The sequence below is a fragment of the Syzygium oleosum genome, unplaced genomic scaffold (genome assembly GCF_021117445.2).
Source record: "Syzygium oleosum isolate NSW1041296 unplaced genomic scaffold, Sole_v2.1 Sole_v2.10, whole genome shotgun sequence".
NCBI lineage: Eukaryota > Viridiplantae > Streptophyta > Magnoliopsida > Myrtales > Myrtaceae > Syzygium > Syzygium oleosum.
The window spans coordinates 777,350-846,831 of NW_026607494.1; the positions used below are offsets into that span (position 1 = coordinate 777,350).

At 40.3% G+C, this 69,482-nt stretch overlaps 7 protein-coding genes across 15 annotated transcripts; 5 read left to right on the plus strand and 2 right to left on the minus strand.

The window, feature by feature from the left end:
- The first annotated feature begins 3,096 nt into the window (after positions 1-3,096).
- LOC115687975 (protein S40-7-like) lies at positions 3,097-4,532 on the plus strand. Its single transcript, XM_030613693.2, has one exon. It carries the CDS (start codon positions 3,300-3,302, stop codon positions 4,026-4,028), a length of 729 nt encoding a protein of 242 aa, XP_030469553.1. The 5' UTR covers positions 3,097-3,299; the 3' UTR covers positions 4,029-4,532.
- Positions 4,533-9,934: 5,402 nt separating this feature from the next.
- On the plus strand, positions 9,935-34,355 carry LOC115687935 (probable UDP-N-acetylglucosamine--peptide N-acetylglucosaminyltransferase SPINDLY). 7 transcript variants are annotated; one of them, XM_056315123.1, is made up of 19 exons: positions 9,935-9,948; positions 16,241-16,610; positions 17,084-17,519; positions 19,995-20,156; positions 20,258-20,433; positions 20,537-20,612; positions 21,644-21,772; positions 22,711-22,830; positions 22,923-22,991; positions 23,098-23,179; positions 23,842-23,936; positions 25,221-25,285; positions 26,788-26,986; positions 29,320-29,514; positions 30,518-30,612; positions 30,832-30,967; positions 31,117-31,334; positions 31,984-32,111; positions 33,499-34,355. In XM_056315123.1, the coding sequence occupies exons 3-19, from the start codon at positions 17,112-17,114 to the stop codon at positions 33,906-33,908; spliced, it is 2,763 nt and encodes a 920-aa protein (XP_056171098.1). In that variant the 5' UTR covers positions 9,935-9,948; positions 16,241-16,610; positions 17,084-17,111; the 3' UTR covers positions 33,909-34,355. The 7 variants fall into 7 exon arrangements, with proteins under 7 accessions (XP_056171098.1, XP_056171101.1, XP_056171099.1 ...); XM_056315124.1 differs by lacking the exon at positions 9,935-9,948 and adding an exon at positions 16,713-16,893 and having other exon boundaries at positions 16,216-16,610; XM_056315125.1 differs by lacking the exon at positions 9,935-9,948 and adding an exon at positions 16,713-16,893 and having other exon boundaries at positions 16,216-16,605.
- A 664-nt stretch (positions 34,356-35,019) lies between these two features.
- On the minus strand, positions 35,020-38,192 carry LOC115687929 (peptidyl-prolyl cis-trans isomerase CYP18-2). The gene is made up of 6 exons (XM_030613634.2): positions 37,977-38,192; positions 37,765-37,860; positions 37,554-37,615; positions 37,150-37,283; positions 36,118-36,202; positions 35,020-35,397 (listed from the first exon to the last, which is right to left on the minus strand). Exons 1-6 carry the CDS (start codon positions 38,046-38,048, stop codon positions 35,352-35,354), a joined length of 495 nt encoding a protein of 164 aa, XP_030469494.1. The 5' UTR covers positions 38,049-38,192; the 3' UTR covers positions 35,020-35,351.
- Positions 38,193-39,020: 828 nt separating this feature from the next.
- On the plus strand, positions 39,021-44,999 carry LOC115687951 (mitochondrial fission protein ELM1-like). Of its 3 annotated transcripts, none has more exons than XM_056315646.1 (11): positions 39,021-39,408; positions 40,147-40,309; positions 40,494-40,560; positions 40,889-40,985; positions 41,671-41,748; positions 41,867-41,993; positions 42,405-42,517; positions 42,636-42,699; positions 42,804-42,897; positions 43,017-43,125; positions 44,484-44,999. In XM_056315646.1, the coding sequence occupies exons 1-11, from the start codon at positions 39,229-39,231 to the stop codon at positions 44,583-44,585; spliced, it is 1,194 nt and encodes a 397-aa protein (XP_056171621.1). In that variant the 5' UTR covers positions 39,021-39,228; the 3' UTR covers positions 44,586-44,999. The 3 variants fall into 3 exon arrangements, with proteins under 3 accessions (XP_056171621.1, XP_056171622.1, XP_030469526.1); XM_030613666.2 differs by having other exon boundaries at positions 39,023-39,408; positions 41,599-41,748; XM_056315647.1 differs by lacking the exon at positions 41,671-41,748.
- A 1,283-nt stretch (positions 45,000-46,282) lies between these two features.
- Positions 46,283-47,733, plus strand: LOC115687952 (casparian strip membrane protein 1-like). The gene is made up of 3 exons (XM_030613669.2): positions 46,283-46,805; positions 47,086-47,209; positions 47,337-47,733. The coding sequence occupies exons 1-3, from the start codon at positions 46,528-46,530 to the stop codon at positions 47,550-47,552; spliced, it is 618 nt and encodes a 205-aa protein (XP_030469529.2). The 5' UTR covers positions 46,283-46,527; the 3' UTR covers positions 47,553-47,733.
- Positions 47,734-51,619: 3,886 nt separating this feature from the next.
- Positions 51,620-53,654, plus strand: LOC115687933 (small RNA-binding protein 11, chloroplastic-like). Its single transcript, XM_030613638.2, has 4 exons — positions 51,620-51,874; positions 52,884-52,952; positions 53,049-53,155; positions 53,253-53,654. The coding sequence occupies exons 1-4, from the start codon at positions 51,760-51,762 to the stop codon at positions 53,361-53,363; spliced, it is 402 nt and encodes a 133-aa protein (XP_030469498.2). The 5' UTR covers positions 51,620-51,759; the 3' UTR covers positions 53,364-53,654.
- A 9,395-nt stretch (positions 53,655-63,049) lies between these two features.
- Positions 63,050-64,586, minus strand: LOC115687932 (probable F-box protein At2g36090). Its single transcript, XM_030613637.2, has one exon. The coding sequence runs from the start codon at positions 64,548-64,550 to the stop codon at positions 63,462-63,464; it is 1,089 nt and encodes a 362-aa protein (XP_030469497.1). The 5' UTR covers positions 64,551-64,586; the 3' UTR covers positions 63,050-63,461.
- Positions 64,587-69,482: the final 4,896 nt, after the last annotated feature.

Below are 69,482 nucleotides of genomic sequence, written 5' to 3' on the forward strand. Positions count from 1 at the left end.
CCGATTTTCACTTTCAACTTAAACAAATCATATCATAAAAGCACGGTTCTCCTCGGGTCTCCACCAATACTCGACCGGACCCAAACATGGAGGTTGCCATGTTTCTTTCGACCCGGCCTTAGACACAATCCGCATAGAGCCCGACCTAAGTTGGGTCTGCATTTATTGCAAATATATATAAGGGTTAATATAACGAAAAACCCAAAATCGGTACATACAAAACACCCAAACCAGTACATCTGTGACAAATATACCTCAAATTAATTTTTTAACTAACAAAAACCCTTAAATTGATACATTTATGACAAATTTACCCTCCGTTAATTTACGTTAAATTGAATTAAGACCGCGAAAACCAACAAATCAGTACACCTGTGACAAACGGAAGATATAACCCCAAACTGATACACCAGTCAACTACCACGTGTCATTTAACGTGTAATTAATTTATGATAAATTTATTATAAATAATTAATTTGAGATTTTTTTGTTGTATTAACCCTCTATATAAATGTACATGGTACGACAATTCAAGCAAAGCAGATTTTCACTTTCGACTTGGAAAATAAAAGTCAAGATCAAAGAGTGCCCCGTGTAGCCCCACTGCAAGCCCGAGCCGCGGCCCCCATTGACAAATTTTGATCACGCGGGCCCCCACCGTGGGGGCCCACTGTTACTCATGCAAATTGGAAATTTTAAAAAAAAGAAAAAAAAAAAGGAAAAAAGATAATGAAAAAAAAAAAAAAGAAAAGGCGAAATTATTCTTCATTTGACAGCTGATCTGACACCCATAAACAAATCGATACCCAAAAATTAAAATTAACAAACACTGAAAATGCCCCCCCCTAAGAAATTAACGTGTCGTGACGCCATTGGTCATGACCGGTGAGTTCGTGGCGTACGGGACAAAAACCCCCACCCCCCCCCCCGAAAACTTGCCCTTTAATGCCGGATAAGGCTTCTCGACGGGGACAAATTTGGAACGTGGGGCCCTCGGCCCCCCGGGAGAAAAGAAAAAACAGGGGAGAAAGCAGGAGAAATATTTGCACTCAAGGTCCCTATAGTCTTCAGGAGTTCGCATCTAGGTCCCTTTTCCCCTCACGGGAATTGTTTAAGTCTTCCCACCTAACTTCGATTTTTACCATACCCGACAATAATTGAGATTTATGTTCTAATACGCCGTCGGTGTAGAAGATTGCTTGTTTTTTTTTTTTCTTTCTACTTGCTCAAAGCGAAAATTGTATTCGTATCGTTCTCTAAAACTTGCTCGTGTGGCTATACTTTTCCGTTGTCAGTGTACGGAATAAAAGGCCCGATAATTATTGAGTCGGCACTGGCCAGTGGTATTGTGACGCTTACCTATATGTGTCACGCGTTGTAATTAAAATCACACGTTCGATATTCATATCTGTAGGTCCATTCAATGTTAGTCCTTATATGTGTGAAGTGTGGGTAGATATGTAAGGGTTTGTCATTACATTTGTATTCTGAACCCAACGACAAAGAGGGACCTCGGGCTATCATAAATGTGACATCTATGGGTATAAATTTCTGGAGTATACATTGGCTCACTTATTATCAACAGCTTGAGGAACTTTTTACTTCACACGACTTAATATAAAAGGAGTTGAGATTGGCACTCGACACCGATTGCCTCCTTTCTCTGTGACCGAATTCTCTCTAATTAATGTGATGTTGATTTATCGTGATCGTGAGATTGGAGAATTACTACAAGCTACTTGTCAAGTTAGAGTAGGATAATTTTCACTTTAGTTTATTTGTAACGGGTTAAAGTTGCTAGCAGAAAAATTGAAGGTCATGGAGGTGGCCTCAACCTTTTCTTCTATTGGTACTACCCATATGTGTTTATACAGATCCACATATCAATTATCCATGATAACTTGAAATACGACGCCATTGTTGCATGCATCCAAATTGATCTCGACGAGACTTTTAATCTGATTGTATCGACTCGTAAACTTTTCACCTTTTAATAGTCAATATCCACTAGATTTGGTATGGAAATTACTCAACTTGACGAGTGATAATAGACGGGCTAATTTTTGTCATCGGGGTGAAGTATAGAGATGACAAGAAAGGACTCAACTGGCGCTCGAAGGAATTAGAACGGGTACCGAATCGTGATTATCCAAAAGTACAAGGATTGAAATTTAGAACTCCACATTTGATCATGAGAAAAAACCGAAAAGCGTAATTTCCACAAAGAAAAAAGAACTAGAAAAGATTAAAAAATTGGCGAAAAGCCAAAGGCATCGGCCACGTCAGATCGGGATAGCGACGGGTGGGTCCCACCCTACACCATTTTTTCAATTTAAATGGATGAATTCCCTACAAAACCCTAAACTCTAGGTCAAGTCCCAAATCTGCCTCAAACTTTTTTTTTATCTAAAAAAAACCCTAAACTTTACGTTCAGTCCCAAATCTGCCCCGAACTTTGTTTTATGTAAAAAAAACAGCAAATTTCAATTTATTTTAAAAAATATATCCCCATGATCTAGTCCCAACTTGACGTGTCACTTCCACGTCATAACAAATCCAGATTAGCAAAGTAACGGGGCGATATATACAGACTGACGTCGCATTTCCACTTCGATAACAAATCAAACCAAATAAAAATTAAATAATTCTAGGATATGAAAGTTAGGGACGATAACTAACAAATTCACCCCAAAAAAATTTTTAATTTAAAAAAAAAACCTAATTTTTAGGTTCAATCCAAATTTCCTCCGAACTTTTCTTTGTCCGAAAAAAAGTCCCATTACTTTGTTGATATGGATTTATTAACGACGTGGAAGTGCCACGTCAAGTTGGAACTAGATCACCGAGGTATATTTTTGAAAATAAATTGAATTTTGGTATTTTTTTTACACAATTGGGGTTTTTTCTGAAATAAAAAAAATTTTGCGGTAGATTTGGAACTATATTTAAAATTTGAAATTTTTTCTGAGATAAAAAAATTTCGAGACAGATTTTAAATTTGATCCAAAATTAAAGGTTTTTTAAGGGAATTACGCCCGATTTCAATCATCCCTCTCCCCTCTCTCTCCTCTTCTCTGCTATACAATCTGCGACTCGTCGCCACATTAGCCCACCCACTGCGAATCTCTCCACTACTCCCAGCCCACGCGCCCCCGCGCCCCACGCGCCCCCACGCGCAGCCCACCCCCCCTCCCTTCCCCTTCGTCTTCCATCTCCCTCCCTCGCCCCCGCGATATAACCACACCGCAGCAACCGCCCTCTGGCCTGGCCTCGAATGCCGCCGATCCCGTGACGGCGAGATGGAACCCACCGGCTTCCGCCACCGCCGATCTCCCTCCGGCGACCGCTTCCTCGGCGCTTTCTCGTTCTCGCCCACTCCCGGCTCCGCCTTCCCCCCCGGCGGGGTAGGCGGAGGAGGAGGCGGAGGCGGCGGCGACGAGCTCAACGAGGCCGAGGTCTGCTTCTCCGGCGACTTCCCCGAGCCCAGGGCCCGCCACCGATCCGCGCTCTCCTCCTCCTCCTCCTCCGACGCGGCCCTCTGGGCCCCCCGCGGGGGGCGGCGCCACCTGCTGACCGGGCAGCTCCAGGGCAACGGCATCCTCGCCGCGCTGCACGGAGGGGGGGCGGCGCCGGCGTCCAACGTCGTGATCCCCTCCATGTCGTCGTCGTCGTCGTCGTCCCCGTCGAAGCCGGTCCCGCCGACGGCGCCGCGGCGGCACCCGGGGGCCCAGGAGAGGGAGTACTCGCAGTCGGTGCCGTGCGGGAAGTTCCAGCAGTCGTCGGCGCCGATGAACGTCCCGGCCCCGCTGGCGGCGATGCCGAAGCAGGGGAGGAACAGGTTCTTCGAGGTGGACAACGATTTCGAGGACGACGAGATGCTCCCGCCCCACGAGATCGTCGCAAGGGGATCCGGCATGTCGCCGAGGACGACCTTCTCCGTGCTTGAAGGTGCCGGGAGGACCTTGAAGGGGAGGGATCTGCGGCAGGTGAGGAACGCCATTTGGCGCCAAACTGGGTTCCTGGATTGAACGCCATTGGAATTGAAATTGAACTCGAACTCGAACTCGAACTCCAATCGTATGTGGAGATAATGCTTTTTGTTTGCCGTAATCTTATAGGACTTGGTTCATGAGGAGTATGATTTTGTTGATAAAAAAACAGTCTTGTAAAGGGTTAGTGAAAAGGGTAAAGTAAATGGCGTATGGCCGATATCTATGTTCGACTTTGTAACTTTCGGGCAGGCGAAAAAGCTTGATTTTAGCCGGTTCAGCGCGGTTTTTTCCTGATGATGGCATTTAGCATCATTCGGTATAGGTTACCAGATGTTGGCGGTATGATTTGGTAGATCTCTGTTAATGTTTGAGACCCAAAGTACAATGTTTCTTCAGACAATTGGATAGAATACTGCATGCTGAGGAATGTAAGCAAGGTTCTTCAAGTTTAGAGTCTGTATGGTGCTTGCTTTCTGATTATGTTGCGTTTGTGATGTCGATGCCGATATGCTAAAATGGGCGGATAATTCATTGGTGCAAGTCAATCTTCTGAAGATCATTTTTTTTGTGTTCCTTTAATTTCATCCTTTTAGATGATCATGGAGATTGTTGTTAAGCTTCAGACAAGCAGATGACTGATTCCGTTTGGAAGTTAGATTTGTTTCTGCGCATACTTGAACATTCTTTATGGCAACTTGTCTGAACCGACTGAATCTTCAGTTGCCAAATTATGCCAAAGAAATGCAGGGAAGACTCTTTGTAATGTTTGTAGATAATGTATGGCGTACATTTATCTTTATGGAGGTCGTGGTCTCTGGATTCCTCTTTGGTTTATTGCGACGCAGTCCACTTCCAAGTGAGTCAAAAGAAGAGAGAAAAGAAAAACAAAGAAAAGAAACATTCTCCAAGTTGCCGTTTTTTATTTGATGTTTAAAGCCCTTGACTGCTAGTGCTATTGTCTGAGGTTATATTGCATAATCCAGAGGGAGGTGAGTTTGCTAGCTCCAGAACTACAAAGTGATGTTATATGTCTCATGATTGAATCGGAGATTTCTATCTCCTATCTTTTGTAATTCTTTTCCCATATTTTCTCTTCCCAAATTCCAGTGCGAGAGATGGGTTTAAAACCGATCTGTTCTTAGAGGTGGCCATCCCTTTCAAGTGCTGTCTAGACTCACTGTAACTCTGTCGTTGAATTACTGAAGGACATAATACTTGTGTAAATGAATAGCGGCAGTTGGTCTGTCTTCATCAGACTGGATGACTTCATTGTGCACTAAGCCCAAAAGACATACAGAAGTATGCCTTTGCACTCAGGAGTTCGTTGTATTTCTGCATATCACCAAATTGTCTCTGGCACAATCTCTTTGTTGATTGCGAGCTTTATTCATGGAATTATTTAGTGTGATTTCTGAAGCAGTTGCTTCAATAAGCTGCAAAATATTTCGCTCAACTCCTGGAGTCTAAACAGCAGTCTAGCTAAGGAGAGGTAGAGAGAGCAGCATACGTCTTTTCCATACATTCATTCTCCAACTCACTAGTGGAGCTTTGGATCTGTGTTGCTTTATTGAGTTTTACGTCGCTTTCGTTCTTTTCATGGTACATAGCAAAGCACTGATTCATTGCATGTGTTGCAAGAGGGATTGTCTCTTTTTGCTTTCGCATTCTAGAATCAATCTTTTCGACGGATCTCTCATTTGTCAATGGTTGAAGGCAGGGGAATTGTGTTGACACTGGTTCAGGAGCTGAATGCTGTAGCTTTTCAAGGGCATTATCGAAACTGCATAGGTTTGATCATTGTGCAGTCGACCCGTTTTTTCAATAGGGGAAACAATGAACTCCTTGACTAAGCAGGCAAAGGGCATTGCTTGGTGTACGGACCTGTAATAATTTCGTCGCTTGTTTTTTTCCAACTAGAGAGAAACCTCACTCAAGGACACATTCTAAAGTTCTATCAACTGACTTTCTAAGACCGTGGGAACTCGCGACCAAAGAGATCTTTGTACGACAGAAAGCGGATCTGCTTAGTTTGACCGAACCTAGGACGAATGCATCGTCATTGGCTCTTGAATTGCCGTGAAGTTTGCTCCTTCTAGTGTCGTAGAAAAAGATGAACCTAAAGTCGTTGACCTGAAGTGTGAACCCACTTTTGACCCAAAAAAAAGTGTGAACCCAACTAGCACTTCAAATCTTATTCCTACCTACAGCACAATGCCGGATAGAGCCATGAAATTGCACGGCTCTGCACCTGCATCTGCTAGGCTATCAAATCTCTCTCTCTCTCTCTCTCTCTTGCACCACATATTGCTTTTCTACCAGAGTTTCCCCTCGTGTGCAAAAGAAGGTTCTTTGATCTAACTCGTGCTTGATGAGCATTATCCTGCGAGTAACAGCACCAGAGCACTGAATTGCAGCTCGCCCCGACGTCGCGCAACTATAATCTTTGCTTGAAGCGCGTATTCTTTGGTGGGCACTTCTACAGATCCCCAAGGATCCGTTCCTCGGAGATCGGTGACTCGCTCATTGGAATCCTTTGAAATGTTTGCGAGGTACAACAAAAATGTATTAGGATAGAACTCTTTTAAGATGGTGGGTCGGTTTCTTGAGAGACCATAAAAAAAACTCCTTATATTTAATGAAAAAGCGATGGTTGCAAGGTCGTCATCGTTTAAGGAATATATAAAATGTCACAACTTTATATATCGTATTAAAGAAATTAATCAAAATCTTACGATTATGAAAATTGGATCTATTCATGCATCATGAAAACCAATGGATCCAAAGGTCCAAAGAAAGGAAAATTGTGTGGAAATACAAGTTGAGAAAAGTAGTAATGGAGTATAATGGAATCCGTATACATTAAAGAGGAAAAATGATAAAATATCGAGAAGGTGGAGTTGGTGACTTTTAAGCCCACTTGCACTCGTTTGTCAACTCTCCATTGCTCTCTCTATGGTGCAATCTTGAGAACTCTCCTTTCATAGGTAGTTCTTAGATTCGTGCTTTGTCGAACTAAAAAGATGAATATTTGACATATTGGTGCCGCTAATTATATTTTCTTTACTATACGTGGTTTTTTTTTTAAATTATATTTTTCAAAAATAAATGAAAGCACTAGAAGATAGTAAGCAAAAGCTCCCGTCTCCAACGACACATAGAGATATTAACGAGTATAAGATTTTGTGGGACCCCTAAGTCTGAGGCGGGGCCTAGAAAGATTTGAATTTAGGTTCTTCTACACTGATACCATATGAGATTTTGTAAAAATTACTGCCAAATGTTTTAAAAGTTTAGTCTTTTAGATATGCTAGAATATTTCAAATATTTATTTAACAGCTTAAGTTTTTAAAACAGTAGGCAATGTTTCTATCAAAATCTCACATGATATCAGAGTATGAGATTCTGAGCTCAAATTTTTCCATGTCCCTATTTGTTTTTCAATTAAATATTTCCACGCCTGTCTACGCACGAGGGTGGGTGTTAGAATATTTTAAATATTTAAGCTTTTAGAAAAATATGGCAATTGTTCCACCAAAATCTCAAAGATGAAGGCATGATTTAGTATTTAATTACTTTAACAACAAGGATGGAGCTATTTTCACTGTTGAATTGATTGAAAAAACGACTTTGCTAGGGCATTTGAGGTCTGATTCCCAGTCTCAGCTCGGTGGAGAATTAGAAAAGGGGTGGAGTGGCATTCTTTCTTGGGAAATTGTCAAATAAGGACCCAAAGTGGGTGCCTTTTTTCAAAAGAGGACCCCAAGTGGACAAAGTATCAATTAAGGACCCAAATGCCCAAACTAGTATCAAATAAGGACTGAGAGCCTCGCCCAGTGGCCTGGACTCAAACTAACATTTCCAAGACACAGGAATAGGGGCAATTTTGTCCAAAATTTTATTTCTTTTCTTTTCCTTTTCTTTTCTTCTTCCCCGGTCGCCGGTTCGGCGACCGGCGATCGGGCCAAAGTTGAGGCCAGCGAGAGCTCGAGCTCGCCGGCCATCTGGGAGAGCTCGGCAGGCGAGCTCTGCCCAGATCTGGGCGAGCTCCGCCCTCGCCGGCCCTCGCCGTCGCACAGCCATGGCGAGGGCCGGCATGAGCTCGAGCTCGCCATGGCCGGCGAGCTCGAGCTCGCCCAGATCTGGGCGGAGCTCGCCATGGCCGGCGAGCTAGAGCTTGCCCGGATGCGGGGCGGAGCTCGCCCGGCGGCTCGCCATGGCGGCGAGCTTCGAGCTCGCCCAGATCCGGGGCGAGCTCGCCGGGTGAGCTCGTCCAGATGGCCGCCGAGCTCGAGCTCTCGGGCTCGGCCTCGGCTCCGGAGCACCGGTCTGCGACGTCGCCGGGGAAGAACAAAAGAAAAGGAAAAGAAAAGAAAAAAAAATTTGGACAAAATTGCCCTTATTCCGATGCCGGAAATGTCGGCCGGCGAACATTTGGCCGGCCGGCAAACTCAGGTCCTTATTTGATACTAGTTTGGGCATTTGGGTCCTTAATTGATATTTTGTCCACTTGGGGTCCTCTTTTGAAAAAAGGCACCCACTTTGGGTCCTTATTTGACAATTTCCCTTCTTTCTTCTAATGAAAGGCTCGTTGCATTCCAAGATTTGCCAAATTAATAATAGAAAAGTGATTTTAAAAATTAGTTTGTTAATTAAAAATGAGATTATAAAATAATTATTAATAATTTTTATGAATATTAAGTATAAGCAATTAATGACTTGAATAATAATACTTGTAGTTATAGATAGTATTGGTTATATCTTTAGAATTCTTAATCATCTATGCAAAATAACATTACAAATGATTAGATTTTTTAGTTGATTAATTAACGTTTTTATATTAGTTGGTCATGATTTAGAAAAATGTTTTTTAAATTATTATACATTCGATAAAAATTATAGTTAAGTTGCTAAATTAGATTTATTGAAATCTCTCTGTATTTCGATGAGGTAATGTTTTCTCTTACAACCAAACAAAAACAAAAATCCTTATTCCATTTCATTTTTTCTTAAACTGAAAAAAGAAATCAAGATTCTCGCTCCGTTTCATCCCATTTCATTCATAATTTTTCATTCCATGTTCATCACCCCATTCCATCCGCCGTGCCGAACGTAATTTCCATTAATTAAAGGACTTTGTATTTTAAAAAATTAATTAGTCCAACCGATCAAAAGAGAAACATCATGACATGTTGATTTTCAATATCACTAATTTGGTGGATATTGAGTTTCAGACAAGTCCTTTTTCATTTATAAAATCGTTATATATGATCATACATTTATACGTAAATAGAAGTTACACGTTCAATAAACTAGAAAAAGTATGCCTCCAATTCAAAGTTGTCGATATTATTAACAAGGATCTGTGCATATTCTATTTGCCAAAAAATAAAAACAAATTCATAACTTGCACATGTGGCCAATGAATCTATTCAAATATTTTAAGATAATTAAAAAAACTTACAAAAATTTATGTAACATAAAATAATTAGTGTCCATTAATCTTCATTGAAATATTCATTCCATCAATTAATTAACTATTTTGCTTAATACCTATATTTAATGGTCACTTCTTACTAGATAATTGTAATTTAGGGATAATGGCACATATGGTCCCTGAACTTTGACCAAATGTATAATGAAGTTCTGAATTTAAAATTTGTTCAATGTGATCCCTGAACTTTAGTCCAATGAGCAATATCATTCCTGAACTTTTAATTTGTTCAATGTGGTCCCTAAACTTTGATACATGTTCAATTTAGTCCATGGACTATTTGAAAATGTTCAATGACAAAATATATCACTATGCTCTAAAAAAAAACTACTTGAAACTTAGCAAGTATCTCACCGAAAAAAAAAAAGGAACTTAGCAAATAAGGAGTAAAGACACCTTTCCCGTTCATTCAATGGTATAAAAGCCAAAAATGGGTGCAAAACGGGGAAAAGCAGCAAAAGCATCGTCCCTGCATTGACTAAATGTTGTAATCAACGACGGACATGATCCTCTCTCACTCTCTCGGTGCGTTGGTTTTGAATCGAGCAACTGGGAGTGTCGATTAAATTGAACATTTTCATACAATCCAAGGACTAAATTGAACATATACCAAAAGTTCAAGGACCACATTAAACAAATTAAAAATTCGGAAATGACATTATATATTAGACTAAAGTTCATGACTCACATTGAACAAATTTAAAACTCAGAGACCGCATAGCACATTTAGACCAAAGCTTATGCACTATTCGTGTCATTTACCCTTTAATTTATATGAAGCACTTGTACATTAATCTTCAAGTCCTTACTATTTAGCTCCCATCTTTGTTTGGTAACTCATGTCCTCTATTAGGTCAGCTATTATTGTCATCATTGGATCATGTAGGTTTAAACGTCCCTATCTATATCCATAAGAGAAAGGATAGATTCTTCTTCAGATGATGCCAATTTTAAAGGCATGCATTCACAATTTATGCTTATCTATACAAACTTAGACCTCATATCGACTATATGTATATTTAATGACGCCATAGTTAACGAGTTCTAAACGATAATTATCGAATAAATTGTTATTAACATCCCTGTTTCTTTATGGTGGAAAATAAGGCGCATGTCAATCCAAAAGGGAGTCAAAAGATCAGTCTAAAATATGGACATCTGAAAAATACAGAGAATAAACAAATATGTAATATTGTTTGGTAAAAACAAAAAGGGTTAATATTATGAAAAACTCTAAACTGGTACACTTGTGACTAATATATCTCAAACTAATTTTTTGACCACCAAAAATCTCAAACTAGAACACTTATCACAAACTTACCTCAAATTAATTTTTTGACCACCAAAAACCCCAAATTAGTACATTTGTGACAAATTTTCCCCCCGTTAAAATAGATTAATACAAAAAAAAATTACAAACTGTTATACCCGTGACAAATGGAGGGCAAAACCCCGAACTGGTACACCTGTCAACTGTTACGTGTCATCTAACAAAAAAATTTAATGGTAAAATTTAACGAAAACTAACGGATGATAAATTTGTCACGAGTGTACGGGTTTGAGATTTTTGGTGGTCAAAAAATTAGTTTTGGGTAAATTTGTCACAAATATACAAGTTTTGGGTTTTTCGTAGTATTAACCGGCACAAAAAATAAAGTGCTGAAAAATTTAAGTATTGAGTTTTAAGTGCTGAAAGTATAATCTAAAGGTTGTTTGATAACAATTTAAAATCATTGGTTCAATGTGATAAATTTCCTATCCAATGGAATACTGATCATTTATTGTTAGGTTTTAGCAATATATTTAGTAATATTTTCTCCTTGTCATTAATTCTGTTCAATGAGTTAAGCAATTACTCCATTACTTATCACATTACGTGATTTCTTTTGACTTAATCGAGTCTTCAGTTAATTTTAATTAAGATTATGAAACAATTTTAATCTCATTAAGTGATGAATATTCAATTTCAACACTTAAACGAGGTTACCAAAAAGATCCTCAGGATGCGTTTGTTTTACTGAAACTTAAGATTTGGAAAACATTTTCCAATAAAAATTATTTGTAGTGCTTAAAAAATTAAATTAATGAACAATATTTTCATCACCCACGAAAATAATTAGGTATAAATTGTTGTTAATGATGAAAACTTTGTTTGTTCTCTATTTTTTCTAAGCGATATAACCGTTCATTTTTCAGAAAATATTTTTCAAATCTTAAGTTTTTCATGAAACAAACGCACCCCTAGTGTCTTAATCATATATGCACAGTCCTTTTTAATAGTCTAGATAGACAGAGATTATATAAGACTAATTATAAATGAAAGATCCGATGATATGTGGACTATGAAATCCATTGGCTCGTAAAGTAAATGATGTATAAACATGCTTGCTCTTCAATTTATTTTTGAGGGCCCTCTATTCAGTTAAGGATTTAAACTGTTCTAACTTAGGGGTAGATTTACACTTTCAACTTTGTTCACAAAAACTGGATATTTGTTTTTCACCGTTGCCTTATTAAGAGCACAATATGTAACATTCTGAATTTTCGATCCTTTTCCCGGGATTTATGAAATGAATATTTTGGCCAATGTACTTATAGTGAGATCTCACTCGGAACCGCGCATTCTCGGGATACTAACCTTAGGGGTAAGGCTATCACGGGATTGAGTTCGCGCGACCAAAGAACTCGACCTTGGTTCGACCTTCGACCATAAGGATTGACGAGGGAATGTTTTGGGCCAACAGAGACCGATCTATTTGATCGATTGTGTCCGAAGGGAACTAGCGACAGACCCTCGCAATTACATGACAATCGAGATCGCCTTGGTTCGAGCAAACTTAAACGTGACTCGACTTAGTGTCGGTCACGGGTCGAGAGTGCGTAATCCCAATGAGCAACCCGTTAGCAAGAGATAAGCTAAAGTCGCGATTGTTCGATTCTAGTCATTTCTTAGAATTCGGGCCCGGGAATCGAGAATTTTGAAAGTGACAATTTTTAGCGGCCGATGGCGTTTTTGGTGTGGCCAACTTTGGGGCCACCCGTTTTTGTAAAAAAATGGATTTCGGTTCGGGACCGGAAAAATGACCATTTTGCCCTTAGGACCACGAACGAATTTTGAGGACTGGATTAAGTCGAGGGACTGAGAATTATCCTGTTTGGCCGAAAATGAGAGGACAAAATTGCCCCTCTCCTCCCATGAGTAATTACTCTTTTGCCCCTGAAATTATTGGATAAGGTTGATCGTGGGCCGTCGGATTTGGATAAGATCAAATTCTGGCTATTGGATTGAGGGGTAGTTAGAGGGGTAATTTAGTAATTTCCGGTGGGGGTTTAGAGACCAATTATTGGACACCATTCATTTATTTATTTTTCTCTCTCTCTCTCTCTCCCATAATTCACTCACTCTCTCTCTCCTCACCCCTCACCGACCGGAACTCTCTCTCTCCCTCCTTCCCTGTGCGTGAGCCACCTCGGCCGGCCACCAGCTCGCTCAGCCGCCTGGTCGCCGCCCCTCCCGCCGCTCACCGTCGCTGCTCTTCTTCTTCCTGGCCGCGCCTCACCGCCCGCCGTTCACCCTCTCTTTCTGTCTCGCCTGTGCTATTCGGTCCAGCCACCACCGAGCCACCCCAGGCCGACCTCCCCTGCCCTGTACGTTCCCATCGCCATCCCCAACAGGCCGATCGCCGCCCGCCAGCCACCCGTCCACGGTGACTCAGCCGCTCGTCCGCCTGGCCGCCAGCGCCGCTGCTCGGCTGCTGCTGCTGGTCCGGTCGTTCCAGCCCCCTGTCCAGCTTGTTGTCACGCCTTTCTAAAGTAAGTGACTCCCCCAAATGTTATCTAGGACCTCGGGTATTGCTGAACACGTTTAGGACTCGATTTAGGTGGTTTATGTGGCTGTTTTTGGAGCGTAGACCGGGGCTGGATGTGTGGTTGTTGTGGACTGATTTGGTGGCTGAATATGTGTGATTTAGAAGGCTCGGATAGGGCTGTGGTGATGCGGAACGACTAGGGTGAAATTGTATGTTTGATTGGTAAGATTATGCCTTGAATAGGCTCGTATGTGTGATTGGGTAGTTTGTGGTTATTGGTTGATTTTGGACTGAATGTTATGCTGAATGTGATATGGCTGTGTACCATGTATGTGTGACCGTGAGATGTGCCGATGTGACCGTGCAATGAGACCGAGTGCCAAGTATGTGTGGTCGTGTGGCGTAATCGTGTGATGGTAATGTGTGTTGGTGTAAGGCATGTGTGGCGTGGGATTGTGGCTGTGTGTGATGTGTGACTGTGTGGCACGTGTGGTACGATGGTATGGGATGATTGGAATGGCTGGAAAAGTGGTACCTTGAGGCGTGTTCGTTTACGTGGGTTAGGTTCCGTCCTGAGGCGTGATCATTTAAGCGGGACGATGCCATCCCGCACGAGATGACGATGCCCAGCCCGACGGGGTGACGATGCCTGACGAGGTCAGAAGACCGTTGGCCTGATGCGTTTTACGCAAGTGCGGTAGTGGTGGAAAAGTGGGGAAATGAGCTGGACTTGATTTGACGTGTGAGAATTGTGAAAATTGATGCATGGTGTGAGTTAGTGTGCGAGTGTGGTTTGCCTCGCGTGACATAGTGTTTGATGAGTGAGGACGTGAATGGATTGGCTGTATTATTATCTGACATGCAAGGGTGTGCAAGATGGATCCCAGGTAGGATCGTATGTGCTTGTTAGTATGGTTGGTTGTTGTGTCATGCATGTTTCGTCTGGCGGTACGTGAGAGCCTACGTGGGGTTTGGGGTTGTGCACTTATTGAGATTCGTCTCATAGTTGTATAACCACAATTTCAGACACCCAGCCTTAAACCCAGGAGGCCCACCTCCTCGTTTTGGAGTATGAGGAGCCGCCCATGGTGCCCTAGTGGAGCCGCAGGTCGTACAACCTTTGCAGGCGATTCCCCAGTATCGTGGTCCAAGTGATCTTTCGGAGCAGAAGTCAGAGGACTCAGGAGCAGAATAGAGGGTGACCATTAGGTTCCCCAGGGTATTTTAGGGGTTGTGTAGAATAGGTCTGATCAGTAACCTTTTGATAAATAGGTCGACCTATAGTGAAGCTAAGTTAACCCCACCACTCGATCCTTCTGTTATGTCGGTGGTTTTGGATGCTCATTTGCTAAGTTTGTTTGTAATATGATGTTTGTATGCCCGGTTCGATGGCATTGTATAAAAGTTAATGTTGTTGTTCTTTGACTGTTCAGATGATCTACCCCGTCGTCATCTTTATAGTCAGGGGTTTCTATTTTCATTTTCGCATGTGTCTCTGATGTTTGGGTTGGGTCGGCGATGTTCCTGGGACGTCGCAATACTTCGACCAAAGAGGGATGTTGCGAGCTCGATGGGGTTCGGGACGTGACACAATAGCCTCGCTCTTGTGACATGCTATCTCTCCCCTCGGCAATCCCGAGTCGAGGGTTTTGCAATTTATTTGATTGCAATTGGGTAGTTTTTGGTGACGGTGAGTAACGTAATCGTCTTAAAAAACGATGCGAGTATATCTTAATTTAATCCATAAAATGATGATATCATAGTCTACAATTTACTGTGCTTCTTAGGATGTTCAGTCGCTTTTGTACTTTCGGTTTTGGTTCAAACTGTGGTCCTTCGATGAATTTTTCATATCAACTTGTCCCCCTCAGAATTTTGAAGACGGGAACCAATCCATCAAAATCAATCGTCTTGCTTGGCGCCTTTTCAAAAGAAAAAAATTAAAGGAAAGTCGAATTCAAGCTGACCTAGACTTGAACAGGAGGGACTCAAGATCAATGACTATTACAACTTGTTGATACTAGAGGTGTTCGATGGGTGAATCTCTAAGTCAGGCTAAATTTGCTGTCCAAGCCTATCCATGATAAAAACTTTATGTTTGAAATTTTTGGACGGGCGGGGCTTTTGTAATTAAATTACCTTTACCCGAGTCCACTCCAAGTACCACTTGCACCCATGTGGCCTGGGCGAGCCCGGGGATCTCTAGACTTATGATTAGGTTTAGTTGGCACTTATCCCTTATAAATTGAGAATTATCTAGGACCGACCAATGATTTCTTGTGATCGAATGAACTATATGAAGATTGATTGATGACAGTCTGGGATTGATTAGCAATTGTCATCTCTGGCATGATCAACAACAACCGAAGACTTAAAGGGGCAACCATGGACAAACTGATAATAACTCGGGGTCGATCGAATGGGCTCAAGTCAAGTCCAATTGATTCTAACCATTTCAGCCCGATCAGCATTTTTGATCTACTGGCGCAGGCCGAGACCGAGCAACAATAAGTAGTAGTAGTACTACAATAAGATCGAAATGTGGGTCGGAGGCTAGTCATCGAAGTGATTCGAGACACTCTAAGCACAGTCTACTGCGAGTGTCAAAAGCGACACGAAAAATATCTTCACGGTACTTTTATTGCACGGAATATTTCAAAGCATAACCGGCAACGGTAATCGAATTCATCAGTAGAGATGGGGAACCGGTGCGACACAACTCATATGACCCAATTCATATTTTATCCAAATCGATATCAAATCAATCAACAATGCTATGTGGTAAAAAAAAAATTACTAAAGGGTTCACCGTGCACTAGAAAAAAAGGACTAGCTGGAACTTAGCGAGTAAGGAGTAAAAGGACACCTTCCCGGTACGTTCAATGGGGGGGTACAAAATGGCCAAAATGGGGGTGCAAAACAAGGGAAAAAGGGCAGCAAAAAGCAAGCATCATCGTCCGTGCGAACTGCGAAATGTTGTAATCAACGAACGGACAGGACCATCTCTCTCTCTCTCTCTCTCTCTCTCTCTCTCGCGGCGGGTTGGTTTTGAATCGAGCCCACCGTGAGTGTCGGAGAGAGAGACTCTGCAAAACCCCCCGCAAACCCTCCGAAGCTGCTGCTACTTCCTTCTTCTTCTTCGTCGTGGGCTCCTCCTCCTCCTCCTCTCAGTGAAGAGAGCCTGGTTGGCGAGGCTTGCCGGAGTTACCCGGTCGGAAATTTCGCTTTTTGATCGCGACCCGTCATCGCTTTGCTCCGGCGTGAGGAGCTGCGCCGTGTTTGAGCGCGCGTTCCGAGCTTCTTTTCACTGAATGTGAGGTTCGAATCCCTAATCTCTCCCTCGCTGTACGTGGGTGCGCGCCAATGTCGGTGCTTTTGGCGTTTTCGAGGTCCGGGTTGTGATCGTTTGTGGGATTGCAGGCAGGTCTCGTCGCGGGTCTGTGGTGAAAATCACCTTGGTGTGCTGAATGCACGGCTTTGGGAGCCTTGGAGGGCGTTGTTTCTTTTAAATACTCGCCTTTTCTCTGTTAGGGTTTTTTTTCTTAAGTCGTAGTTGTCGTCTGAGTGGGCAGATATAAGCATCGAATTAGGTCGGGTCAAGGTAACGAGAGAAAGCTTGAGTTGAAGTCAAGCTGTTTGATTTTTGAGCTGTGCGGAGCACGTCATTTGGACTATGCATATTTCAAACGTTTTTTGGTTTCAAAATGATAAATGGCTAGTTATTGCCTCTGGCATGTTTTCAGAGAGGAGTCATTTTTGTTCTGGTTTTGCTTTTTGACACTTTCGTTCAGGAAAAGCGGACGCAAAGTCGTATGATAGATGGCGTGGACAGAAAAGGATGCTGGTAATGGGGGAGGAAAGGATTTAATTGCTGAAAATGGTTTCCTGAAAGCATCGGATTCTTCTCCTGCTACTGACACAACCGTTTCTGGTGCTTCACCGAAGAAGACATTCGAGGGGAAGGATGCCCTCTCTTATGCCAACATCCTACGAAGCAGGAATAAGTTTGCGGATGCTCTTGCATTGTATGAGAGTTTATTGGAAAAAGATAGTGCAAACGTGGAGGCTTACATTGGCAAAGGCATATGCCTGCAGATGCAGAATATGGGGAGGCTCGCTTTTGATAGCTTTGCAGAAGCCATAAGGTTGGATCAGCAGAATGCTTGTGCCCTGACCCACTGTGGCATACTGTACAAGGACGAGGGCCGCCTCATGGAGGCTGCGGAGGTATGCAAGTAATTGTTCCATCCCTTTCATTGTTGCAGTTGTGTGATTTGTGATGGAAATTGTTTTGTCTTAATGTAGTATCGCTTGCATCAAAGAATGCAATTAACTGTTCCTTCCCTGTCATTTTTGCAGCTGTTCTGTGTAATGTATGCTGGGAGTTATTTTTCCATTAGTTTCGTGTAGGTTGCATCCTTAAGTAGTTCTGCTAGACATATTGCAGAGACATCTGCGCTTTAGTAGTTGCTCAAATCTAGGATATTTGTCATTGTGAATCACTCTTCAATCATTTCGTTGTCTTTTGCTGTGAGGAGAAAAAACCCAATTGCTAAACGATAAGCATTGCTTTATGGTATTCAGAAGTGAAGGGTTTGGAAATTATCGAATAAAGTTGTTACTGCAGCTTTGCCCATTTGCATACATGTCTGAGAAAAGTATGCTGATTATATGTACTAAGTCATTTGTTAGGTCTTTGTAAAGATGTTAATGCTATCTGAACAATTTATTTCTGTGTTTGTATTTCAACTAAGATGGAACAGTAAACATGGTACTGGACCAGGATTGTTAACTTGTTTACACTTGTTAGCTATAGCAGTAAATTTATAACATCTTCGAATATGGTGGAATAAATTGTCTTTTGCTGCATCTCAGATATCTCCGTTCTCTCAATATTCCCATTTTGGTTTTGTGTCCTGTATCTGAAACGTACACACTTACAGACTAGTGGTAGCTTGCTGTAATTGCTCCTTTCCGTGCTTTTGATTTTGACCTTGTTTCCCACCTTTCTTCTTTCATCTCGGGAGCAGTTCCTTTCTTATTGTTGCATTCTTCCCATTTGTGTGAATACTCTATTCGTTAGTCAATTATCCTGATATACAAAGATTTCATTGAAGTATGTGTAATAGTGTGCAAAACAAAGGTGGCAATCAAAGTGAGTTGGGTTGGTTTAGGATTGAATGATCTTGGGTATATAGATCTGCTTTTGTATTTGAGTGATTTCAGTCTCTGCTTATTTGGATACAGGACAGTTTTGGATATGAATTATTTGGTTTTGAGTTATGCTAGATAGAGTTGGTCATTTGCTGGTTGCAATTGATTCCCAGTCAATCTGTCTTTGCTCCAGATGTTTCCAAGTTTTATTGGATCAACTTAGGTTTAGCTAAAGGGTTGATCTATCTGAACCGTGTACTTTTAATTGATTGGATTATGATCCTGACGATATCTTTTCCATGGGAAATGTTAGGGAAAAATTTTAAATACGGTAATACTGGACGCATTCATTTCAAGTATTCATGAAGAAATCGAACTCTTGCAAAACAACTGAATTTGTATAATTGATTTAAAGCAGCAAAGCATAATTCTAATTTTGTATTTTTAGGATGCAAATGCTTATAAATGGTTTTTCAAGAAATAGTTAAACTAAACACGGTAGACAGACTGTTGTTAAAGATTCTAACAGATAGATTCATGAGTATTAAATAGATACTGTAATCAATTAAAGATTGTTGCTGTAATTCATGTGCATAATGAGATGAGAGATCATGCATCTTCATTTTCAAAATTTAATTCTGTTTGCACCAAAGAAACAAGATTGAGAAGGATCAAAGGTAAATTGCCGTAGTACAAAAACACATTTAGAGGAAAATTATAATAAGAAAGGGGTGTAAAAAGAGATTTAATCTAGCCTTGGGTTGTTCAGATTCGCTTGTATCTCAGATTCAGGCTCCATGTGTTTCAGTTCATTATGGGGCACATGGGTCAGGTTGGTTTATGGATTCTCATTGACGTGATTACTTGGATTCAATTAGTTTGGCTCAGGTTAGGTTTCTGATTTTGACTCTTTGCTCAGATCCAGTTTTAGGTTTTAGTGCAGATGTCTTGCTTGGGTCAGCTTTTGTTACCCTGGTGCTGTAGTAGTGAAGTGATTTTTTCCTTTGCCACGTATCCAAGTTAGTGTTCCTATATCCCTGCTTATGGAAAGGAAAGAAAAGGCTTTATATAATCAATTAATAAGCCATGGATACGTGGTGCCACTGATTTTGCTCGATAATGATAAATATGACACCAGAGGTTTTGAAATATTAGAAATATCGTACTCACTAATGTAGGATGGACTGATATCGGTAGGCTGAATTTGTAATTCGCCGATTCTTTCTCCTTGTGCATGGCTTCTAAAATTCACATGCACCTGCTTGAGCCCTGTCTTGCTAACTTTTGAAGGTATCAATCTTACGCTGACTGGTACTAATTTGGGTGTATTGGACAAGTTTGTGGAGCCACCTTTCAGCCTTCCTTAAACTGATCTAGCTTGGTTAATTACAAGCTTCTGTTTTCTAGCTTTTATTCTTCTTTTCCTATTTCTCGTCATTCTAATCCAGATTTTTTTAAAATTTCTTTTCTATTATGGATCTTGTCGCTTTCTATCATCTGCAGTTCGAAATGTGTCACTGATGCAGAAATTTCTGATTGGATGTGTAGTCATATCAGAAGGCTCTCAGAGCGGATCCTTCATACAAGCCTGCTGCAGAGTGCTTAGCTATTGTGCTAACAGACATTGGGACCAGCTTAAAGCTTGGTGGTAACACCCAGGAAGGGATTCAGAAGTATTATGAAGCTCTTAAAATTGATCCCCACTATGCTGTAAGATGTCATTCTTCACTATTCTCTTTTCCTTATTCTGCATTGTTAACCACAAGTGTACTCATAATTTCTCTTGCTCACAAACTTCTATTTGCATGCAGCCCGCATATTATAACCTCGGTGTTGTCTACTCTGAAATGATGCAATATGACACGGCCCTTAATTGTTATGAGAAGGCTGCTCTGGAGAGGCCTTTGTATGCAGAAGCATATTGCAACATGGGGGTCATATACAAGAACCGTGGTGACTTGGAGTCAGCTATTGCCTGCTATGAGAGGTATTTGCTGTTGGCAACCGATGGCAGTTGGATCTATCGTTGTGTTTTCAGTTCAGAGCAATTCTTTTGCTGAAGCTTTCCTTGCGTGGTTTCTTTGTAACAGATGTCTCGCTGTGTCTCCAAATTTTGAGATTGCAAAAAACAATATGGCAATAGCTTTGACAGATTTAGGGACAAAGGTGATTACTTGTACATTTTCCTGGCATGGAAATTTTATATTTGTTGATGAACTTGAAGTTGTGGTGGCTGTTATATTCCCTTTGGACAGTAATTCAATGCAAGCCTCATGATTTATTAGAGAGTTCTTTCAATGATTGGATTGGCTAAAAAGGGTCCGATCACTGTTGATTATTGGTACATGATTTGTTACTCAGGGCATTCATTGAGTCACCTGAGCTTGCATTTTGTGTTAGAATGAAAAGGATGAGAGGGGGGGTCTTGTCCAACCCAATTACTAATAGTGACCATATCTCTGACAAACCTGAACTCTTGAAGGCCTAATATTGGAAATAACGAAACATAGGAATTCTGTTTTGCTTCGCCAAATCTCTTTTGGAGTTACAGTGCTGGATTTAAGTTCTTATCCTCTCTGGACAGAATAACTTGCTATGACCATTGATTCATGGAAGGTTTTCTTAGAATAGGTTGGTTGGCTGAATGTTTTATTGCACCCACTGTCCAAAAATCTCAGTTCTGTCCCTGTTACTATAGGCAATTGCAATTTCCTTGAGTCAATTGAACTTGCTGTTACATATATGAGATGAACTGACAATTTGGATGGAGGCAATTGAAGGGCGTGGAAAATACTCTTAAAGAAGACATTGTAGACACTTATAAATACGTTTCTAGACAATTGAATTGCCCTGGCGATAAAGGTAAATTGGTCTTTTATGATTTCACATAAATGTTTTGTTATTTCTTTGCCTGTTGATTGCTTAGAAAAAGAATTTGTTGGAGATAGAAAAGAGTTGCACTGAATAAGGATAAATCTCCCCAGTAGATGCTATTAGTGTATTAGCCCGTGAACATTTTCAACTGCTATATGTTGATCAAATACAATCCTTGAACTTGAATCTAAGAAAACTGAGCATGCTTTGCCAGTTTCACAATCATGATATCGTTTAAAAGTTGGTTGAAGACTTGCACTCAACGTGATTGTATAATTTATTGGATTAATAACATGATTTCAGATTTTGTTTTGTTCATACAGGTAAAATTGGAAGGAGACATAAACCAAGGTGTGGCATATTACAAAAAGGCTTTGTACTATAATTGGCACTATGCGGATGCCATGTATAATCTCGGTGTCGCTTATGGTGAAATGCTGAAGTTTGATATGGTAAGTGATACATCGAAGATGATTTTTGGCCTTATGTTCCCATCTAAATTGTCTTCTTTCTCCTAATAAAAGATGGGAAAGCTTTTCGTCTGGAATCCTTGAGCAACTGTTTTAGGACATCTATTTGTTTTACAGCGATCATTTAGATTCTGAAAATAGTTAATGTTGAGTAGAAAAAAAATTCAATTGAAAGCAAATATTCCATGTTGCAAGAATGAAATTTTGTTTACAATAGCTTGTGGTGAATAGAAGTCTTCTTGGCAACTTCACATTAACATACATGTCAAGACGCTTCCTCATGAAAACCGTTTTAGTGTGACTTTTATGTATCAAAAGTTGTTTAACTTATTCTTATTCTTGCTTCAAATTAGAAATTTGTAATGTCATGGTCTGTAAGTTTACCTTGAGAATGTCAAATCACTAAGTTTGAAAACTTAGAAGATGGCAATAATTTAGGAATACCATTAGCTATATTTCAACAATTTTAACTGAGAGATAGTGTAAATTGTTGAACTATTTGTTTGGTTAGCACCCAAATCTTGATGTAAATGATGTACTAGAAGTGGATTCATTGTCTTGTAGATGATTCTGTAAGCAGAGAGGATCTCCTTGGTGCCTTCTTGAAGGAAATGTGTTTTGTTTTGCCGAAAAAAAAAGTTATCTAAGAGAATTCCTTGGCCCATTTAATTGCAAGTCCATGCTCCTTACCATGCTCAAAATCCTTGAACATTTGGAGAATATTCCACGAGGCCTCTTAAAATCATTTCTTTTTAGCAGCATGGTTTCAAGCATATCCAAGGGTCCATATTTGCACCATAATGATGTTATTTTTGGGAATACACCTCATTATTGGAGTGGAAATTTGAATCTGTAATTGCTGTTTTCTGAGAGTACTATAGGACCTCGGAGAGACAATAATGCTTTGTTTGCATTTGCAGGCAATTGTGTTTTATGAACTTGCTTTCCATTTCAATCCACACTGTGCCGAGGCATGCAACAATTTGGGTGTTATCTACAAAGATCGTGACAATCTTGATAAAGCCGTAGAATGTTATCAGGCAAAGCTTTTCACCAGTGATTACTGAAAGTTTACTGATTTGGTCAACCATTATTTATACTGCTGACATAGTTGTTTACTCTCATTTCACAGTTAGCTTTATCAATCAAGCCTAATTTTTCTCAGTCATTAAACAATCTGGGTGTTGTCTACACGGTTCAGGTTTGTGATGATTCATAGCTGAGAAATATATGAATAAGTTTGCTTGAGCTACCTCTGACTTTCTTCTTCTTTCTACTCCACCTTCTCCTCTTCTTTTCTCTGGCAGGGTAAAATGGATGCAGCTGCTAGCATGATTGAAAAAGCTATTATTGCTAATCCAACATATGCTGAGGCATACAATAACCTAGGTCAGCACTGTAAAAACAAGCTGTCTCCTTCGTGATTACTGAATAGTATTGCAAGTTAGACAATTGATGTTGTGTCATAGCTGATATTCATTCTAAACATCGTAAAGAATATTATGTGGCTCCATAATTATTAATAGCATCAGTTGCCCTTACTTTTCCTTTTTGGAAAGTCCACTTGATGGTGTTGTCCTGTTTATTATTCTTTTTCTTTGCTAAGCTTGTCCTATTTTATTTTTTGATTATCAAACTTTTAATAAAAGCACGTTTAATCTTGAAAGGCTGGATTGAATGGTTAAGTTGCTGTGAAAAGGCTAATATATTGATGGAAAGTCTACATGGGATGTCAAAAGTATTCTGGAGGTAGCAGCTGCAAAGTTGCAAATCATGAGAGTTTTTCTATTTTGCTTGGCGCAAATCATTAGAATTATTTGGTAGCACTTGTATGAAAATGCAATTCATAGCTCATTTTGACGCCTTGCTTTTCCTTGGTTGCTTTAAATAAATTAGTCCTTTGTGGAGAGATTTCAGTCCTTCAAGGGCTGTTGCGATAATCAGTGTTGTTTTTAATACTTAATGCATGTTCTTGTAAAAGCTTAATTCGAGTTGTCTGTGTGCCTCCACTGTTCAATACAACAGAGTTATCTGATATCATTTGTATATAGGGGTTCTTTATCGAGATGCTGGCAATATAACAATGGCAATTAATGCCTATGAGCAATGCCTCAAAATAGATCCTGATTCTCGGAATGCTGGCCAGGTAATGTTTGTCTTTATATATTGTATGGTAGTCTGCTTTTACAATAGATTATTTGATCATTATTCATTGCATCTTTTTTGGGAATGGCATGCCTTGTTTTGTTAAAGGTTTGATTCGCCTGAAGTAGTTCTGTAGTGTTCTTTTCACAGCATAGTTTTGATTCTTTTGTAACGTTGTTAAACTCTTTTGTTTGCTTGTCTCGAAACACTGATACATGGATTATTTGGATCTGGGAATGTTTGTTGAACAAATGTTTATTCTTTCCTATGATTTTATGTGGGTGAGAGGTTTACTACTCATTTCTGTTTGTATCTCCTTAGATACATTTTGTCTGACTCATCATTTTTTCCAAGATATTCCTCCTGTCCCTAACCTTGTAATGGGTTAGTTGTTGTCATGAAGCCTGTAATCAGTGAGAGAATACAAAATTCAAATGTAAAGGAAAAAGGGTGCATGAAGAGGTTCAGTTTCCATTCACGACCTCTTCTGTTATCGGGCAATTGATCTCTTCAAGTTGGTTTGAATTATCGATTGTTGATTAATTTCCTTAACTGTGTTTACATTGCCAACCTTTAAACATTATTGAAGATTCGTTGATCTGAGATTGATCCAGAATTGCATCAGTCAAAGTTTTCTTTAATAATTGACTGCCTGTTGGGCTATTTCCATGCCACCTTTGAAAATCTGTGTTTTTTTTCTAAAACTTCAGAATGACTGAACAAAGCGTGGTTCTGCTGCAGAATGCTGAGAATACCTTTATGTGTTTCTCACATCCGTTTGTGATAGTAGAGAAGCATGTGAAATAAATACTGAGTTAGTTGCTCTTGTCACGAGAATTGAGGATATGCACAGTAGCTATCTTCCTTGTGGGCTTTCATCTTACAACATACTTGTATTTGCATATATCTAACTTTGCCTAAAGTTAAGCTTATTTAGATTTTCAATTTGATGTGAAAGTTAAGTTTTTTTTTGGGTCAAAGGAGCCTTCATACCTGTTCAGTACCCTAATTATCTAGTGATCATATGGACTTTTTGTCATAGCATCTAAGTCTAATGTTATGCTACTCCCTTCTAGGCCCTTCCTCAAGGTATTCAGAGCCTAGAGGAAGTAAAGAAATATAAAATAAACGACAAGCAACTGATTTAAAGTTGTCGACTTCATTCATGAAACTGAGTGATGTTTTGGTTTCCTGTTAATATGTTCTTTGCTGATTCTTATCTGCCGAATGGATTTTGTACTATAAATCCTATTTCTTCTTCACTTTGGGACATTCTTTTGGACAGAATCGGCTTCTTGCTATGAACTACATAAATGAGGGGCATGATGACAAACTTTTTGAGGCTCACAGGTTGGCCTCTAACTTCTTTCAACTTAGCATATACCTTCAAACACTAGTATGATCTCCAAAGAGGCTTTCGCTATGTCTACTACAGTACATAAGCATTTCTACGGTTGTACTTGAGGATATCATTGTAGTGTAGAAGAAAAGATCAAGATATCTTTTAGCTTCTTTAACTGGGGTGGACACATCTTGGTTCACCATATCTCAACTTTGTTTTCCTCTGTACATCTGTTATCTTCTTAAACTGCACTTGCTTCTTCTCTCTTTAAGGAGAAAGAAAGAGAAGGTCAAAGGCATTGGTTGCACTGCCCTTAAGCACAGTTAATATTTAAATAACGAAAGACCAGCTGCAGACACACTTGAACCCTCAATAACAAATCTATGTAAGAGAATGAACGGATGCGGGTTAAAGCAGTTTTAGATCTAATAATTGCCTGTGCCCCGTTTCACATTTTGCCTGCTTAAATAAAAGTTTCAGTCCATAGTTGATTGGTAACCATTGCTTCTGAGTCTCAATGTCATCTGGTGATTGATATCTAAGTTTGTCTTGATGGGCTAGCATTCTATTCTTGTCTTGAGTGTATTAATGCCTATGTTATGCTGATAGAGGTCATATTTTTGGAAAGGAGTGGGTGCACACTTAGCTGTTGACAAAGCAATGGGTCGCAGACGATGAAAATCTGATGTGTTTTGTGGAGGGAGGTTTCCTAGGATTGGAGTAGATAGAATTGGGTTTCTAAGAGATCCATGGGCAGTGTTAAGCTCACAGCAATAAATTTGACCTTGAGGAATTAGTCATGGCCGAGCATGATGATCAAATTTCAAAGCAAAGTAAAGAAAGGTTTACTAATACTATTTGCTCATGGCGGGTAATTATGTAGAATGGTTCCACTCAGTAAAATGCTGAAATCCTTCATTCCCCTATGCTGATATCATTCATTTTAGGAAGAAGAAATTTATGGTTCTTAAGGCTACCTTGTGAAAACAAAAATCTAGAGTTTTTGTTAAGAATTTTATCGCATCAATATTGATGGCATGTCTAAAATAGGGTAAATAACTTGGGTCATTCAACTTTTGGAGTGACTTTCAAAAATTTTACTCCGTCAATCCGGTCATTCAACTTTGAGATGTTGAAAAAGACTGATGGAGCACTGGCATGGCATGCTGAGTGACACATGGATAAAGTGTCGCATCATCATTTGCTATGTGACAAATTAGTTCTTTTACAGATGTTTGATGGACTGGCCTCTAACTGAAAGAACTTTCGTAATTGAGTGACCTGATTAAGGTTTCGCAAGTTCAATGATAAAGAAAAATGGATCACCATCCATGTGTTTACTCTCTAAAATATGCAAGAAAGGATCCCTTATGGTGTTTACCGTTGATACTCTTTTTACTTATTTCATGGTGTGAGTCATTTGGTGGCGATCATATTTGGGGTTTGTTCCTTTGGAGTACATATTTGAAGGTTTTCACTTATCTGTTCTGAACTAAAAGTTTACATGCAGGGACTGGGGTAGACGCTTTATGAGGTTGTTTCCACAGTACACTTCATGGGAGAACACGAAAGATCCAGACAGACCTCTTGTGATTGGATATGTGTCTCCTGACTACTTTACTCATTCAGTGTCATATTTCATCGAAGCACCTCTTTCATATCACGATTATCCAAATTACAATGTGGTGGTTTATTCGGCAGTTGTGAAGGTATGGTTCACAATTGAGCTAATGACTACTAAAACTACTATGGCTTTCCTCTGAGAGGCACGATACACATGGTGCATCTATTTATCGATCTCCTGGCTCTAACTGTGTGGTAATAATCACGAGTTAATTTTGTCATTTCTAGTTTCTCTGATCATGTTTAGGTTATGCTGGATGTGATGAAAAGGAAAAAAAAAAAAAAAAAGACAAGATCTGCTTTTCATCTGTTTTCCAGAATTGAACTGGATCAACTGGCTCAACCAGGGACCGGTCCTTGGTCCAGTCTGGTTTTTATTATTGGTTTGTCTTGGGAAATACCACTAAAAATGAGTTTGGACCTAGTTCAACCTATCAAACTGATGAACTGATCCACTTGGTCGATTGCATCTTGACCTTCAAAATTAAAATTGATGAGGTGGGGACTTGATCTCCTGACCCCTTGGACGGAGGGACAATGCATAAGCCACCTGTGAGCATTCGTTTCGAATCTAGACATGTTTAATAATTAATACTTGACAAACAGGAAACATCCCTGAAAAGGCATTAAATTACTGCCATACGATCAAGTGCATTTTCATGATGAGTTGGAGTGGCTCTTTGCCATTCTAGCTAGGAAGGAAGGATGCATCAGTCGCTACATTCCCCATGTATGTTATTGCTTTATTTGATGACATCACTTTACATCTAATTGTCTGGTTGAACCGGTTAAACCTGGAAATGGGAGTCTCACCATTTAATGTATGCATCCCTTTTTAAGAAGACTCTGTTTGATTTGATTATTCTTTGTTCATGGGCAGATAGCCAAGAGATGCTCTATAGTTACTTCTCTCGAAGTTCTGAAAGCTTTAGAATCTTCTTTCGAAACTTGATTTCTTTTTCGTATTCGTTGTTTACTGAGACCTGCTTGGACTTCCTAGGTTTGTTTATTATCTAGAATTTATTGTTGAGTCATCACAACTGACTGAAAATTTTGTTCTGGCAGAAGTCGCTAGAAAAAAGCTCTTTGATATAAGTTTATAAGTTCTTAGCCTCATGCTGCGAGTCTAAATCACTTTGCAGTACCGCTGCGGCATTTGCCTATTTTCTGGCACTTATGTTCTTCACTCTGATTTCTAATGTGGTTTTTTCTATGCCATTGTTGGTTTGTTGTAGCTCTTGCTATGTGACAGAGTTCTCACTTTGATGAGTGTTAGAATTATTAAAAATATTAAATCACAACTTCATCTAACAGCTTAAGCTTTTAGAACAGTTGGCAATGGTTGCACAAAATCTCACATGGTATCAGAGCATGAGAACCTGAGTTCAAATCTTCCAGGCCCCTATTTGCCTCTCTAATTAGATATGTTCACACTTGGTAATAGGCAAAAATACCAGACTAAGCATGAGGGGGAGTGCTAGAATAATTAAATATTAAATCATGCCTCATCTAACAGCTTAAGCTTTTAGAATAGTTGATAGTGGTTCCACAAAATCTCACAATGAGTAAAAGAGAATTTTCAAAAAAAAAAAAAAATGTACCAACATGGGAACCCTGTACAAAATGGTTAAGGACAAAGAGTAAAGACCACACTATTAAAGAACAAGACTGCTGGTTGTCAGGAATTGTGTCCTCTATATGGCTGGTCCTTAAATTGAAATAAAAGAAAATCTCAAGCAGCTACATGTCTCCCTGACTGTGGGGATAGCTCAGTCCAAATTAAAATCTTTTTTTTGTTCCCGGGGGTTGGGGGGGAGGGGTTCTGTTTTTTTTTTGGTCGAAAGGGGGGAGGGGTTCTCAGAAGTCCCTAATTAAATTTTGATACTAATAGATGTGGGGAGGATTATCCTGAAAATAGGCTTCTCTCTTTGAATAAAGCTGTAACTGCAACATCTTGATAATAAAGAGCTGCATAATTAACTTAAACAACAATGACTACTGTTTGAGGCTCTTTATTGCAAAGAGAGCTTTTGGTATTGGTTCTCTCCGCTTCTCTGCAACACGTTGAAAAGACTGACTACTCTGCGAAGAGGGCTCTTTAGCTTTGTTGAGTTCCGGACTGCTGTACTAGCTTGCACATTTCAGCCTTGTTAACCCTCTTCTGCTTAGCCATTCAGTGTCGAATGCTTATCCAACTTATATCTTTTCTTGCTAAATCAATACTCTTAGCCATCTTTTAGTTTGTTTATGATTTTCAAAACTTCTCCACTTTCTGATGCATGGCCACTCTGAGCCATGGATGATCCTTATCACAAATGGATACTGTCGTTAGGTCTTCACTTGCTATCCTAGGATAATGTGAGGACTGATAGGTAGTTGGTCCCCTCCAGACTTGACATATTTTTTGTATGCTATGCAGGCAGATGCAAAAACTTTCAGGTTCAGGGATAAGGTATTGAAAAATGGTGGTATATGGAGAGATATATATGGAGTTGATGAAAAGAAGGTTGCCAGCATGATCAGGGAAGATAAAGTTGATATCTTAGTTGAACTCACTGGTCATACTGCCAATAACAAGCTGGGAATGATGGCTTGCCGACCTGCTCCAGTTCAGGCATGTTTTACTTGACTTGAACTCAACTTTACTAATTTCTACTCTGCTTCTTCTGTTACACACGCCGTTCGTTCTTTTTTTCAACTACAGTTATTCTCTCCACCCATGTTGAATTCCTGGAAACTTGGAGCTTTGTTATAAAAGTTTGGTTCTTTGGTTTTTCTCATCATGTAATTTTTTTTTCTTTTTTTGCTTTGGAGGACTTGGTGCAAAAACTGCTCGATTAGTTAGAATGTCAATTTCTTTTCCTGAATGGTTCATCAGTCAATTTAGAACTAATATGGTCAAATGACTTTTTCAGAAAGGAGTATTATCATGTATCCTTAAGCCACATTTAATGTACTTTGGAAATGCAAAAAGGTGAATTTTACATGGTTCCATGCTTTAGTGAGAATGTTACACCATCTTATTTGATGTCTTCAAGTTCAAGCGTAAACTTTAGTATTATTAGACCATTTTTAAAAATTGATTATCATTACACTTCAGGCTTGGCTGATGCAATTTATGTAAATTTCTAAGCTCGATCTTGGTTAGAATTGCCAGATGAATAGAATGAAAGCAGTTTTACTTTACGGACTGATATGTAAGTTTATTTTAATTAATTTTTTTGTCACATGTTTATTTAAGTAGTTAGCGTACTTTATGATACAGCAAAATTGACAGCACAAATAAAGTTGAATGTCATTGTAAATTCCTATAATGATGTATTTTGGTTTCTTAAGCATAACTGGACTTCAATAAGACATTTATCTGCCATTTTGTGTCCATACTTGTGCGTTAGAATTGGCATGTTATGAACTGAGAAAGACTGATTTGATGGAAAATTGAGGTCGACCCTACAGGTGGTCAGTGGGTGGTTTATGCATAAAGGGTCTTTGTTTTCATATTCTTGTTGGTATGATATTTTTCTGATGCATGATGTGTTAGCTATATGCATCTGAGTAACACTGATACAACTATCTGGTAGCTTTTCCATGGTTAATGTAGTTGTCCTCTGTCTTAGGTAACTTGGATTGGCTATCCAAATACAACTGGTTTGCCTACTATAGACTACAGAATCACTGACTCCCTAGCAGATCCTCCTGATACGAAGCAGAAGTATCTCTCTCTCTCTCTCTCTCTCTCACACACACACACACACACACACACACACACACTTACACACTTGAACTGCCGCTTTGTTGTTTCTGGATCTTATAATTGTTGGCTCAGTGTTTGAGCTCCTCCCCCAGGACATCCTCAAAGGGAAAAATGCTATTCTGCCTAAACAATATGAGATGCACTTGCAAATGTTTTATTGTACTCTGTTTTCTGCAGGCACGTTGAAGAGCTGATCCGGTTGCCGGAGTGCTTCCTTTGTTATACACCTTCCCCTGAGGCTGGGCCTGTTTGTCCGACTCCTGCGCTTTCAAATGGCTTTGTAACATTTGGTAGCTTCAATAACTTGGCAAAGGTATTGATTAACATGCCGCAGTGACTATTGTGCTCATAAATTGAACTCCTTGTTTCTGCCTTGCCTCCAATTTATTTTTACTTGTGTGCAGGGGAGTGTTAAGTATCTGACGCTGTTATCTGTTGCTCTTCTCTCTCTTCCTATATCAGATAACTCCTAAAGTGCTGCAAGTTTGGGCAAGAATACTTTGTGCAGTTCCAAACTCTCGTCTGGTGGTAAAGTGTAAACCTTTTTGTTGTGATAGTGTAAGGCAGAGATTCCTCACAACTTTGGAAGAGCTGGGATTGGAATCTTTACGTGTTGATCTACTTCCGCTAATTCTTCTTAATCATGATCATATGCAAGCATATTCTCTCATGGATATCAGGTAAGATATGTGTTCTCAATTAGTTAGATGCAGTGCTAGTGTGCTCTGTCCCTCTTCTCTCTCTTCCAACTCTCTTTCAATCATAGCCTAGGTATCATTCTTTATGTACATGCTGTTGGGACCTGTATCTTTCACCCTTTCTTCTGCTCATTGTTGAATCTCAGAGTTTTTATCTTTATAGCAGAAATATCATTTCTCCACGTCTATTCAAATATGTTGTACCTTTCCATTACTGCATCCACAGTTGTAAATGTGCTGCTTGATTGTTGAGTCCTGTATCATATAGCAAACTAAGAGCGAAGCTTAACAATGAACTAAAATTTAAGAAATTTGCTTGTCTGAGTCCTCATTAAAGAGGAACAGAATGGAAGTTTTACTGACTGTTCTTGTCTCTTTCTAAATGAAAACCATCCCGTTTTTAGTGTTTCTTAAAAATGTCAATATTTTAATTTTAAAAGCTCAAAGTTTTGAACTTTAATGCGTTGGCTAGTTCATGTCTAACAGACAGAGAAAAAAAACGGTTTTTTGCTCTTCTACATCTTTGTTCAGGTGGCTGCGTACATCAGTAATCCTGAACATGTTTCTGGATGCATTGGAGTTTCTGCATATTTTGGTGACATTATAATTTGCGTTGTTCTTTATGTTGTAGCTTGGATACTTTTCCTTATGCTGGAACTACTACAACATGTGAATCATTATACATGGGGGTCCCGTGCATTGCAATGGCCGGTTCAGTTCATGCTCACAATGTTGGTGTGAGTCTTCTGACAACAGTTGGTGAGCATTTTGATGCCTAGTGCTCCTTTTGATAAAATGCGCCTATTCAATCAGTTTGCCTGATGTTCTTCACTACTTCATATGTGTGAATATCGGGAATTTGTTCTACATAAATGTGTGTACCATAACTGCTTCACTGTCTTCTTCAATGTAGGATATGTAATTTTTTAGTTGTCATTAGGATTTCACTATAAAGCAACCTTACAACTAGCATTTGTTGAAAAAATTCTGCTAGACGAAAATGGGCACACGCTTCTTGTTTTGGCCTCCTTGAAAGATATCAGAAATTGGGAAAAAGAACCTTTTAGAGCTCTGGGGTTGGAAAAGATAATTACATTTTCATAGGGGCCCTGGGCTGAAAGCTGATCTTTTCCAGGACTCCTATCTGCCAGGAAAAGAAAATGGAATTTTAAATAAGAAGGGTTTTGTTATTGAGTGCCCTTGGGGCACTAGTTAATTATATTTGGAACTCTTAGAAAGTCCAACCCAAAAGCTTAAGTTGATAGGTGAAGGAGACCATATGAATATAAAGAGCATTTAGGACCCCATTGTAAATCGATGTGGGATAATACTTCAACCCCCCACTCACGTGCAAGCTGCCACTCATGTGCAAGCCGGATTACGAGCGGCACGTGAAATTTTGATTATGCACATTCACATGGAATTTTGCGAAAAGGGATAGGCTTTGATACCATGTTAGAAAGTCCAACCTAAAAACTTAAGCCGATAGGTGGAGGAGACCAAATGAATATAAAGAGCATTTAGGACCCGTTATCAATCGATATGGGATAATACTTCAACAGGAACAATTCAATTTTCAAGACACTAATTGTGCACAACATTGGGACAATTAGTGCATTGGAAACTGTAAAATTTTCTTAATTGGTTTGTTTACTAGTGGCCCTAAGGCACTCATTAACAAAGTCCAAATAAAAACAAGTAAAAGATGACCTTCCACAGTTGACTCAACCATATTATAGAAGCACGACAAATCTTAAAGTCCATTTTTCTTTCGAAGTCTGATTCACGTTTCATTTATGGACACCTTATTAGCAGTTCCGGTTGGCTGGTCATTGTATAATTTGTAAAAGAATCTATCGTGTCTCTAAATGTCCCGTATTATTTTCCTTGTCTTTGTTCTCATGAGTTCTATACATCATTGCTTTGTTTTCCTGCATTTACTGCTCCATTGTGTAGCCTTGGAAGTATTATGTACATGGAATTATTTACGGTATAGTTCTGACTCGGGCTTTAGCTGGATGTTCTGATCTCTACTTTCCTGCCCATGTTTGAACGCCTTCTTATATTTCTTTTGGCTATTGCTCCTTATCGTTTCCTTTGTGAACTTTTTGGTTTGTGATGACGACTTTGTCCTTCATTGCAACAGGACTAGGACATCTGATCGCCAAAAATGAAGATGAATATGTTGAGTTGGCTCTGCAACTGGCATCTGATGTTAATGCTCTCTCAAAATTGAGAATTAGTCTCCGGGAACTGATGTCCAAGTCTCCTGTATGTGATGGACCAAAATTTGTCACCGGTTTGGAATCAACATACAGAAGTATGTGGCGTAGGTACTGTAAAGGTGATGTTCCGGCCTTGAAAAACTTGGAAATGCTTCAACAACATGCAGCTTCCGAACCTTTGAGCGCGCCTGCTGCAAGCATCTCAGTTTCACCGGAGATCCCTCTTGAGTTGGCCAAAGTGAACGGATTTGCACAGGTGGCACCTGTTCTGACTCTATCCTCAAGCGAAGAAAACGGTCAGGTGAATGAAGCCGCCAAAAATGGGAAATGAGGTGGATAAAGATTTTTGTGCTTGTTCTAATTGCTGGGGATTCCGGGTTATAACTTGAAAGGCCACTTTGAACAGATATGCATTCTTAGAAGTGTCGGTGTATTGCTTGTTTGGCTTCCATGGGTTAAGCCTCGCAGTGATCCTTGAGAAGAATTGCATTGTTTGGGAAATCCTGAGATCCATCGAAGTGGATAAAGAGAAGGCGATTCGAGGAGGGCTTATAGGGCCGTCGTAAACTGCAATTTACCCCCCTGAAAGAGATTATAGTGATGGGCTGTAAAGTACGACTTCATCTAGTTATTTTTCAATTTTTCTTCTTTTTCCTTTTTGGGTATGGGATGGTGGGGGGGTTGGTCTTGGTCGTGGTTGTATCCACTGTTACATAGATCTGACGGTAACTTTTCTCGATCTTCTAATAGAAAAGATTAAATGTTTCGCCGATTATAATGATCATTTTGTCGTCGAATGATCTCCTTTGAGGAGCTGCGGTTAGAGCTTAATACTGTCCTCTGTCCGAGTGGATTGCAGTGAATTGTTCTAGTCTGGAAGTTCATGGCCTAGACTGAGTGCATACAAATGTGTGTGTGTACAAGAGACAAGGATCGTATAATGTATCTAATTTAAGGGGTTACCGTAGTCAATTTCATATTTTATACATTTAGTTCGAAAGCCTAGTTGACGAGTGCAACAAGAGTCAAAATTGCTAATTTTTTCATCAGATCAAGTCGTGTTCTGTGCTGTATAGGTAAATGGTCACGGTACCTGTTGTTTGAAAGTTTTTAAGAGCATAAAGTTAGATTCTTACTTATTCTAACATAAGTTCTGAGTTTGCTAATTCTTTCGTCGAAGCAAATTGTTGTCTCATGCCAAGCCGTGCCGCACCATTGCCCGTTGTGCCAAGAATTGTCTGAGTTCAGTGATCAGAGATGAGACAATATGGTTTCATGGGTGCGTGGCGTATGGCAGTCAAGCGAGAGTTGGATCAATGACGGTGGCGGCAGCAGGCCGCCATGTCACTGAAGGAGACCGTATGGGGGCTTTTAAACACTAAGGAGCAGACCAGAAGGGAGAATTGTGGGGACGTGAATTTCTAGACGAGTAAAACAACCGGTAAACACGCAAATCCGAAGTCTTGCTCGAACTAGTATTCACTGCTCTTCTGGCGAAACACCAAAATCTGACATATTCGACCCCAGGAGAAAAATTAACATTCACTGCAAGAGTAGATCCTGTTGAGTTCATATGCCATGAAATTGCCCCAAATTTGTCCCAAGCTGACATAATCCTGACGAAGAGAAGTCACTGGCAATAACATGCATCAGACGATACTAACGCCATTGCACAATATTACAAAAGTTACAAATATGGCTCCATTATCAATGTGCGGTTGAAAGACGGTATCGCAGAACAACCAGTCAGTGAAAATTAACTCCTTCCTCGAAATCAATCTTTTACTGATGTCCGCAGTATCTTCACATCATGGATTGGTCTGCACAAACAGAGTACGTAAAGTCTGATAAACCATCGTCTTTTCGCAACTATCAACCATGTCAAATAGAGAAAATGATGCTAATTGCGGTAGCTATAGAAAATGTTTGTGTACAGCTTTCTAGAAAGTGAAGTTAAGCAGGACCAGATCAATATTCATGCTTTACCTAACAGATTAAGCACAAGCATCAGAGAATCCAATGAGTCTTCTTAATCCCCCTTTCAAAATGAGGATCAATGAGTTCTTTTCAGCATCAATGAAGCCATTGAAAACAAAGCTTTCAGCTTCCCTTTCGAAAGTGTAGTTTAGCAGGACTCGGCCAATATTCATACTTTTCTCAAACCAATTTAAGCACAAGCACTACAGCATGATCCAATAGGATTTGCCATTTTGTTTTATCTTCAATTTCAAAACAAGGACCGATATATTGTTTCCTCACAGATCTAGCATCACCAATTTTCACTTCAGTACATCATCAACAAAATAGAATTCCCTATTGGCTCACAAAATATAACTCCGGAAAGCCCAAATACAGATGTCACCCCTCATTTCGGACAATTTTGGCTCCATGTTCATCATTAAAGAGCCACAAATACCAGAAAATTTCATAACAGAAGTGAAAATACTTTGAGCACAATTTTATTCTATGTCAAGCATGTTTAAGAGATACAAATTCTTGAGAGCCACATATGCATTAACAATTATCAAGGAAAGACGTACCTATCATTGTTGTCTGTTTGAACACTCCCAAGTCTTTTGATAATCTCCATTCCTCTGCATACTCGTCCAAATATTGTGTGTTTTCCTGTATGGAGGTGGGAACATCATTAAATCATCCACTACTCCAATTTGATGATAAAAGATGGAATTGTGATGTGAAAAAGCAGAAAGATAAACGGGAATATTTGTTCCCTCCCATACCGATCTTAATGAAATAAGGTGTCATGTAGGTACGTTTCTCCTCCTATATAGAAGTTCCTAAAGTCTGAAAGAAATTATATATTCAGTTGATCTTAGCTTCTATTGAAGATGATTACCAGATTTATTGTATAGTCAGGTGCATTTGGATGACTAGAGATTTGAACAGCGCAGCTGTAAATGTGGTACATGAACATGGCACCCGCATTAATTAGAGAACCAAACTTCAGAGTCAGATGGTCCTTTTGTCATGAAAATGGGCTCTACAACATATATCTGGCCAATGAAGTTCAATCTCATGACTGAATCAGCATGTTTAATTCTACATATACTGCTAATCCATAGATGTCTGACCAGCTAACCTGTATCACATGAGGGAGTTGACTAGTATCAAAAGGTCTATATCAGTTTTAGGCCATACACTGACAGACTAGGTCTACACTTAGATGAAGATGCATTTTTAAGGGAGCAAAATTCGCTCTTCTACGTCAAACTTGATGTCACTATATAAAAGATGTACATGGGAAATCTTCTTCCGATTCAAAATCCTTTGATCCTCTGAAAAAAAAAAATTTCAAGACTACTTTTGCTGTAAAGAAAAAGGTAAAGTGCTTGGAATACATAACACGAGCTAGAGGGAAGAGGGATGTCCAAAAGGCAAACATAATGACCAAACGCATCACTTGTATTCACAATTGCAACTTGCAAGTGCGCAATTATCTCAGAGGCTCGCAGACACTCGCACTAGAAAAAAGGATCTACCAATCACATGATTAAGAAAAAAAACCATGAATAGAGACAGCAATAACGACTTTATTAAAGACAATATCATACCATCAAGTGAAGGGCATGGTGCCAAAGTAATAAAGAACTGGCTACCATTGGTGTTTGGTCCAGCATTTGCCATGGACAGGATACCAGCACCCGTGTGCTTCAATTCTGGTTTTATCTCATCCTCAAACTTTTTACTGCAACACGATACACACCATTATACAGTGAGGGTCCTTTAACAACCAAACAAGGAGCTGAACAGTACTCTTGAAGGTCCCAATTCTTTGCCGGTGCGCACCCAAACAATCAAGTACTATAAAGGAGCTTAAGAAACACACTCTTCTCATTGCTCTCATTGTACTGATACTCAAGAAGTGAAAATCCACAGCTCAGGAAAAGAAGCACTCGCGACCCGCACGATCGTTAAGCACAATAATTCTCAAACAAGAAAGGAAGGTCGCCTTTACCCATAAATTGATTCTCCACCCCTTCCCGTCCCGGTGGGATCCCCACCTTGCACGATGAAGTCCTTATTTCAAGATTACACAGAAAAACAAACAGTTAGAAAAAAGCGATCATACGAATGCACTGTCGTGATTTCTGGGTGCGAATTTTTCGTAACCAACGATAAATTTCAGGGGAAAGAAACGAGTACGCAGAAAGAACGAGAGCGACTACCTTGATGATGCGGTGAAACTTCACATTATCATAGTAACCTCTCCGAGAGAGCTCGATGAAGTTCCTGCTAGTTCTCGGCGCATGCTTGAAGTATAGCTATAAGACGATTTGACCCAAAAGAAAAAACGAAAACTTTCAACGACTCGATGCATCGCAGAAGAAGAAGAAGAAGAAGCAGGAGAAGAAGGAAGGAAGGAGGGGGGAGGATTTGCCTCGATAGTGAAAGAACCCATGGAGGTCTCGAGAGTGACCTCGGGAGGACCTCCTTCCGCGCTTGCCCACATCTTCTGCGCACGAAGCAAGCACGAGGCCTCGCCGAGAGGAGCTCGAGAGGTTCTCGCTGCAGAGAAATGGGGAGCCGACCTCCAAATGCTCGACGAAATGCGAGCTCGGCAACTGGGGAAACTCGCGTGGGTTCTTCAAGGGGTTTTGAATCTTTGATCTCGAGATAGAGAGAGCGAGAGAGAGAGAGAGAACTGGGCCTACAAAATACGTGGCCCATAGACATTGCCTGATTGGCCCACTAGCTCTTTCCTGAACTCTCTTGATTAATTCGTCGTGGGAGCTCCATGAATTTTGACCTAACGTGTAATATAGTCCCTAGACTTTTAATTTGTTTAATGTAGCAGCAGCTGAATTTTATCCCGATATATAACGTGGTCCAAAAAATTTTAATTTGTTTAATGTGATCTGTGAACTTTTTGATAAGTGTCCAAACTAGTCTTTAGACTATATGGTCCCTGAACTTTAAATTTGTTCATTGTGGTTCATGAACTTTAGCCAAATGTATGATATTTCTGAATTTTTAATTTGTTCAATGTAGTCCCTGGACTATTGGCAAATGTTCAATTTAGTCATTCGACTGTATGAAAATGTTCAAAGTTGTCATTCCAGGGACCGAGTTAAACATTTGCCAAAAGTATATAAACCACATTGAGTAAATTAAAAGTTCAAGGACTACATTATACATTGGCCTAAAGTTCAGGGATCACATTGAATAAATTTAAAGTTTAGGGACCATATATTATACTAGGTCAAAGTCTAGGAATTATTTGATCATTATACCTTAATTTAAGTTCAGATAGTATTTTTATATAGTCCGACTAGTTATTGAATAAATTAAAAGTTCGAAAATGATAATGCGCATTAGGCTAAAATTTAAGAATAATATTAAATAAATTAAAAACTCAGAAATCACGTTGCACGTTGAATCAAAGTTCAAGCACCGTTTGTGTTATTTTCCCAATTTTTGCCGCAAACTAGCTACTAGCTTCTATGCAGCTGGTGAATGAGCACGAAGACGATGGGAATTTCTTCTTGGATGGGTCTCCCATAGGCAGGGATCTCCCGGAAGACGATGCAGTGACGGAACATCTCGCCGGAAACTAAGAAGGCGAGAAGCTGTGCGAATCGCCGTCGCGGCCACAGAAGCGCAAGCTCGTCGTCCTCGGCGGCGCGGCTGCGATGAGGCCGATAAGGCTTCCCGAGCCGCCGCCGCCGCCGCCCGGATTCAGTGGCGTGCCGGACATCCTCGACGGCGCTATCAGGCGAGCGCTCGTCGTCGGCAACGGCTTCGCCGGCGCCGAGAACCAGTGCATCGGTTTGGTTCGCGCGCTCGGCCTCGCCGATCGCCACTCCGTACAAGTGAGCGACTGGCATTACCGAAACTCGATTCTCTGAGTTTACGCTTCCTTTTCCGGCGGCCCCCCTCTGTAGATTGTCATGCTTCTATCGATATCTGTTGATATGCGTGTGTCTGTGTTCGTGGTATTAAGTCGAAAATCAGTGTTTTGGATGGAACGAGGTAGTCTGTGTGTTGCGTTTTAAGGTTTGTGCAGAAATAGGATTGCGAGGGATTGTTTTGTCTCTCGACAGTTGGGACAACTGCCTTGCACACATGTTTACGTGAATGGCTTTCAACTTTCGTCCAGTCCTAGTTTGTCATTATTGCATATCAACTGGGTAGATGGTAGTAGTCATTTGCTATATGAGAAACTGAAATTTCTCGCGGACAGCCCACAAATTCATATGCTGAGTGTGATTTGACTAGCATTAGACCGATAATCTAGACGTCCCTAGTGGCGCTGGTTGTTCATCGGTTCAAAACAAATTAATCTGCATTGAATTTGCTAAACCAGAAGAGTTTATTTGTTTCCTGTGAGGATTCTTATTTCAGAAGAGTGGTTATCATACAATCAGCAATTGATGAATCCTATTTTTGATTTCTCTGCGCAAGCATGCTTTCTATCCCATCTAGATGGTGGGATGCACACTCAAGTACATATGTTGGTCTGGTCCCTTTATGGTTAATTCCTGGATTCATTGCCTTTCTGATTGTCGACTAACTTCCTTCTAATATTACGCACTTCGTTACTTGTACAGCGTGTTACTAGGCCTAGAGGAGGGATTAATGAATGGCTTCATTGGATTCCGGTTTCCCTCCATAAAAAAATTAATTATGTTGTGAAAAGAGTTTGGGGTGATTCAAGGTTTCGAACGACGTTTGAAAGCAATAAAGTCATGCCTCTTTCAGCTGAAAAAAGTGGTAGGGGGCAGTTTTAGAGTGGTTTCCCTTCAATGTTTCTAGTCAATAACAAACTTTAGTCATGTAGTGAACTTATTAGTGTGGTGACCTGTTCTTATGTTGGAATTCTATCACTGTTAGCGCTTGTAGGGGAAATTAATGTCTCCGTATGCCTGAATAACTTTGATTAAATGGCTTTTTGCAGGATTAATGAATGTTTTGGAAACTGATCCAAAACAGATCGCAGTAATGGCTCGTGAATCATTTGAAAAGTATGATTTTTGATCTTGTTCCTATTCTTCCTGTCATGCTTCTTTTCAATGGAAAACTATATAAATTTTCACATTGAATTGTAGTCATGCTCAGAAATGTCCCATTTGAATCCGGGATACAGAAGATGCAATTGCGAATTGCCTACGTAAAAAAATTTCCAACATGGTGAACATCTTTAAGTTCGGTTTATAGGTTCTAGATGTCTTAGAATAGTCTAATTATCAGCATGTAATGGTCATATCCAGCATTTGAATTTGTGAAATATGGATTTGCTTCTGTCCTTCAAAGTATCTGCTAAACCCAAACAACTATCTACACTTGTCATAGGGAGGGCCCACTGTTGGTGATCGCATCTGGGCGGGACACTATTCCTGTTGCGAGCACAATAAGAAGGTTGGCTCCGGAGAACGTTTTTGTTATTCAGGTGAGTATGAATACGCTTCCCTTTTAAGCTTCTTGTCACATGCTTTGCTGATAAATAACCAGTTCCTCAGCCTTCTTTTATTTTTCTTTTATCACCTTCAATGGTTGGTTTTTAACCTTGCCATCGTTTTTCATTATGTCTACATTTTTAAAAATTGAAAAAGATGAATTTAAAGGAGAGAAAAGGAGAGGAAACGGGAAAAGAAGAAATAAATAAGCAAGAACTTTAGCTGGGAAAATATGTGGCCATGAAATAGGGATATGACAACCTAGATTATTTACTTGCTCTCTCCCTTACCAATCCTTCAAGAAGTTTCTGTATATCTAATCACAGGAGAGTCTCTCAAGAAATTAGCCTATTTTTTGTGCTGTTTGTGTAACGAGTGCTACATGTAACTTGGTAATATGGGTGCTCAAATGTATTAGTTCTGCTTCCTTCTGGCAAGCTTTATGTCCCTTCCAAAAGCTAGTTCTTCTGTTCACATTATCCAGTTGGTCTTTTACATATTGATACTTCTTATGTGTCTGTCATCAATTGGAAGGTAGTTATCATGCATCTACAATTTTTATCAGCATTCAATTTAATTCGTCTGATAATTCATGTCATCTCCCAGATACAACATCCAAGATCCCGTGTAGATAGGTTTGATTTGGTGATTACTCCTCGTCATGATTATTATCCACAGACAGCTCACGCGCGAGAGCAAATTCCTTGGTTTCTTCGAAGGTGGATAACACCACGTGATCATCCCGATAGTCATGTGGTATGCCCTGCAGATGGCAAATACACTCCATTGTTGGGAATCACCAATGTACAATTAAGTTATTAGTTAGTTATTTTTGTTACAAAAGAATCTTACAGGTCTAGAATTTTCAATTTAGATTCTCACAGTGGGTGCCCTTCATCAAGCTGATTCTGCCACTCTGAGAAGTGCTGCCTTCACCTGGCATGATGAGTTGGCATATCTTCCAAAGCCCTTGCTTGTGGTCAATGTTGGTGGTCCCACAAGTAATTCACTTTTTCCTTATTCATTACATATGTTCTAGCTTGATCTTGCTAAATTTATCCAGCATATTTTTGTCAGACAAATTTAGTGAATCTTATGGTCAAAACTAAACAGTCTTAGCTGATATAACCGACTAAGAACATTTTGTCTCGCGATGACAAGAGAGACGGGTTTTGATACATTAGTCTTCATCCTGTAGGAGCTGATTAATATCTTTGCATTTGCACTCTAGTCTGTTATCTAGTCGTCATATTCTGGATGTTTGTTTGCTTACATCAGTAGCACCCAGGGCACTGTTTTATCATCATCATATGAGTTGGCTAATTGATTTTAAAAAATACATGTGGAACTATTGTTTACTATGATCAGTTCATAGAAGAATCTCACAGCTTTTGTCTATGTTCTGATCACAGGCAATTGTCCATATGGTGCTGATCTTGCAAAGGAGTTGATAATTAAGCTGCAGAATGTTCTGTGGAGCTGTGGAAGTCTCAGAATATCTTTCTCTAGGAGGACTCCTGTGAAGGTATGTATGCATTGTTCAATTCTTATAATTCTTGATGAAGTAAGCGATAAACTGTTTTTTTTTTTTTTGTTGGTCCTGGAGCCATAAACTATTTACTTCTCTGCCTTTCTATCTGCAGGTGTCTGAAATGTTTGTTAGAGAATTCAGGGCTAATTCTAAAGTTCACATTTGGGATGGTGAAGGTAGTTATATAACTGATCTTTGAAGGCTTTTCCATTATGGAAAACACAGTAAAATCATCATGTTTTGTGATAATGGACTGGAATAATTTCTGGTGTGTTTCTAGGTTCAAACCCACACATGGGACATTTAGCTTGGGCTGATGCTTTTGTTGTAACAGCTGATTCTGTGAGCATGTTGAGTGAGGTCTGCAGTACAGGGTATGCATGAAACTTCAAACAATGAGAACCATCCCTAAATTTTAAATATCTACGTTTGTTTGGCCCAATAATTTGAAATTTCCACAAACTAAAGACAGCAATTATCTCTCATGATGCAGGAAGCCAGTTTATGTTGCTGGAGCTGAACGGTGTAAGTGGAAGTTTGCCGACTTCCAGAATTCCTTGCAGGAACGAGGAGCAGTTCGAGCATTCACTGGAAAAGAAGATGTAGGTTACTCACTCTTATTTAAATTCTGTTATTTTTTTCTTTCAGAAGTAAGGGTAGAATCGAGTGCCGGTCAAGATGAAGCAGTGTCTAGCTCGAGCTTGATTCGATTCACAAACTCAATGTGTTCAAAATTTGATTTGACATTGGTCAAGTACTAATCTGAGCTTGAGCTAGACTTGAAAAGGTAGTTGAGATACTCGAGCGTTACTCGGCTTAGCTTTACTGTTATTGAAATTTTTTTATTGTATAATTAATCAGATAGGTTAGTGAAATGAAAATACAAGGTGTAAATTGTATTTGGAATCAATGTGTAATGAGAAGTGATGCAATAACATAGAATGCTGCTATGATATAGCCGAATGCAAATCATCAAAGAAAGTACCTTAACGTATCTGTAGCTCAAATATGTGAACTTCAAAATAAACTGTAAAAATTACAAGATCAGAGAATATCATCAAGCCCTAACTTCATATAACCCCAACTCAATGAAGATGTGCTTTAGAGGCACAAAGGAACACCATCTTTCTCAATGAGGAAGCCAACTTGGCGATCAGTTAATTTCCCCATCAATCTATCACTAATTGGAAACTGAAAAAAAAAAGGTCACAGGGAGTCGCTTAAGAAAATTGGCACACAATGGAAACAGTTCACAACTATGAGAAAATGAAACTTGCAAATGGTAGCTGGGGATGCACATTCCTGGGAAATGATGCAACAAACTGAAGAATATTTGTCAATGACTCGATGATAGAAGCAAAGGAGCAGGAACAATGAAAAATGGAGAAAACCTAAGCAATAAGGGGAAAAGAGTCGTGACCAAGAGGAGAGAAAGAAACGGAGACAAGTTATTCTCGGTTGAGAAGATAGTTCTACGTTTCTCGGAAAGTGAAAAAGCGTGAGGGTTAGAGTTTTTAATGATTGCTAAAAGCATAATACACCACACGAGAAGAGCAGTATACTTTCTAAAAACTTAAACAGCTGCTTCTTAGACGAATTTTTTTTTTTTGAAAAAGCTACTACTCAATTAGGCTTGTGATACTGTAATGAAGAGTTTGTGACCTTAAGCTTAACTGGAAAGGCCATTATCTACTTCAGCTTAAGAAAAGTTGAATCAAGTTTGAGTAGATATTGAGCCTATCCCAAGTAAGTTGACTCTGTCAGACCATTCCGAGGAACAAAGGCTTTTGATGCACAACTAATGAGAAAACCACTTCGTATTATGCATTTGCGTTTGTGAGCTTAGGCCATGGTTTCTTTTATGTGAAAGTTTGTTAACCTGCCGCAGCCTTTGCTCAACTCAGTTGGACATATTAATAGAGGTTTATGCTCACTTATATATTTGGGTTTGGATGTACAGATATCTGAGACCTGGAGCTATCCTCCACTTAATGACATTGCCGAGTCTGCTACTCAGGTGCATGAAGCACTTGCCAAGCGTGGATGGAGGATATGCACGTGACGGGCCTTCTGTTGTTTAGCCAATGTGGCCTCGTCACTCGCTTTGCTCTGGCACGTTGAGCAAGTGTGATTGGGTTGGCTAGTACCCACTTGGTAACCTCGGTGAAAGTACGTGAAGATAGCTCCTGTTTGCTAATGTTTCAAGGAGCCCATTCTTGTTCTGTGGCTATCCATTTCTGCGGAGCACAACTTTAGGTAGTGCATTTTTGAAGAAAGAATAGCTAGTTGGCAAGTAATCCAGCGTACAAGATACAGGACGTCGCTATGTTTTTTTCTTTTTTCTTTCGTACCTTTTACCTGATCTTCCTGCCTCATTGTAAGTTTATTTGTACCGACAAGGAAAGTGGTTTCCTGTTACATTATGGTTTTCCCCAACGATATGAGCAATACGTATGAGTTGCACGCTTGTTCGTCCCATACGTGAGCCAATTCTGATAGCAAAAGCAGCATCTATGGATTCATCCTACAGTTCCTCTTCATAAGTTCGACCGGTACTTATTTATTTGGTCAGTATCGATGGGAACTAAAACATCGTGGCTGACGAAGTTCTGGAACTTTTTCTCTGGAGCTGACAACAGAAGCTCCCAATCACAAATGGGAATTACAGCTTTGGACTTTCTTTCGTATTACCATCGATTGGTGATGCGTGGGTGTGGCGTTAATCTGCATTTGGTTTGTTGGGTTAGGCAAGTCCTCCTGTCACTTCAGTTGTATGATTAAAAGAGCAAACTTTGTTTATGATCAGATTATAACTTCATTATTACTCGCTAATCCCCAGCCATGAGAAAGCCAAGGCACGTGAAGTTTCATTTCCTTCCACTTTTAGTTGATGACAAAAGGAGCACTTCGTTTTTCTATTCTTTATAACCTACGAATGGCAATGAAAAGTTTATGGGGAAATTGTCAAATCAGTCCTAAACCTATTGTACGGCGGTCAATTCAGTCTTAAACATTTTAATTTTGCCAATTCAGTCCTAAACCTTTCTAATTCTTGCCAATTCAGTCCTTCCGGCCAATTTTGGCCGGCCGGCGCCGGCCGTTCGGCCAAGGCTGACGTGGCAATTTATTATTATTATTATTTAATTTTTTAGTCTTTTTAAATCTTTTTTTTTCTTTTTTTTCTGATTTCTTCCTTTGGCCAGTCCGGCGACCGGAGGCCGGCCAGAGGGGAGGGCCGGCGAGGTCGACTTAGCCGGCCTCGCCGCTGCTAAGGCGAGGCCGACCTCACAGTCGCGACCCAGGCGACGGCGAGGCCGACCTCGCCGACGCCTGGGTCGCGACGGCGAGGCGAGGCCCAGCAGGCGACGGCGAGGTTGGCCTCGCCTCAGCAACGGCGAGGCCGGCGAGGTTGACCTCGCCGGCCCTCCCCTCTGGCCGGCCGCCGGTTGCCGGACCGGCCAGAGGAAGAAATCAGAAAAAAAAGATTAAAAAATTAAAAAAAAAATAAAAAATTGCCACGTCAGCATTGGCCGGACGGCCGGCGCCGGCCGGTGGCCACGTCAGCGCCGGCCGGCCAAAATTGGCCGGAAGAACTGAATTGACAAGAATTAGAAAGGTTTAGGACTGAATTGGCAAAATTAAAAGGTTTAGGACTGAATTGGCCGCCGTACAATAGGTTTAAGACTGATTTGACAATTTTCCCAAAAGTTTATAGTACAGAGGATTGCCAACAAGACATTGATCTTTATGAAGTAGGAGAAACTGCTCCATTAATGATCTGTCATGTCACAGACGTCTTCTTTTGGGAACATTAGAATGAGAAATAAAGCTACAACGTTGGAGAAGTTGGCAACAACTCCTCTATCTCTCTTGCTTCTATCAGAAGTCCTATTTGCTCGCATCCCTTCTTTATAAAAAGACTTGCCCATCGAGCTCTTCAAGTCACAAGCTTCAAGCCTCTTCTCTAAGCTCATTGAACCTTCTGTTAGCTGATACCGAAAAGAATGAACAGTGGCGACTCAACCACCATTGATGTTCCCGACTCAGCTGCCGGAGGCAGCGCTGCTGCTAAAGGGAAAGCAGTATCGGTCGTGGCAGCTCCACCGCCCCGGCCCGGAGGAATGAAGAAAGGGGTGGCCATATTCGACTTCATACTGAGGTTGTGCGCGATTGTGACTGCGCTGGCCGCTGCCGCCGCCATGGGAACAAGTGACGAGACTCTTCCCTTCTTCACTCAGTTCTTCCAGTTCCAAGCTAGCTACGATGACCTCCCGACTTTTGAGTATGTTGCCCTCAGCTTAGGGATTGCTTGCCCATCTTATCCTTCATCCGAATGCTGTCTATTCGGTCGAGAAACCCATGTCTTATTATATCAATCATTTCAGACATGAGAAGTGTTCACTCCTTCAAATCTAATGTTACTAAGCTTCTCTCGTTAGGACAAGAGATCTTTTACCTTCACCTTATTTTCCCTTTGCTATAAAGAAATCACACCTAACTATAACATAAAGCATCTTGATCATGTGAACTGAAAAACAGACATGAACAATGTATATATGCAGGTTCTTTGTGATCGCAATGGCACTAGTCGGGGGCTACCTAGTCCTCTCGCTTCCCTTCTCCATCGTATGCATCGTCCGACCCCACGCCGTTGGTCTCAGATTACTCCTACTCATTTTGGACACTGTGAGCACTCTCTCCATCACTAATTGATTAATATCAATCTGCATTCACTTGTAAAGAACTATTCCCTTCTCATCATATGCTCCCACGTTGCAATGCTTATTCCTGTCCTTATTTTCCCCTTGCGTAGATGGCGCTCACACTGACCACAGCAGCCGGGGCCGCGGCTGCAGCCATAGTGTACTTGGCCCACAACGGCAATCCGAACACGAATTGGCTTGCCATATGCGGGCAGTTTGGCGACTTCTGCCAGAAAGTGAGCGGGGCCGTGGTGGCGTCGCTCATCACGGTAGTTGTCTTCGTGGTGCTTGTGGTCCTCTCCGCCATGGCTCTTCGTAGGATCTGAGATGATCCCAGCTGACCGATGGATACGGAGGAGTATCAAGACAATTTCATTACGTGTGTTTCATGATGTTGTTGGTGTGTGTGTGGTGGTGCCTGTGTTGACAAAATGTCATTCCAACGAGGGGTCATATCAATTCTTGTATAGGCATTACTTTGATGGAAAAAAAATCGTTCCTTTCTCTGCTCTCACAAGTCGCAATCAACTTCATTTACTTGATGCTAAACAAAATGCAGCTCAACGAGCATGAAAAAGCCATGCAAAAAGCACTCTTTTTACCGGATTTTCACAAAAAAATTAAAGGGATATAAGTACATTAGAAGATCTAAAACTTGTCACAGAAGTGCAATGAACCAAAACGATATCGTTTTGGCCTTGTTCTTCATGTTTTAGCCGTGTCAGCGCCACGTAGGAGAGAGAAAATAAAATAAAAAGTCACGTCAGCATTTTCCGTTAGCCAAATTGAACGAAGTTAACGGAAGGATTTGATTGTATCAATTTGATAATTTTTATGACACTTTTTTAAAATTTTAGGATTTAATTGCACTTTCATTACAAGTTTTAGGACCTTCAATCCAAAAAATAAAGGGATAATGACACAAACAATCCCTGAATTTTGGGTCAATGTGCAATTTGATCCCTGAACTTTTAATTTATTCAATATAGTCCCTGAACTTTAACCCAATGTTCAATATGGTCCCTGAACTTTCAATTTGTTCAACTTGGTCCCTAAATTTTTAGTAAATATTCAATTTAGTCCCTGAACTATATGAAAATATACAATATAGTTCATGAACTTGAATTAATGGAAGGACTACATTGAACATTTTTATAAAGTTCAGGGACTATATTGAACATGTACCAAAAGTTCAGGGACCACATTGAACAAATTGAAAGTTCAGGGACCATATTGAACATTGGGTTAAAGTTCAGGGACTACATTGAACAAATTAAAAGTTCAGGGATCAAATTGCACATTAAGTCAAAATTCATGGACTGTTTGTGTCATTTTCCCAAAAATAAAAGTAAGTTTTAAACTAGGGAAAAGTCCACTTTTGGCCCATGAACTTGCACATTTTTCCAATCAAATCCCTAAATTTACACAATTTTTCTAATTAAATCCCTCTGACTCTGAACTGGCTAATTTGGGTTGGCTTGGAAAGCTCAGAGTGGAGTGTTTGTGTTAAAATGTCATCATTTCAAGTTGTCAGTCGCACGCATCAGCTGATAATCGAAAGTAAAAAAAAAAAGTTTTTTCATGCCATAGTCTCGTCAGTATCAATGGACAAGTTAGCTCCAAATAAGTGAATTTGTAATTGGAGGAGGGACTTGATGAGATAAGTTATCTTAGTTGAAGGACTTGATTGAAAAAATTCAAGTACTTGATTGAAAATACCGCGCAAGTTCAGGGATCAAATAACACTTATACCTTTTAACTATTCTCAATACAGCAAAAGATGAAACTATGCTTTTTCCTAAAGATCCACATGGATTTATAACCTCTATATAACAATTTTTCAAGGAATACCGTCGGAAATAGTCCTTATACTATTGTTCAATAGTTAATTTAGTTCAAGAAAACTTATTTAGTTCAATTTTATTCTTTTACTTTTGTAAGCGAGCGCAATTTGGTCCTTCTGTCAATTTGATCACGTCGCATGAGTCATTACGATGTTGTCTAATGCTTAATCCAGCTTCATTTATGTTTTGATAAAATAGGATAGCCAATTTCTATCAAATCACATATTTGAAGGATCGCTATCAAATTGTTAATCTGTTTCTTTTTTTTTTTTTCCCAATAAAGTGAATTACAAATTGATGACCGAGAATTAAAGGGGCATTCATGAGATCACTCTCTTATCTGATCGCTAGCCCTAAACCACCTGTAAAATCAAACACCCCAACACCAGTTACTGCCCTTCCCCCGCCACCGGCCACCGTCCTTATTGCCTCAAACCACCTTGCCGATGCCGATCGCGCTTGTCTTTGCCATCCTGCCCGGATTTGGTGGCTATGGCGACCGCAGGGAGGGAGAGAGAGAGAGTTGCGAACAAAGAGAAGACCACGGGACTTTTTGAAAGGGAAAATTGTCAAATCAGTCCTAAACCTATTGTACGGCGGCCAATTCAGTCCTAAACCTTTTAATTTTGCCAATTCAGTCCTAAACCTTTCTAATTCTTGCCAATTCAGTCCTTCCGCCCAATTTTGGCCTGCCGTAGTGACGTGGCCGTGGCCGGATGACTGCTAACTAGGCTGTCCAGCCAACTACGACGTGGCAATTTTTTATTATTTTTTAATCTTTTTTTTTTTTTTTTCGATTTCTTCCTCGGCCGGTCCGTGACCGGCGGCCGTAAAGGGAGGGCGGCGAGGTCGGCCTCGCGCTTCGGGCCTCGCCTCGCCTCGCCGTCGCCTGGTTCGCGCCGGCGAGGTCGAGCCTCGCCCGGATCACGGGTGAGGCTCGACCTCGCGATCGCGACCCGGGCGTCGTCAGTCAGGTCGGCCCAGCCTTCTTCTTGGGCCTTGCCTCGCCCGGCGGCGGCGAGGCCGACCTCGCCGTCGCTGGGTCGCCACGGCGAGGTCGGCCTCGCCTCGGCGGCGGCGAGGTCGACCTCACCGGCCCTCCCCTCTGGCCGGTCGCTGGTCGCCGGACCGGCCAAAGGAAGAAATCAGAAAAAAAAAGTTTAAAAAAGATTAAAAAATTAAATAATAATAATAAAAAATTGCCACGTCAGCGTTGGCCGGACGGCCGGCGGCCACGTCAGTGCCGGCCGGCCAAAATTGGCCGGAAGGACTGAATTGGCAAAAATTAGAAAGGTTTAGGACTGAATTGGCAAAATTAAAAGGTTTAGGACTGAATTGGCCGCCGTACAATAGGTTTAGGAATGATTTGACAATTTCCCCCTTTTTTTTAAAGTAAAGGGATGCTTTTGAAAAAATAAAAAAATAAAGGGGCAATTATAAAATAGGAGAAAATGGAGGGACTAATCCTAACATTACATCATTATAACGAAAAAAAAACTTGCACAAAAAATTGGCAAAGAACCAAATGTAAGAGTCACTATGATCAACTAACAGCAAGTTAACTGCTTTATTTACCACATTAGCAAGGTTGAGAACTTTGATGAAAGGATCAGAAGGCACTCACTTAGTAGAAAGATGAAATTGATCAAAATAGAAGTTTAAAACTAAACTGAATAGGCCAAATGACGAAATAATACCCAATATTTTTAAGGATCTAAAACTTTATCCCCACACTTTAATCTTATTAGAAAAGCACCCAATCTTATAAATTTGTTTCAAATCTATCCCAAACCTTGAAAACCATTTGTGAGTGGCAATATTCACATAGATACCTTACCAATTTGAAATTTTCCCCTTCTTTTTTTGTTGTTGTTGTTGTTGTCACAAATAGCTTTTCTCATTCATTTAGATAAACAAGGACACATGAGCAAAGCAAGTCCTACAGGGCTTGAGGTGGATAAATAATCCAATTTCTCCATAGACTTTTCTTCTTTTGGGCTTTTGCAACTCGGTCCGCAACTTCATTGGAATCCTTAAAGCAATGGGCCAATTGGAGATCTGAAAAGCACATTAGCATATCACTTCCCTCATTGATAAGAGCTCTAACCTCCCACTTCGATTGAGTTGTGCCTCAGTTCACGACAATCAGATTCCAAAATTAGGCTTTCGCCACTTCGTGCAAGAAGAAATTGTAGGATTTCAACCAATGGCAATGACTCCACATGCGCAGCCGAGGCGACACGCATAGATCCGACGAATCCATCAGCGAGGCGGCCGGTGTACTCTCTACAAACACACGCAATTGCTCCTACGGATGTTTCTTCAACAAAAGACCTATCGATGTTCACTTGGAGCGTATCTGAGTTCGAGGGTTTACTCTTCTTCAAGTTTAATGACTGCATTGAATAAACTAAAAGTTTAGAGATGATATTGCGCATTAAGCTAAGATTCAGGAATCACATTGAATAAATTAATAATTCAAAGACCACGATGCACATTTGACTAAAGTTTATGAATTATTTGTGTCATTTTTTTTCCTAAAATGCAAAATGAATCGGAAGCTCGATTCGGCTTTCTTGTTCTTGTTATAAAACCTTGGTGAAGAACGAAACCGATTTGATCCCCCATATACCCACGCCATCATCTTCTTCTTCTTCTTCTACCCTAAACCTCTCTCTCTCTCTCTCGCATGGCAGCTCTCATTAGAAACCTTCGGTCCGGGATTAGTCTATCCAACCCTTCACTCGTTCCCCCACCCTTAGTCACAAGTTGCAGAGGAATCGTTTCGAAGCTTTTCGTTGGAGGTACCCTTTTACGTGCTCGGTCCGTTCGTTAACGACTCGAGCGAAAAATGTTTCCTTTCGCTGGTTTGTGTACGTGTGTCGGTGTATATGCTGTTGGTATCACGCGGGCAACGTGTTTGACGGAATGTCTGTTTGAAGAAGTTTGATGTCTTGACATCCTGTAGTTTATCGTACAGTGCCATCGTGTGTTTGAAGTAATGTTCATTTGATTTTTTCTTGAAAGTCTTGTTTTGGGGAACTGGAGGGTCGAAATTCACAGTAGGTGACGGTTCTTGATTGCTCTTCTTCTTACCACATCGCGTCCATTACTTAGAATGTTGCATGACCTATTGAGCGCTGCTCTGCAAGGGGATTCCATACTTAAAGTTGTTGTGGTTTATCACACTTAAGGTGATACTTTTTCCTAATACCGATCGAAGAACTAATGAAAAACTAGAGCAAGAAGATCTTATATATTTTCGGCAGTTTGTTAGTTTGGTGGCAGAAAGTGACTTCTAAAGGTTCCTAAGCTCGAGCAATGAAGGCCCTTTGGGCCGAGTCTTAGATTTAGAGCTGATTATGCCTTTGACAGTATAATGAAATTGCTGGTGAGAAAATGTAGTGCTTATATTAAGCTAACTTTGTTGCTGCCCAATAAGGAAACGCTGTGACATTTGGCCGGTTCATTACTAATTTGAGATTTGCAAGCGAGGGGTTATTTTTTGGCCCTCTTATGTAAAGTATAGACACGCATTAGTGGCCTTTCATTCAATAGGAGACAAGTTGGTAAAGGCTTGACATATGGGTCTGGGAAGATACAAACTCATACACCCAACGATTGATAGTGAGCGGTGATTATGTACAGCGAATTGTATCCTCTCACAATTTAACGATCCTCATCATCAGATTCAGTGTTCATGTTTGTTTTGATTCAGCAAAAATCGGCGCTGTCAGTAATCAGCCAAAACCAGCTGTTTATCTCGTTTGAAGCGGGCCTGCTTTTTTGAGCTAGTTTCTCACTGTGTCTCAGGATTGTCATTTTACACCACAGACAAAATATTGGCCGAGTCATTTTCTCAGTTTGGTCAAGTTGTTGAAGGTACCTTAAGTCCATCTCTTATGCACAATTTGATCTGGTTTTACTTGTTTGTTTTGTATATTCAGTAAATTAAACCTCTTATTTCTTTCTATCCAGCTAAGGTTGTGATGGATAGAGTCTCGGATAGATCGAAAGGATTTGGATTTGTAACTTTTGCATCCGAAGACGAGGCTTATAGAGCGGTGACAGAGATGAACGGAAAGGTAAATTGTTCGCCCTCTAATTCTTGAGCAACACTATCTAATTAATTGATATTTTATGAAGGCCTTCTAATTCTCACAGACCTTCTCATTCTCACAGACACTGAATGGGCGAATCGTTTTTGTGGACTATGCAAAGCCTCGGTTAGGCGAAAAACTTGGAATGCCAATTGCAAGAGGACCCCCTGAACCGAAAGTTGATGATAATTGAATACTCTTGCGAAGATACAGATATAGTGAAACTCACATTGCAGGAAGTATTAATTCAAGCACAAAGTGAATGGTACACCCATGTGCATCACTCAGACAGCTCCCGACCGTACCAATGAAAAACACAGAAAAGAAGAAGATAGCTTGACTTTTTAGAATGAAGAGAACAAGGAACGGGTATTCTCATGTGGCACTTAATGTAGATCTATCGCTTTGCAGATTTTATCATAGTCTACTGTTGTAAGAATGATCTGTTGTGATCTAAAAAGTATGCTATTGGGCAGTTGATCCATGATGAGAATGACAAATAGCTACGTCGTTCTCTGTCTATGTTTTCCTCAAGCGGCGTAAGCATTGAAACAACACGATGATGTTGGAGGCTCTCAATTACTGCTCATCAGCATGGAGCTTTTCGTAACAGTATCTATCGTCGTATTCTGTTACTTATAACTATGTCCGCGGGTAGCGTGGTTGACGCGTAATGGGTTTGCATCTGCTCGGCATGCGTTTTAGGGAGTGTATGGTAAGAGAAAGGTTGCTCCTGCTAGCATGGGAGGGTCACTCTGCCTTGTACTCCCGTGTCTGCAACTCCTGTGTAGTGTTATGCCGAGGTGGTGGGTCGGGTAAAGAGCTGCGTGCTACACCTTGGCTACTTGGATTTTTGACATGACCCTGCAAGCAATTGGCTCAATTTTGCGTCTTTCTCCGGTGGGGCGGTTCTCCCTCGTGGTATCTCCGTTTTACTGTCAATCATGGTTGGATCATTCACATTCCCAGGATTCATTATTCTTTAGGGAAAATATCAACTACTATTTAACTTTTATACCATGCATCAATTTGCATTCCTACTTTTGAAAAAACTACATTTCGCATTTTGTGTTTTGTTACTGGATTTCAACTCGCATCTCCCACCCCTGATTCTAATCCACTTATTTACCAAACTTTTCCCACCCTCTCAGCCTCTGCCGCCCGACTCAGCCATCCTCGCCGGTTCTTTCCCAATTCGAGCTGTCATCTCCGGTGGTCCGTCCTCGCACAACAGCCTCTAGGCCCCATTGTTCATTGCATCCTAACTCCCCTTCTCCTCTTCATGCTTGGCACCCCCGCTCTGAGGCCATCGCGACAACTGCAGGCCTTAGATTGGAGGTAAGTGACGGTCCGACCTACATGACAGCTCAGAATGAGGTCGGGTCTGACCTGGATCTAGGCGTGGAGCTCGACGTTGCAGCCACGGGGAGCTCCAAACAAAGCTCGCCATGGTCGCCTCACTATGCTCCGTACGAAGCTTGCCAACCATGGCCAAACTTCATGGCTGAGCTCTTTTAAAGCTTGCACATGAGAGGGAGGGGGAGGATCGTGGTGTTTGGCGTGGTATTGGTTGGCAAAGATGAACATGACGACGGATTTTGGGTGTGGGTATCGTTTTTTTATTTGAAATAGGGGCAAATGAGTTTTTAAGCTTTGAATTTTATCGGGAGGTGCAAATTGCACCTTTTGAAAAGTGAGGATGCAAATTGATATAAGCGAGAAAAGTCAAGTTGGTTTCTAAAATTTTCCTTTCTTTTTTTTGGTGGCAATCAAGCAACCAAGTTGGTTTGTCTTGCATAAATCATCAAATGAGCAAACCAATGACCAAGAAACCGCTTTAAATGACTCGTGACATGTTCCTACATTTTCGGCCCGAAAGCCCATAGCTGGGCTACCGCGCGTGCGAGCTTTATTGGCCGGACGATGGTGGTTGATTTCAAGTTCCGGCGACATCGTAGCCGTCCGATCTGGTCCAGGCTCCATGCTGTCCCTTTGCCCATCTTTCTCGTTTGACTCCGTATGAACGTGAAGAATTTCCATGGCCCACGATCCCAATCAAAGATAAACCGGATCCTGGGTTGTGGGGGCCAACATGCTGGGCATAACTAGAGGATTTTGATGTGAGAAATATATTACCCGATGCGTTTCTCGTATCGTAACTTTGTAATCGTGATCGATTGTAATTTCTATAGTCATATTACGTCACTATAGAGAGCCATCCTGTAAAGCCTATCAATAAGTTTATGTACTATTCATCAATATACACAATATTCTAATATGGTATCAAAGAGGGGGGAGACTACATGAATATAATTGGGACCCGTTGTCAAATCATGTGGGATAATACGAGACAATACTTCAATAGTTGATATCGAGAAATGAGCAATGTGAGATAGTTGTGCCATAGAAGTAAAAGCTTCCCAAACTCATAATAATGGAAAAAACATACTCAAGTTTTCAATTCGAGCAATCTAATCTCGAACTCAAATCGAGCTCTAAATTTGCTATTAATCCTAAAAGGATAGCGTTACCGATTTCTCGACTAAAAGGAAAATCTTTAGAAAGCTTTTGTTGGTTAAAAAGGAATAGTTTTAATTGCAAAATCAGTAGGAATATTCAACGTTGTTCCTTTTACGTTATTATTTGGCTAAGATTAAATTATAATCTTATTCGCTGTATGCAATGGTCCTGGTCCGTCTTGCTTAGACATTCGTGATTTTTGTCAATCAATTAAACAAATAAGGTTTAGTTCAAAGTTGTACTATTCGTAGCATAGTCTATTGCTAATATTAGTGTGAACTTGACGTAGTTGGTCTTGATATGATGCCAACACTAACGAGGATTTCGAACCAAAATCACCATAGACTCAATGTAAGAGTATACAGGCAACGTGGGCTTCGTACAACATGAGAACCTCTTTTGGTTACGACTTTCACGTATTAGGATTCTTGGAGGGCCGAAAATTAGGAAAAATTACCAAACAAGTTATAAACCTATTACATTGGTACCAATTTAGTCCTAAACTTTTTAATCGGATCAATTTAGTCATAAATATTATTGAAAATATGTCTCGAGTTTGAACCCGAAGCAAAAATCTAAATATTCCGAATTGGATATTTTACGGATTTCTGAAATCGGGTAAAAGGAAATATACGGACACATCAATTTTGTTATTCTCACGTTGGAGTCCGAATCGTGAGATAGAAAGACAGAAAAGGACAGTCCAATTGTGTCAGAGAAAGGAAGGAAACACTACTTGAAGTCGGCCAAAGAAAAGTCAAAAGAGGAAAGTTCAAACTTTGACTAGTTGACCGAATAACATGATTTCCTAATCCATGTTGACGTGGGCTTCTGAAGGTGCTCTTCTTTTTTGGCTATAAATATATTCAGTGGGCACTTTGGGCGTGTTGTTGTTGATAAATACGTGAAGTGAAGACTTCTTGAAGCGCCGCTCCGCAAGCGAGTGCTTGGTCGTGGGTTCGTGATTTTATTCGTGGAATTATACCAAGAATTTAAGTATTTGTAGCGATTAAATCTTGTGTTAAGATTTATGTACAATTCTTTTGCGAGATTGAGAGATTATTTAGTGAGAAATTATGGGACTAAATACTGCGTGCATTATTGGGTGTAATTGGGGCTTAGGAAACACTTAGAGTGTTTGAGTGATTCGAGTGTGGTTGTAATCTCCGTTGTATCGCTTGATCTATAGTGGAATTCCGTGCTGCTCTCCCCGTGGACGTAGGTCACTACGACCGAACCACGTAAATCTGGTGTCCGATTTATTTTCTTATTCTGTCAAATTTATTGTTCGATCGCTTGGCTTCCGCAACAAATATTTTTGCATTTGTACCAATTGAGTTCATCTGTCCAATTTTGGCTAGAAATCGCTGACGTGGACACCGATCGTCCTATGTGACACGACGTAGGATGGCTGGTGCTGTTGTGTACATTTTTAAATTTAAATTTTCTATAACTTTTTTTGGTTTATTCTTTTTTCTTTCTTTTCTATTCTTCTTTTTTTGCCATGGGCTAGCAAGGGCTTCTGGTTGACCCTTGTTGGCCATGGGCAAGGGCATCCCGGCCCTCGTCGGATCGGGGCGAGGGCCTTAAAGGCCTCGCTTGATTTGGGTGTCGCGGCCCTCACCAGCGAGGGCTGCGACGCCCTCGCCTTAGGTCGGTGAGGGCCGTGACGCCCTTGCTTGGCCCAAATCTAGCGTGAATAGATGGTGATGTAGTTGACCTTCAAGGGCTTTGTGGTGGCTCTTGCCCAGCATCGCCAGCGAGGGCATTTCAACTCTTACCCAAAGCCAACAAGGGTTGGGCGACGGCCCTTGCCGGCCCTCAACGAAACAAAAAAAAAGAACAGAAAAGAAAAGAAAAAAGAAAAAAATCAAAAAATTTATAATAAATTCAAATTATTATTCAAATATTATTTAAAAATGTATTCGTCAGTGTTGGCCGTCCTACGCCATGTCGTATAGGACAGCTGGCGTTCACGTCAGCAATTTCTGACAAAAATTGGCTGGATGGACTTAATTGGTACAAATGCAAAAATGTTTATCACTAAATTGGTCAAATTAAATGATTTAGCACTAGATTGGTGCCAATACAATATGTTTATGACTTTTTTGGTACTTTCTCTCTAAATTGACCAAATTGAAAGGTTTAGGACTGAAATTGACACATATGCAATAGGTTTAAGATTTTTTTGATAATTATCCCTAAGCTTATCCGAAGGCACTTGGATGGAACATGACGGTGTTGTTGGCTCTATTTCTTGCGCCAATGGAGAGATATTAAGGATGCTTTTAGTCCAGTCCCATGTGAAATATCTCAAGAAAAGGGTAGAAAGCATACTCTTCATGGGGTTTGTTCTTATGGCTCAAGTCCACATCGACATTGGAAGTCAAAATCATCAACCACGATAGAGTAATTATGGAGCCGTCAAGGTTGCTGGAAAAATGTAGTTGTCCTTGATAGTAACTTAGTAAAGGACAGACAAAATTTCAAGATACTCTCGCAGAAATAAACATTAAAATCATATTCTTTTAAATGAATTCATATCATGATTAATTTTCGAAATTGAAGTTCATTCGAATCGTAACTTTAATGACATTTAATTAGGTATTTTTAGTCACGTGAAATCTTTCTCTCTATGTCTCCCAAAATTTCCTTTGAAAGAATAATAGATAGATTTATTCAATTAATGGGAAGATGAAATGATTTGTTTGATAAAATGATGGGCTTATTATACTTTAACGAGTTAGATTCTCCACTCCATACCATTTCATTCGCCTAATATCAGCACCTAGAGAGGGGGAAAAGCGTAAAAAAAGTCCCAAACCCATTGCATTTGTGTCAATTTAGTCCTAAATCTATTGCATTTGTGCCAATTCAGTCCTAAACCTTTTAATATAGTGTCATTTAAGTACTTCCGGCTAATTTTGGCTGGATTTTGCTGACGTGGACATCAGCGGTGCCACGTAGGCCCGCCGGTGATGACGTAGATAATTTTTAAGAATATTTTAATATTTTTTCGATTTTTTAAATTAATTTTCTCATTAATTCTCCTTTTTTTTATCTTTTCTTTTTTGACTTTCTTCCTCCTCGATGGCCGCCCCTCGGCCATGGCGGGATGGGCTGCCCTCGCCCAGGCAAGGGTTGGCCTTGCCCGGCCAAGCAACGCCCGGCTCGGCTTAGACGAGGGCTCCCCTCGCCAGATTTGGCGAGGCCACCTTGGCCTGGACGAGGGCCGGCCCCGCTAGATTTGGCGAGGGGAGCCTCCGTTGGGGCTAGGCCTCGCTCAGGCGAGGGTCGACTTGTGGCGGGCGACGACGGTCTCGCCCAGGCGAGGCCAGCGAACCCCGCCATGGCTGAGGTGGCCAGCCACAGGTGGTCGGTCACCGGAAAAAGGTTGAAGAAAGAAGAAAGAAAAAAGAAAAGAAAAGAAAGAAAACAGAAAAAATTAGAAAAATAATTAAAAAATCGAAGAATATTAAAATTTTATTAAAAATTATCCACGTCAGTGCCGGTGGCGTCACGTAGGTCGGCCGGTGTCCACGTCACCAAAATCCGGTCAAAATTAATCGGAATGACTGAATTGGTACAAAGACAAAAGGTTTTGGACTAAATTAGCACCAAAAAAAGGTTTAGGATTAAATTGCCACAAATGCAAAAGGTTTAGGATTTTTTCAACACTTTTCCCCCTAGAGAGGCATATTAGGAGTTGCTAAACGATAGCCGAATTTAGTGAATAGAGTATGTCTCGGTTCTCAATATGGAGCTACTTGCGTTTATTCCGATATTCCAACTACTTTCAATAGATTTGCTCAACGAATAAGGGGAGAGCAACCTATGACCCTCTTCAGGAAGCATTTTAATTGATTTGCACATACGTTGTGCATGCTGTTATATACTAAATCTTCATAAGGAAAAAAAAGATAGACAAATATGCGGTGTGTATTTTGAGATGACTCGATGGAGCCATTGCAAATTACTAATTCTTTATAAGATTGTTTTGACTAAAAAATTATTGAATAGAACCTTGATGGAGGATAAATATGTCGCATAAGTATGCATTCGGGGTTTTTCTATATCACAAGAAAAAGTTCAGGGTAAATATGTCATAATGGCCATATTTTGGGATTTTCTGTGGCTTTTTCCCAATTATTAGTGACCAAAATCCAGATAATCACAAATATAAAATGATATTTAGTTGATTTAATTCTTCTAATTACATTTTAAGGTGATTTATCTTTTATTCTGTTTACATCAATCTTTAATCTCATTTTAAAGAATCATACTTTCATTACTATTTTTCTTCTTATACGAGTTTAAAAATCTAATATTAAATATAGCTTTCTAGTATAAATATTATAAAATGTATGAACTTATATGAGTTAAACTCTATACTCATTTAGTCGTTGTGCACATGATCAGAAAACGTCGTATACCTAATATTTACATTTCTCATTTATCAATCTCAGATATGACTATTCCTTTTCTCTAAAATTAGGAGAAATGAAATTGAACACGTTTGAAACTAGCGTTTGGCCTTTTATGGACTTGGCTAGCATTTGATATTTACGGCTGTATCTCAACAATTTGAAATTAATTTTTCACATTTTGAAGCAAATCCACCGGTTGCCCATCCTAAGCAAAAGAGAAATTGTGGTATTGCTGGCACCGATACTATTTGTCTGTAACAGAGCTTTTATGCTAACCAATGTCAAAAAAAAAAAAAAAAAAAATCAACTAGCGAGAGAAAAAAGTGTTAACGAAAAGACTAACATAGACATTTTCTAAAAAAGTTGAGGGGGACGTTTTTTAACAAAAAAGAAGAAGAAGAAGAAGGAAAAGATAGATGAATGATTTTGATTTCGGACAAATTAATAGAAAGACAATGGTGATGTTATTACTTAGATAAAACTGAAAAAAAAAAAAAAATCTTCATCCCACGACACTTTCTCGAATCTTGTTTCTCGCCTCCCACAAGTTGAAACTTTGTGGTCCATGTTGCACTTTCTCAAATTCAACATAGCGATGCGGTCATGGTGGCTGTACTCTAATTTTTATTTGCGAAATTCCAAAGATAGTAGGAATATTCAATGTAGCTCTTTTTACGTTGTTATTTGGCTGAGATGATATTATAATCTTATCGCTGTATGCAATGGTCCGACTTGCTTAGACATTGATTTTTTTCAAGCAACAAAACAAATAAGTTTTAGTTCAAAGTTGTATTATTCGTAGCATAGTCCATTGTTACTGTTAGTGTGAGGTTGACATATTAGGTCTTGATGCCACCGCTAACGAGGATTTCTAACCAAAATAACCAAAGGCTCAATGTAAGAGGATACGAGCAAAGTTGGCTTCGTGCAACATGAGATCCTCTTTTGGTCACGATTGGGGCAGGAAAATTGTTTTTAGGGTTAATACTACGAAAAACCTCAAATTGGTACGCATGTGACAAATTTATTCTAAACTAATTTTTTGACTACCAAAAACTCCAAATTGGTACACCTATGATAAATTTACTATAAACTAATTTTTTGACTGTAAAAAAATCATAAATTGGTACTTTTGTGATAAATTTACCATTTGTTAGTTTCCGTTAAATTGGATTTATATAACGAAAAACCCTAAACTGGTATACCTGTGACAAACGAAGGGTAAAACTCCAAATTGGTATATTCGTCAACTGTCACGTGCCATCCAACCCGGCAATTTAACAGTAAAATTTAAAGAAAACTAACGGAGGGTAAATTTATCACAAATTTACCAGTTTAGGATTTTTGGTGGTCAAAAATTAATTTAGGGTAAATTTATCACATGTATACCGGTTTGGGGTTTTTCGTAATATTAACCCTTGTTTTTACTAGAGCTGTCAATTCATGATGATTCATGTTAGCTTGATACATTAGTATTTGTGGGTCATGCTGTCGAATTATTAGACTTACAATGGATTGTGTAATGAATTGTGTCTAATACTATCGTTGTAACCATCCAACTCAGTCCGTTTGAGCCAAATCCTCAAAATGGGTACCGAAGGTGGTGACGAATTGGAGGCTATCTCACTGATTAAGAATCCAAGCCACAAGTCTCTCCCATCTAATATGAAATTGGGGTGTTACAAACTCACTCACCCAAAGCATTGACGTCACCATTATCGTCGGTCCATATTGATGGTAGATATTTTCCTATTCGATGCATGATTCGGCCAATTCCCACCTCCATCACTGTCTTAGAAGTTTGTTAGGAGCAACATTTTGTCTAAACCTTCTCGTCTCATCTATCATTTCCGCCCTCATCGGATTGTTTCAGAGTCTTGTCTATCCTCGAACCACGCATGTGCTCGAGAGGGTCTTATTTTGATACAATTTATAAGGACCCGGCCAAGGCCTTCCGAGACTATCATTTTGTTTACTTCCTTAAAAGACTCAATTCACACGTTTCAGGTCGGCTCATTAAACCCGGCCTTAACTTTCACGTGTTAGGATCCTTGGAGTGCCGAAAAATCATTTATGAGGAAGTACTTTTACGGATCTAATCCATACAAATCGAAATAATCATTGATCGTCGTGAGGCTCAAACAATAAGTGGTCGAGGTTTGCTGTCCACCGAGCAAGGATCTTTCCATATGAGTTTTGTCCGGAGGAATTAAGGAGCCGTCAAGGTTGCTGGAAAATGCAGTTGCCATCAATAGTAACGACAGACAAAATTCCAAAATACGATCATGGCCACCAGAGAAGCTGCCCTACCGCTCGTGATAGGGCGCAAAAGGGCAAACAGAGGTTAGGTGGGCGATTCCTCAATAGTTTCTTGAGATCATCTTCTTTTAAATGGATTTATGTCATGATTAGTTTTCGAAATTAAGTTCATTCGAATAGTAACTTTAAGGACATCTGAAGTATTTCAGTCACATGATATCTTTCTCCCTTTGTCTCCCAAAATTTCCTTAGAAAGGATTATAGATAAATTTATTAAATTAATGGCAAGATGAAGTGATTTGTTCGATAAAATAATGGGCTTATTATACTTTAATGAGTTAGATTCTCCATTCCATTCACCTAATATCAGCACCTAGAGAGGCATATTATGAGTCATTAAATGATAGCCGAATTTGGTAGATGGAGTCTGTCTCGGTTCTCAATATGGAACCACTTGCTTTTATTTCAACATTCCAACTACATTCAATACATATGCTCCGCGAATCGGGGGAGAGCGATCTATGACCCTCTCTGGAAAGCAACTTAGCTTTTTATTTTTTGCACATACATCGTGCATGCCGATATGCTAATTCTTTATAAGGTAAAAAAAAGAAAGATAAATGGATGAAGATGCTGCGTGTAATTTGAGACGACTCAATGGAGCCATTACAAATTGCTAAATTAATCTCGTTTCTTTAAATAGAGAAATCGGACAATGGATGCTGCTAATTAAAAACCAGCTATCACTGTTACAATCAAAAGAGATTTCACGATCGATATTACTCATGTTTTGTCTGGCGAATCACCTTTGGTGACGCCCTCACATATTCAAAGGTCCACCCGAAATTCAATACATCATTTCTAAAATCAAATTCAACAGAATTTACTGTCTCCCTAGCATTTTACTCCAATCTAATTGCAGGAGTAGGTATACAAAAGAGGGTAAAATTTTTTTTTGTTTTTCTTGAATAAATTGAAGATTTCATTTTCTATAACAAGCATATATTTTTTTAAGCTCCTTTTTATGGCAATGCAATCTTCTCATTGCCCCCCCTCCTCCTCTTCCTCCTCTTCCTCCTCGCACTTCATCTGCACAGAATGAACAACCAGAAGGCCACGAGCGCCGCCGATCCGAAGCCCACGCACAGGGCGTCCAACGTCCCCTCCGCCCTCGCCCGCCTCTCCCTCCTCTCCCTCCGCCGCTCCAAGAAATCGTCGTACCTCCTCCGCCCCTCCTCCTCCTCCCTCGTCTTCTTCCCCCTCTTGCCCTCCATGGCCCTCCGCAAGATAGCCAGGCTGTCCCCCCCGTTCAGGTACGTCCCCTCCATGTCCTCCACCTGCGCGCTCACCTCCCTCACCTGCATGGCCCCCCCGCCCGACCCCCCGCACGTGACGGCGATCGTGCAGGCCACCCGCTCCGCCGCCGTGCCCCGCTCTCCGTAGGGCAGCACCGTCGCGAACCGGGCGTGCACCTCCCCGCTGAGCCAGTGGCGTTGGATGGATACCGGGGCGGCGCTCGAGAGGTTCATCGCCCGCCGCCCCTCCGGGTCGATCAGGACCCAGCTCAGCCTCAGGCTGTCCCCAAGGTCGCCGCACGCGTCGTCGGGGCTCGGGAAGGGGACTGGCGTCGGCACTGCATCCTTTGGCTCCAGCATGTCGATGCGGAACGGGGAGCACCGGAACCACCCGGTCTCGGTCTCGGTCTCGGCGGTCTTGCTAAAGATGAGCTGCCCCCGGTAGCGGATGTCGACGGCCGAGATCAGCTCCGATGGGCGGCGGTGGAGTTCGGTAGGCGGAGGGGGATGTGCCGTCGAAGGAGAGCCGGCGTTGTCGGCGAGAAGGGGGTACGCGTCGGTGAAGAAGGACCAGTGGCCGCCAGGAAAGGTGGAAATGATGCGACAGACGTGCGGCGCATTGATCGACGGCCAAGTGGAGTGGGAGATGTCGGCCCAGAGGCGCTCGTCAGACGAGAGCGCGCTCAGGCAAGTGGAGACGCAGGAGGCGGAGGCAAGGGCGGGGCCGTCGAGCCGAGTGAGGATGTGGGATTGGAGGATGTCGTGGTGGATGTCGGAGAAGGAGGAGGCGGCGGTCTCTTTTCCGCTGGTGGTCTTGGCGGCCGTTGGCCGCGGAGTTGGGCCGGAGCACGGGGAGGAAGAGCTGAGAATGGGACGCATGGCGGAGTTGGTTTCGGGGTCACTTCGGGAGAGTCACGGGACTCACAGAAGTCAGGACTTGGAGGAGGGTTTTATACACTAGCGAACGCGAGAGTGTGAAGAGCGTACTTTTCGATTTCGCAAAAATGCACCTATACTATAGTATCTTTTCTCGTTTACCCCTCGTTGTTAGAGAATGACATAAACGATCACTGAACTTTTAATTTGCTCAATGTAATCTCTGAATTTTATCCCCTTAAACTTTTAATACATGTTCAATTTAGTCCTTGAAATGTATGGAAATGTTCAATTATCCTTTCATTAATTCAAGTTCAGGATCAGCATTAAATTTTTTCGTATAGTTTATGGACTATATTGAACATGTAATAAAAGTTTAGGTACCATATCAAATAATTTAAAAGTTCAGGGACCGCTTTACATATTGGATTAAAGTTCAGGAACTACATTGAATAAATTAATAATTCAGGGATTACATTGCATATTGAACTAAAATTCAGGAATCATTTGTGTAATTTTTTCTTATTTTTTAAATGTTTGAGTAGGCATACGTTGACCGACTGCTTGCTTGGTTGGACCTGGGGACCGAGAGCTCTAGTTTCTTTGACTATAGTTTTGGGGAAGGATTTGACCGTGACTTCTCGCGCCGACACTTGCATCGGACCGTCCATTTCTTTCGTCAAAGAATGTAAATCTTGCAATCGCAACCATTAAAATCGCCAATTGTTTCCATGGACCGCCCCTGCAATTTGGGAATCATTTACATTTCGCATCTTCTCTAAATTACAAGAGTATCCGAGCACGGCAATCAAATCATGTCAAATTATGCCATGTCACGGTCATGTGTAGGCGTGAGCGGTTCCAGGTTCCGGGTAGGTTCCGCCTGGAACCTGGAACCTACCCTCGGGTACAGGTTCCTCAAAATGAGGAACCTGGAACCTACCCGTCGGAACGTGGAACCTGGAACCTACCCTGTCACAGGTTCCAGGGTCGGTTCCAGGTTCCAACAGGTTCTTTTTTTTTAATTTTATTTTTAGTTAATCAAAATGAAAATGAACATTCATTAAAAAGAATACAAAAGACAAATTATAGAAAAGTCACATTTTTTCTTAAAAGAAAGGGGATAGCACGATAAATAGTAATTGTTGGGATGCAATACATATGACTTTAAATTCCAAGGTAAGATGTCACATTTTTCGCAATACATATCACCTTTCTCCCCATACATGCTGCAAAAGCACAAAAGTAGAAGACCAAAAGCTTCTTCGGTATCCACTCCGGCATTAAATTTCTTCCTCCTTTAAACAACCGCGAGGTCAAAGGCACGCACAAATAATTGGCAGAATGATACAGGCCTTCATTGTGCAAAACACATCCCGAATCTATCTTGACCCATATTATTTCCTACAAGTTCACCAGATTTTCATCACACGATTGCTTCTATCAGACTTGAAGTCTGATATTAACATGGCCCATTAAGATAGAAAATAGACTATCAAACTGAAAGGGCAAAGAAGTTAAACATGCTGCTTTTCTATTTTCGATGCAGATCACTATTTATTTTTCGACGGTTCGGAGGAACATCCAAAAACACCATAATTATGGTGAATAACAGCCTGACACAACTTTTAAGAATGTAAATTTCAAAACAGAAGTCTGCGTTATTTGGCTTTTAAACTTTGTTTCGAAGATGGGGAAGGGGAGAAAATGAGAGGCAAGGTAAAAAGTCGGGACCAAATTTTACAATTTTTGTGAGAGAAATTTCAAATTCTCCTTGACATTGTGTAACCCCCACCTTTGTCGCCCCAAGAAAAAAAATCTTCCAAACAAAGCATAAGTATCCTTGCATTTTAAATGGTTTCTTCAGTTATCAGGAATCCATACATTAGATGGATGGAGTTCCAAGATTCAATTCTAGGTCCTATGACCCCAGACCGGTAATACCAGCAACACTAGAACAGCAGAATCTAATCAAAGGGTTTACTTTCATTCGTTACACATTTCAACTCTAATCTCAGAAGGTAACATAATAACATTGTATGACATAAAAAAGAAGCAGACACTTTCAAGCAATTTATGGGTGCAAAAAGTACCTCCTTTCCATGTCTCTATCCTGGCAAACAAAACATCTTATCTTATAACTCGATATTGTTAACCTGATTGAGAGAAGGGAAATAGTATCACCCACCAACTGATGTTTCCGCTGATCTATATTTTCAGAAAGCTTCAACACATGAAGTTTCAAAGACTGTATAACAAGAATAGTAAATAAGTAAGATTTTCATATATAACATGATTTCAAAAGAAATTAAAAAAAAGGAAGAACAAGCCAAGGAGATAAAGAGGCTCTGAATAATATTTTGCAACTTCAGGCATTTACATGATTGCAAAGAGACGACCTTAGCTGCTCCTTCAAAGACAACCAAAGTATTAAGACAATTCATATCAATTTATTGGTAAAATAAAATAAGTATTAGAAAGCCTACCACATATATTCATTCCGCTTCAACTGGTAAACTCTATTTACTGACGATAATCTCCTCATTCAAACAATCCATATCTAAAAAAAAGAAAGATTAAATAAAATATTCACTTATTAGATATATAAAAGTAATTACAATATATAAAGATATAAACATCACTTACCCATCTCAAATTTTTCCGCATTTTCGATACACTCTTCAATATCAATCGGCACACGAACGGCTCTCAACCAATCTTGAGTGCAAATCAAAGCTTCCACTACTTTGGGAGTCAAAGAACTTCGAAAGCTGTCAAGCACACGACCCGATGTACTAAAAGTCGACTCCGAAGCAACAGTAGTTACGGGAATAGACAAAACATCCCGAGCCATCAAAGATAGGATTTTATATTTTGAGCCACTAGTCTTCCACCACATCAAAAGGTCAAGATCAAGAATATTTTCATTTTTTTCTTCAAGATATTGATCAAGCTCAAATTTGTTGTCATTGCACATATGTTGGTTCGAGTGCATAAAGGTTTTTCGCCAAGCTTGGGCGTCATACTTCTTGATCTTGCTACCTTCACTACCACCGGCATCGGCATTGGAACCACTACTACTAGCACTCAAACTTTGGGCACCAAAATTTCTATCACTTGAAGCAAGAGAAGATTGTTCATAAAATTCATATAAATGCTCCAATGCATCCTTCACCTTGTAATGCATCTCATTGACTTTCAATTCATCATCATAAATTTGTCCATACAAGAAATTCACATAACTCAACTTGGCTCTAGGATCCAACACAGCCGCAATCAACACCAACATATTCACTTTATCCAAACTCCCATAGTATTTGTCAAATTTCTCTTTCATTTTCATACCCATAGCTTGAAGCTTAGGATCCGAAGCATCCGCCGCATCTTTCAAATTTTTATACAAAAGAGCTATCCCTTCAAAATAATCATTTGAAGTAACATATGAACTCCTCGACATCCGATTGGTGGCATCATAGAATATTTTTAGAAATTCCGAAAGAATAATGGCATTTTCCCAATCATCATCTTTAGGAAGATCATGGTTAAGCTCACTAGCAAAAGCTGAATCGTCTTCTTCCATCCTTTCAAAAGCTTTTCTAAATTTTATGGCGGTATCTAACATGAGGAAAGTGGAGTTCCATCTAGTGGCAACATCAAGAATAACCGAACCCTTGTAAGTAATCTTTTCACCCTCAATGCAAGATTTAAATGTATTGGCTCTCATGGGAGAACTCCTCACATACCTAACCACGTTTCGTATACGTGCAATAGATTCCCGTACCGTAGTCAAGCCATCTCTAACAATCAAGTTTAATATATGAGCGGTGCACCTCATATGTAAAACACTACCATCTAAGATCAACAACTTTTCTCTTGAAAGTTTTTCCTTCAAATAACCAATTGCAACGTCATTCGAACTAGTATTATCCACGGTGATTGTGGATACCTTCTTTTCTATTCCCCACTCGTTGATGCATTTCTCCACCATTCTCCCAATCTCTCTACCCTTGTGACTAGGCATCACCACAAAATTGATGATTATTTTATGCAACTTTCAATTTTCATCAATAAAATGTGCAGTGAGACACAAATAATTCAGGTTTTGAATGGAAGTCCATGTATCGGTTGTGAGTGCGATCCTAGAATTTATATTACCAAAGTAAGTCTTCAAACAAGTTCTTTCACAAAAATATAGCTTCATACAATCTTTAGCCACTGTAAAACGTGACAAATGTTTAAAGAGAGGTTGTAACTCCGTGACAAACTCGCGAAATCCAACACGCTCAACCAAGGAAAACGGTTGTTCATCAACTATGATGAACCGAGCAAGCATTTGCCTACAACGTTCTTGATTAAATGACCATGTCGATAAGACACTACCAGTACTAGAACCTCCCCCTGCCTTGTCAGCCAAGTCTACGTTACGCGGTGCAAAGAATTTCTGCGTCTTATCAACATTGCAAGGAAACTTCTTACATGTTTTCAAGTGCTTCCTCATTGCGGAAGTAGCATGAGCAACATTGTACTTTAACTCAGACCCACAATGAATGCACTTCACCTTATATGTTTTTCCATCCCCATCTTTGATTCTTGCAAAATGATTCCAGCAATCTGATGTATATTTCTTATTAAAAGGAGGATGACGAGAATCAAGTACCTTGTTTGTCGCACTCGTGGTAGGGGATGGCTCTTCTTCATTTTCATCGCCCGACAATTCAAATTCTGTGTTCGGAGTCATCTCCTCACATCCATTAACCTTCATTGACATGTTATCTTGAATTCTTGATAGTTGATATGTCAATCAAACAATGCTGGCCAAGCAAACAACACGAGAACAGATTAGCACCGTCTTCAGCTAGTTTAGCATAGGGAGTGAGAGCTGGTAATCTTATTTAAGAGTTAAGACTTGGATCTTGGTGAAGGTAGACCACTGTA

Coding starts and splice junctions, on each gene's coding strand:
- LOC115687975 (XM_030613693.2), top strand. CDS start 3,300: ATGGAACCCACCGGCTTCCGCCACCGCCGATCTCCCTCCGGCGACCGC.
- LOC115687935 (XM_056315123.1), top strand. CDS start 17,112: ATGGCGTGGACAGAAAAGGATGCTGGTAATGGGGGAGGAAAGGATTTA. Junction 17,520..19,994: donor GCCTCATGGAGGCTGCGGAG/GTATGCAAGTAA, acceptor TTGGATGTGTAG/TCATATCAGAAGGCTCTCAG. Junction 23,937..25,220: donor ATTCTCGGAATGCTGGCCAG/GTAATGTTTGTC, acceptor TCTTTTGGACAG/AATCGGCTTCTTGCTATGAA.
- LOC115687929 (XM_030613634.2), bottom strand. CDS start 38,048: ATGTGGGCAAGCGCGGAAGGAGGTCCTCCCGAGGTCACTCTCGAGACC. Junction 36,203..37,149: donor ACCATGCCCTTCACTTGATG/GTATGATATTGT, acceptor ACCTCCATACAG/GAAAACACACAATATTTGGA. Junction 35,398..36,117: donor CAAACAGACAACAATGATAG/GTACGTCTTTCC, acceptor CTGTTTGTGCAG/ACCAATCCATGATGTGAAGA.
- LOC115687951 (XM_030613666.2), top strand. CDS start 39,229: ATGAGGCCGATAAGGCTTCCCGAGCCGCCGCCGCCGCCGCCCGGATTC. Junction 39,409..40,146: donor CCGATCGCCACTCCGTACAA/GTGAGCGACTGG, acceptor TTACTTGTACAG/CGTGTTACTAGGCCTAGAGG. Junction 42,518..42,635: donor CTAGGAGGACTCCTGTGAAG/GTATGTATGCAT, acceptor TTCTATCTGCAG/GTGTCTGAAATGTTTGTTAG.
- LOC115687952 (XM_030613669.2), top strand. CDS start 46,528: ATGAACAGTGGCGACTCAACCACCATTGATGTTCCCGACTCAGCTGCC. Junction 46,806..47,085: donor GATGACCTCCCGACTTTTGA/GTATGTTGCCCT, acceptor GTATATATGCAG/GTTCTTTGTGATCGCAATGG. Junction 47,210..47,336: donor TCCTACTCATTTTGGACACT/GTGAGCACTCTC, acceptor CCCCTTGCGTAG/ATGGCGCTCACACTGACCAC.
- LOC115687933 (XM_030613638.2), top strand. CDS start 51,760: ATGGCAGCTCTCATTAGAAACCTTCGGTCCGGGATTAGTCTATCCAAC. Junction 51,875..52,883: donor TTCGAAGCTTTTCGTTGGAG/GTACCCTTTTAC, acceptor ACTGTGTCTCAG/GATTGTCATTTTACACCACA. Junction 52,953..53,048: donor GTTTGGTCAAGTTGTTGAAG/GTACCTTAAGTC, acceptor CTTTCTATCCAG/CTAAGGTTGTGATGGATAGA.
- LOC115687932 (XM_030613637.2), bottom strand. CDS start 64,550: ATGCGTCCCATTCTCAGCTCTTCCTCCCCGTGCTCCGGCCCAACTCCG.